This window comes from Phaenicophaeus curvirostris, chromosome 20 (assembly GCF_032191515.1).
Source record: "Phaenicophaeus curvirostris isolate KB17595 chromosome 20, BPBGC_Pcur_1.0, whole genome shotgun sequence".
Classification (NCBI taxonomy): Eukaryota; Metazoa; Chordata; class Aves; order Cuculiformes; family Cuculidae; genus Phaenicophaeus; species Phaenicophaeus curvirostris.
The window spans coordinates 8692438-8748656 of record NC_091411.1 but is presented as its reverse complement, the minus strand read 5'-3'; the positions used below and the strand labels follow the sequence as shown (position 1 = coordinate 8748656).

The 56219-nt window shown below is 44.8% G+C and overlaps 2 protein-coding genes across 8 annotated transcripts; one reads left to right on the top strand and one right to left on the bottom strand.

The window, feature by feature from the left end:
• Positions 1-779: 779 nt before the first annotated feature.
• GTF3C4 (general transcription factor IIIC subunit 4) lies at positions 780-7940 on the bottom strand. 2 transcript variants are annotated; one of them, XR_011338859.1, is made up of 6 exons: positions 7588-7940; positions 4306-6126; positions 2992-3122; positions 2244-2332; positions 920-1371; positions 780-810 (listed from the first exon to the last, which is right to left on the bottom strand). XR_011338859.1 is itself a non-coding variant. In XM_069873252.1 (5 exons), exons 1-5 carry the CDS (start codon positions 7933-7935, stop codon positions 1307-1309), a joined length of 2454 nt encoding a protein of 817 aa, XP_069729353.1. In that variant the 5' UTR covers positions 7936-7940; the 3' UTR covers positions 780-1306. The 2 variants fall into 2 exon arrangements, 1 of the variants encoding a protein (XP_069729353.1); XM_069873252.1 differs by having other exon boundaries at positions 780-1371.
• A 199-nt stretch (positions 7941-8139) lies between these two features.
• Positions 8140-55095, top strand: DDX31 (DEAD-box helicase 31). 6 transcript variants are annotated; one of them, XM_069873256.1, is made up of 20 exons: positions 8140-8300; positions 9978-10228; positions 10418-10493; positions 10665-10708; positions 11162-11232; positions 11621-11685; positions 12191-12235; positions 12891-12932; positions 14654-14718; positions 15491-15610; positions 15982-16088; positions 16459-16694; positions 16996-17166; positions 19828-19887; positions 25798-25848; positions 27858-27997; positions 33498-33579; positions 39572-39683; positions 44572-44752; positions 54578-54872. In XM_069873256.1, exons 1-20 carry the CDS (start codon positions 8226-8228, stop codon positions 54726-54728), a joined length of 2145 nt encoding a protein of 714 aa, XP_069729357.1. In that variant the 5' UTR covers positions 8140-8225; the 3' UTR covers positions 54729-54872. The 6 variants fall into 6 exon arrangements, 5 of the variants coding, with proteins under 5 accessions (XP_069729357.1, XP_069729356.1, XP_069729358.1 ...); XM_069873255.1 differs by having other exon boundaries at positions 9975-10228; XR_011338860.1 differs by lacking the exon at positions 39572-39683 and having other exon boundaries at positions 9975-10228; positions 54578-54713.
• Positions 55096-56219: the final 1124 nt, after the last annotated feature.

The window sequence follows — 56219 nt, the reverse complement described above, 5'->3', positions numbered from 1 at the left end:
ACCTAAGAACCACACACATTTTGGAGGTATCATTCCTCTAACACTGCATAGGAAGTTGAAAAGGTTTCTCCTGCTCCCCGTGGGAACCAGATGCCAAAGAGGGAAAGGTTTTCTTCCAACAGGAGTTAGGAGGCAGAATAAATTTCTCGGCTCAGCCATGCTACATCATTGACATATTTATGAATCTCTTGATGAAAGTCAGGTTTATACAAGAACAGATTTACCAGACTCCCTAACAGCTTGTGGAAACTTCACTTCCAACATCTCAGCCACGGTGGTGTTTAGGTTTGGAGCAGGCTTGGGGTTTTACTGCATGATTATGAAAAGAGAAACTGTCAGCTGGGAGTGATTGCTGTGTGTCAAACATCTGTAAAACTCGTTTCTGTGTGAGAGAGACTCTCAGTTCAATTAAAAATAAGGTAAACTGGTAATGTTTTTGGGAACCAAGTTACACTGGAAAAGGTGATTCCTGTTGGTAGAGTTAAGAGAAACAAAAAGCACAAATATTGGCAAAAGCAAGGAAGTGGTTAGAACTTAGTTCAGAAAAAGAAAGTGGGGCAAGAGACTTAAGAGCATTGGAGATTTTTATATATATATATATATTAGCGTTTAATCTAATTGCTATTAGTTTAATAATTATTACACTTAAAAGTTATTCTTACTGATTCATATTTGACCCAGGCAGCCAATATTACCTTTCTGACTGCAATACTGTTATAACAGTTAAGAGGCAGTTATTCTTCTAGATTTTAAGTGAAACTAATACAATGGCCAATTTCTCATATGGCTGTAACTGGCATACGCTTCACTCTGCAAGAAATTAGAACCACGAATTATTTGATAGTTTAATATTCTGAGGCAAGTGCCAGTGCTTGTTAAAAAGCAAACAGCACTGCAAGCTGAAGCCTTTTCTACGCACCAAGACCACTCAAGAGGCAGCTCCGCTGTTCCTGTCCTAGCTCTTAGGAATGGCAGTTGTTGGGCAGAAAGGACAGTTCACACCGCGCGCTTAAGACTTCAGTTCCTTCTCGGTAAAAGGAAGCATGTCCAGCTGCTGATGCTTCAACAGGGTGCGTTTCCAAACCGCTCCATAAACCTCCTCTTCCAGATGTCCTCTTGTTTCTGGAGCGTGGGACAGGCTCTGGACTTAAGGAGTTTCTAAAACCTCTGATGTTCTATTTACAGGGTTGTGGACAATGTCTTCCCCCCTCCAGTAAACTCTGCATGCCCGTGCTCGATCCCCCTTCCAGACCAAAGGGAGCTTATGTAGTACAGAAAATACTTTCCATCTTTACACAGCTCTTCTCTAGAACACAGGAGAATCACAGAATGTGCAAGGTCCTTGCAATAACCTCTTGATCCATTCAGGATCTGCAAATAAGAAAACAAGTTATTTAAAACTGGAGACAGAGATGAAGACAAGAATGATGCCAGAGATGGACAAACTAGTAATCCTGGAACAGATTGTACCTATCCACCATGCAGGACTAACTGAGTTCTGAAGGAATCCAACTCCATTTTTATATTGAAATTACAGGTAGTACCAGTTTAAATCTCACTTCAGTAGGAAACTAAAATGAAGGTGAAACAGTCCATGCTACACCATTACATACTCATCTGAATAGCTACATAAGTTAGAAGCCTAAAGAATCACCGTGCCACAAATGGGAGGTGGTTGAGTCACCATCCCTGGAGGTGTTTAAAAGATGGGTGGATGAGGTGCTCAGGGACATGGTTTAGTGGCTGATAGGAATGGTTGGACTTGATGATCCTGGAGGTCTTTTCCAACCTAACGATTCTGTGCAACACAGTATTCCTATTTTCTTGACTGAAATTAGATCCTTCACACAATGCAAGCCTGCAGGAGCAGGCTGGGGAGCTAAGCCAGCCAGCTGCCAACTATTTCTTAGCCTGGGCATGATCAATACAGCTTGCACTGAAACAGAAACCTTTATCACTTGTAGGCCTGCATACTAATACATCCAACTTGAACAGAAAATAACTGTTGTACTGGTCCAGCACAGATTGTGTTTTCTCATTAAAATGAAGCATTTACAAATTAATTTCTGCAGTCACTCTTTTGTAATTAACTTGTGCCACTAATGTATGGACAACAGGACACCATGAAAGGCAGCATATTTAACTACCTAAAAGAGAAAAGTCAGTGGAACTAATTCTATTCATTTTGCAGATGAAACTTAGGAATATGTAATCTTGCTCCTTTTGCCACAGGAATGGTTTACCTTCCGGGGTTGGATGCCGTGCGATGCTGTCGTGAAGCAAACACCTCCTGTATACCAAACTCTGACAGGACTGGTAGGTTAGAAAGCACCTGTGAAAGGACAAGTTGTTTTACCAAAAGGCTTGGGGTGTTGTTTGTGACCTGCTCCTGCACCCTGAGCTGAGGTTACTGCACAGGGGATGAACCCAACTGTCTTTAAGGCAATGACTATTTAACACAACACAGGATCTTTTAGGCAAAGGTTTTTGCTTTAAGTGACATACTGACTTCCCAAGTCTCCAGGGACAATTGCCATATACCTAATAAGTCAGCATCAGAACGCTTCCTTTTCCAGATGTTCCAGAACTTGTTTGACTTCTCAGTGTAGTTTTTTCCAATAATTCTTTGTTAAATTACTTTGTTTTCAAACGCTGAAGCAGCCTGAACAAACCCTCCTTCATGCTCCAAAGGATGACTTGTGCTTAATTTCCTCCTGCTTGCTCCCTCCCTCCCTCCTCCTTCTTGAAGGAAAAAAGACCGTCAAACGTGTTTTATTGTGAAAACAGCATACTAGTAAGATAAACAAATCCACAATGCCCTCTCTCTCAGGGAAGAGACCAGATAACAGCCTGCAAAAAGTGCCCTGAACTGCAGGATGGAGAACATGCTTTGTGAATGTTTGCACCAACACCAGAAAGTGTATTAGGTTAGCTATTTAAATATGTTTAAATCATCAAGGGAATGGCAACGATTCTTTAAGAACAGATTACCTGAGCCAAATATGTCCATTAGAGCAGACTGCCTGTCTGCGATCAGTGAACGGCAGGATCTCTTTACACAAGCTGCAGTGCTCTGGAAAAGTCTGTTTGTTCATTTTCTTTAAGATATGCCCAATCAGCACCTGGGGATACAGAGAGTCAGCATTGGTCACAGCGGGACAGCTGCCTACAGAAAGGTGAGAATGTCTCTGGGGGTGCTGTTATTTCAGAATATGATAAAGGAGGCAAAGTTCTAGCTAATTCATTGCATTCAAAAAACCAAAATTTAAGCATAAGGAATATCATACATTGATATGTATTAATTTATTTTCATTTTATTGTCATCTCCTAAAGATTTCTGCCCTGTAGGAAAGGGATACAAAACTTAAGAGCAAATTTAAGCCACTTCAAATTTAAAAAGCACTGCGGAAATTGGCCTCGGACCACTTCAGCAAATGCCACTGACCGTTACAGCAACGCTTTTATGTTCTCAAGCCTATCACAAGGGATAACAATTTCTGAACAATCCTGTTCAGAAATTATCTGGATGTGTGTCTTCAGCAGCTGTCTCGGAGTATACATGATGTTTATAGCAGAATACTTATGCAATCAGATTTGTCTGACATTTCAATAGACATAAACCACATCCCAAGGACCTTTAAAATGCGACAGCAAACTGAATGGATAAAACAGAATTTGGAAATCAGCTTTTTATCACTATAAAAAGAAGACTTGTTTACAAGACAAGAAAATCACCTTCTCAAACCTTCCATTCATAGTAACTGGATGCTAGAAAACCCCAGTTCTGCCAGAAGGCTTCCCTGGTGAACTCCTGAAGGCCACGCTGTGGACCTGGCTTGCTTCAACATCCAGCAGAGAACCCCAGGCTACACCAGTAATGGAAACGTGCTACCTTTCTTTCATCTTCTGGATGCAATAATGTATTGGAGTACAAGTGATTTAAGGACTTGGGTACTGAAAAGAACTGTTCCCTGCTGCAGAGATACCGCACCTCTTAAGTTAAAACTGCAGGTTTAGCTGACCAGAGGAAATACCTCCTCAGTTTATTTTTGTAGAGATGTTACATCAAATAAGCTTAGCCATGAAATGAAACATCCTTCTCCATCAGTACTTGTTCTAAACCCACTGTCAATAGCAAAATAACCCTAGTCTCTCCCTTGTTTTGCAAAAACTCAGCATTCTTAGGATGACATGATTACAGTTCTCTTCCCCACCCCTAAAACTGTGTTTTCATTTAAGGATACAGAGCAGGGAGAAAGCAGTCACTTGTAACACTGAATACCCAGAGCACAGAGGTGCACTTACTCGTGCTGTTCTGTCATCATAGCCATCATCGGACATTAAGAAGTCACAGACTCCTCTGGTGGGAATACTGGTGTTTTCTGTAATCCATGTGTGTAGATAAACTTCTCCCAACACCCGTTTCATGTGTTCTCGTGTCAAGTGCATTTCTACTGCCTCAATTTGTGCCTGTATTTCAAGAAGCTTTTCTTCCATTGGCTCACGGCCTCCTACATCACTTGACTGAGGAAGAGAATCATCTGCAGTGTCATCTATGTCCGTACCTTTGCCCGTGTCACACAGGCCTTGCTTGCTGGCTTGTTTAGAAGTTCCTTCCTCCTGATCATCTTCGGTGCTGCCCATCCCAGGGGAATCAGATATCAAGATTTTTGCATCCTCGTGTGAAGGTCTCCACATGACCTCCGAGGGAGCTTTCTGCATTGACTGGTACAAAATCCGCAGGAGAAATAGCTTAAACCTCCAGAAGTAAGTAGAACCACAGCTCTCAATCTTTTTATCCAGTGCTTCCTGTAAGAATTGAGGAATATGCTTATCCTTCAAAATTTTCCAGCGCACAAGATCTGTCAAGTCCACCTGCCGGAAAAGGTTCTGAACAGAAGATTCCAAGAGCTGCGCAGCTGCCTCCTCAAAAGTCTTAAGGGTTACAAACTGAACTTGGTAGTTTTTGTTAACTGGGTGAAGCCCGTTAGTCATGCCCTCTGTCGTGATAACTGCTAAGTAAGCACCACAGGGGCTAACAGCTATTCCGTGAGTCCTGACAGAGCCAAACACTTCCGAGAGCTTAATCACCTGGTGCTCAAACTTTAAAGCAATGTCTGTGAATATAGGGATCAGCTGCCTTACCTTTCCATCACGGGAGCACGTGTACACTGTGCCGTTTTGTTTGTCCGCAGTCATGGAGACGATTGGCAAAGAATGAAGCCCTGTCACGTGGGAATTATGGACATTCAGACCCGCTTTGGATATCAACAGGAGACACCAGAACACATAAGGTCCTCTTGCAGCCACCACTAAGCTACAACTACATTTCTGGTAGGGGTGGTACAGGGGGATACATTTGATACTCTGCACAGGTAACTGGTCCATTTCTTGCCACAGGACTACAGGCTGTCGCAGCGTAAAGTAGCCTTTGACTGCTTTTAGATTGACAGGAAGGATCTTAACTGGTCCAAAAGCACTGCCTACAATAAGTCCACTCATCTTTCTGTTGTTATGTTCGTATTCCCACCAAGACAAGACACTTGGGGAATTTATTCCAGATTCTATGGTATTGCAAGAAGTAATTGATTCCTTACCCAGAAATGGAAGCTGAAACTGCCAAACGGCAATGTTACCGTTTTCAAAGAGCACGGCTAAGAGCACGCTGCCGACATCCCAGCACTCGTTGTTGTGTTTCACCTGCTGAGTGGTGCAGATGCCCGACCACTCCATGCGCACAGGAGTCTGCATGCTGTGCCGTCGCTGAAATTCAGCAAAGTCTCCCAGCTCTCCACAGGGAGTGTCAGCCTTGCAGAGCTTGTAACTGGCTTCGTACAAGCGCTCCCCATAGATTTCAGTCAGGTCCACCAGCTGCACCCACTGCAGTCTGTTGAGGTTTGCGTGGATGGTCAATCGATTGTCCATGGTTAAAGCTGCGAGCAGGCATCTTCCATTCGCATCGCAGCCCAGCGGGGACCAGCTGGAATACTTGAATCCTCGCATAGGCAGCAATGACTTCCCCTCAGGGTTGAATACTCGATCGAGCATAAAAGTCTGGCTAACCGTTGGATCCACTGAATTTGCGAACTTCTCCTTACATTCTGCTACCTCCTTTTTTGGACCAACCTAGAAGGTGAGAAAAAAGGACTTTTTAAAATAACTGCAGAACTTTTTATAAGGAAGACTTCCCTGGAATCAATTCCCACTGGAAACAGAGCGTCCCCTATCATAACATATACCACACTGTTCCAATGGTTAATTACCACCACTCTTAAAGACTTCAGCTTCATTGTTGGCCTGAATTTGTATAATTTTGACTCAGCTACCGAGTCTTTGCCTGTTTTCATGCTTCTGTTCTCAGGAGTATACGCGGTCTGACACATAAACCCAAGACTAACCCCACTGCTTGGGAACTGACAGAGGGAGGGGAGAGACAGAGACAGTTATAGAATGTGCTCTGACCTGTCAGTGAGCCAAGACTCAGCTTGATTGCTTCCCTCAGGATGAGCGGACACAGGTTCAAATAGAACCGTTTTCTTACCCTTGGTCAGAAAACATCGGTGAAGAGTGAACAAGTTCACATCAAGACACTGTACCAGCCCACAACGATTCAGCTGTGAAGCAGTTTTTAACTCGTAACACTGCAGTGCTTGAGCACCCACCCTGTTCACCACACCTGGCTCCCTCTTCCCAGAGACCCAGTCCATGCTCAAAGGGACCCTTTTTTGTTGAAGATGTGAAAGCAAAATTACCAGAGATCTTCAACAGCATTTCAGAAAATGATCTGCTCTGAAGCTGGCAGCATTGTGTGCAACCATGTGTCGTCTCAGAAAGGAACTGCTTTGAAGGTGATTGTAGTTGATTTTCTTAATTGTTAAATAAAAAGAACAACAGTCTTTTTTTTATGTTGGACCTCATGCTTAAGGGTACTTGGCATAACATTCAAACTGTACAGCTCTCAACACTTCAACTCAAGTTATTCCATATTCTCAGCACTGTTTTGGAAAAATAAAACCAGGCCCAGAACAGCAGAATTATCATTTAGTGCCACATTCACCCAGGCTTGTCACTCTCTGTGCCAACGGGTGTGAAGTCAGACGCTCCTCCTGAAACCCAGAACGGCACCTGTTGCAAAAACCTTTCAGCCTGGGCAGCAAACTAAGAAATTTTACTGAAATGATGGTTATCAAAGAGCTGAAATCATTCTCAGTAGAACTACCCAGCTTTGCAGTCACAGAATCATTAAGGTTGGGAAAGACATCTAAGCTCATCCAGTCCAAGCCCATCAGCCCAACGCTGCTGTGCTGACTAAACCACGTCTGGAAGTGGCACGTCTATACACCTTTTGCACCCCTCCAGGGATGGAGACTCCACCAGCGCCCCGGGCAGCCTCTTCTAACGCTTCACCACTCTTTCAGTAAGGAAGTATTTCCTAATCTCCAGTCTAAAGCTCCCCAGTCGCCCACTTGGTGTGGTGCCTGAAAGCACCTGAGCATTACTGGGAGAGGGAAGCTTTTTTCCCCTCTCTCCATCGGTGCAGGCAACGCTGCCCCCGCCCTGCAGCAGGGGAGGCGGCCGGTGCCTCACCTTGAGGAGACAAGCGGCGGCGGGCGCAGGGACGGCGGTGCGGTGGATGACCATCTCCTGCCCGCCGCTGTGGACGTCGCTGAGCTGCTCCAGCACGGCGATGCTGCGGGCCGTGCTCACCGACACCCGGTGATCCTCGGACCAGGCCAGCGGCTCCAGCCCGCTCACCCCGTGCTGCAGCCGCACCGCCGGCTCCCGCCGCACCGCCGTCACACGGAACCCGGCGCTGGGGGCCGGCGCCGCCTCCTCACCGAGCGCCTCGAGGCCGAGCGGCTCCTCCTCCCCCGCCGACGGCGACGGGCTCTCCCCGCGCTCCGCCGCCATCTTCCCGCCGCGCGCACCGCGCATGCGCCGCGCCCCCTCCGAGGCCCCCCGCCCGGGGCTGCCCGCGCCACCGCCTGTGCCGCCCTCGATAGCCCCCAGTCTGGGCTGCCCCCGCCGCCGCCGAAGCCGCCGCCGAAGCCCCCGCCGCCGCCCCCGCCGCCGCCCCCGCCGCCGCCGCCGCCGCCAAGCCCCCTGCCGGGGCTGCCCCCGCCGCCGCCTGCGCCGCCGCAGCGCCCGGTGCGGTGCGGGGGCTCCGTGCTGAGAGGCCGCGCCTCACGCCGCCCGCCTGGGCCCGGCCCGGGCCGCCGCGAGCCATGGCGGCGGGCGGGGTGCTGCTGCTCAACCTCAGCTCAGCGCCGCGGGGCCGCGGGCCCGGTGTCCCGGGACGGGTAGGTGAGGCCGGGGCCCGGCCCGAGCAGCGACCGCTCTGACGGGACCAAGAGGGGGTGGGCGGGGGTGGGGGGCGAGGACGTGGCTCTCGCCCTGGTGGGACCGGGGGGAGGCATGGGACGTGGTCGGGGTCAGGGTTAGGGGGCGGGAGGACACGGGACGGGGCTGGGGGACATGGGATGGGGCCAGGGGAGGGACGGGGTGGGTACGGACGGCGTGAGGAAAAGGGAAGGGGAGCATGGGACGGGGTCGGGGAGCAGGAGCGGGGTTATCGGCATCTGAAAAGTTTCTAAACTCGAGCCTGTGGCTTTTTTCCTCCTCGACGCGGGGTTCGGAGTCACTGAGGGGACCTGGAGCAAGCCTATACACCTCGGGATTCCATGGGAATGGAATTCCCTAATCCCTTCAAAACCGGGCTGCTCTGCCCTGACCTCGCTGGCCTTGTGGCGTTGGGCATGTTGAGGCTGAGGGCTGGAGCTGTGGGTGATGATGGGATAGCCCCCTGCATCGCTTAGGAGGGCTGTGAGGTGCTGAAGCCTCCTGGTGTGGTAGGGAGAGCCTGAACTGTGGGAATTCTCCGAGATGTGGGAATGGGAACTTTTGGGAATGCTCTGAGATGTGGGAATGGGAGCTTCAAGAATAGGTGCTTCCCTCTGATAAGTTTGAAGAAAGAAGGACAAGAATGGGTTAAATAAATGGTTTCAATTTTCAAGTCATCGTTGTAATTCTGGGATGTTTCAATTATTATTTTCATTTTTTAAAATTGGTCTTAAAATAGCGTGCAAAAGGATGTGAGAGTTATGTGTTTCCCAGGGTTTACCCAGGATGTAATGAGTACTGTCATCTTCCTGATCAATCACGTTGGTGGTTGGAGATTGTGTTTTGGTTCATTACCAGAAATGTGAAGGAACAAGTGGAAAATGTAATAGAGCTTGAAAGCAATGTGGTTCTTTGGAGAATAAAGGAAATCAGAGTGTGTGGCTAATAGTGGGGGAACAAGAGAAAAAACATTGGGCAAGATAGTGCTGGAATTTAACGTTTTGGAGTTTTGCAGTCATGTTGGGAAAAACAAGTTTATTGGAAAAGGGTTGGAGAATGTTGAAAGGCTTTTGGGACCAAAGGAAGTTAAATGTAATTTTCTTCTTTGCTGTTCTTGGAGGGACGTAGGGAAAGGAAAGGTTTTTCTTAAGGTGATTGGAAGATCAGTAACGTAAACAGATTGCTACAGAAGAAAAAAACTCGTAAATGCTGAAAGTTGGCAGACACCTAAGTTGGGGTGAAGTCGAGGCCATTGCTCCTGCCCACAGAAAGAAGCAAGCCTGCAGGGATGGCTTTAATATAATCAGGAGATTTGCAGAGCTTTTGAGAAAGATCTTTAAAGCATGTTCTTCTCAGTTAATGTAGAAGGTGGCTGAAATCTTGTGGAGATAAGAACTGTATACGACTTCAGATTTCTGTTTGTATTTCAGTAGTGGTCAAAGGTGTTGGGCATGGTGGTGAATCTGTTGAACCGGGAAGTTCTAGCTGCAAAAGTCAAACTTTGTTTCTTTAGTCATGGGGTAGGGAATTAAAATAAGGGATCTCTCTGTGGGCTGATGTTTCTGTTCAACGTGGTATAGTGCAGTTAATTATCAGTCACTGAATATTTGCTCTCTGGTTTGTTAACATTAAAGCAGTCCAGCGGTCTGAAAAGAAAGTTCCAGTCACCACATGGAAACCCACCTTTGAAACGTAAACGTAAGCCATCAATAAACACCTTCAAGAAATGTGCTACTGAAGCTGACATCAAGGAAAAGGGGAGTTCACCTCAAAAATCTTTTCCTAAGAAGCAGCTGACTGACAGCCGAAATGAAAGCCCAAAAAGCAGACCTTTTGTTAAAACGTCCAGCCTGTTTAGAAACAACCCTGATATCCCAGAAATAAACAGGTATTTTAAATAAACAAGAGGGAAAAAACCTCTTTCAGTGCTTTGAAATTCAGTGTCTTGAATTCCTGCCCTTGCTGGGGCAAAGCAGTTGCTTGGTATGTGTAGTTTCATTGCTGTTCACATAGAATATGACTGTACAGTTTTTAACCACACCATGCACTTTGTTTTGATTTGTTTCCCCTAACTCAGAAAAGTGGTGCAGCAGGTGCAAGAAAAGGTTTTCACTACAGATTCCTTTAGCCAGTTGGACCTGCATCCGCATCTGGTGAGTGGACTGTTTGGGAGTCCAGTGTTTTAGCTGACTGGGTATTTCATGATGTCCCAGTGGTGGTAGAATGCTGATTAACTAACAGAAGTGCTTTGAGGAGCTTCTACATCCAGTTGCCCTTGGCCAGTAGTGTAGAGAATAAACATCAGTTCTTTATTATCTTTCTAGGTATCCACAATAAACAATGTTCTGAAGATAAGTAGCATGACCAGGTAACCAAATTCATGTAAAGACTTTACACTTCACTACCCCCTAAAACAAATAATCTATGATGGTTTCATTATATGTAATTGATTTGTGAAGAGCTCTGTATGTGTTAAATTGTCCCATTAGCCATAGAATTTGTTGCTTTCAAAATGTGGGGTGAGAAATAACTTGTAAGTTACACAGCAAGTCACTTGTTAGAGCTGAAGGTGGAACCTTGGGAGTCCTGCCATCTAACTTGGTACTCCAATCATAAACCCATCTTTGTTATCAGTTTATCAAATCCAATGCTTGTCTAGTGTCTTTCCCTATAAGTCATCTCTACGGATGTAGCTACACAGCAGAGATGGATGAGTGGAATTTGGAGTAAGCAATTTTGAACCAGTCACTGGACATTAAAACCTTGGGATTCTATGCTATGTCCCATTCATATTTCCTAACCTGTTTTGTTCATTATGCAGTGTTCAGAAGCAAACAATTCCTGTGCTCCTGCAAGGCAAAGATGCTCTAGTGAGATCTCAGACTGGTTCAGGTCAGTATTTCATTGTCAGTCTCCTTCCCTAGCTTGTATTAATTGGGATCCTAAATACAAATGTAAACCCTCACATTCCTTATGGAAGTGACAGACAGAGGCCGTGCAAACTTCTGTAACAGGGCAATGGTGGGACTGAAAGTTGATGTGCCCCTGCTGGCTGTTGCATGTGGGCTTAGCCAAGGCTCATCCAGATTCAGGAGGCTGGCGGAGCTAAGCAGCACCCGCTCTTACTGTACAAACTTAAGTACTCGACTTCATTAAACTTTTCCATACTCTGACCTAAGTTTACGAATGCTGGGATGAGTAGTACTTTAATCTGATTGAGTGCTGTAATTGCCACTTTTTTAATGATGAAAACTCTTCCAATTTTCTCCCTTTTATAAAGGTAAAACTCTTGCCTACGGGATTCCACTTGTACAGTCTTTGCAAGGAATGACATCCAAAATACAGGTAGGTGCAACAGAATTAAATGTATTTTGCATTTGATATTAAGACAAATAAAAATAAACCCCAGGTCTTGTTCTTATCACTGTCTCCTCTTGATACAAAGGTCAAGCAGTCTCTCTTCTTCTTTATTTGTGCTGTGGCTTTTGTGATTCTCCTGTGCAGCTGAGACACAGATGATACAAGAACCACATTACACATTCCCCATTTCTTCATGCAGTAGGCAAATTGTAAATAGGATAAATTATCAAGTTTGGAGAAGGCAGAATGGAGAAGAGGCAATGTTCTGGACATGGGAGAACTGAAACAAAGGTTACTGCCATGTCTTTAGGAGTAATAAGTTCCTAGTCTTTGAAAAATATGACAGGGGGAAATACCCCAAACTGTTGTGCACAAACTTGTACTAAAACACTTCAGAATTCACCTTGGCAGCTGATAACAACCAGATGTGGAAGTGCTCTGTGTATTAGTACTACCTTCTTAGTGGACCTCTTGTCTTCTTTGTTTACAGCGCAGCGATGGGCCTTATGCACTCATATTGGTCCCAACAAGAGAGGTAGGTGACCTTCTCTTCCTTCTGGTTCTGTTTGAATCCAGGTGTTCAAACAGAATGATTTTTAGCATGTAGATGAGAATCCTCCAGGGAACTGCCTCAGGAAACCTTATCTATCCTTTAGCTCGGATCTTGCCCTCACAGAAATGTTTACTCTCTGGATGTGCGCTGTCTTTTTCTGTACAGTGTCGTACCAAAGGAAGAAAGAAGGAATTTCTAAGGTTTCCTTATGCAGTGGCAAATAATTGTGAAGGCTGGAGAAACTCACTAGCTCAGTGCCTGGGGGGAGAGGCTTGCCTAGTTCACACAGGGGTAGTGAGTAAAACTGTACTCTTACTCTTCTAGAGGAGCAAAGTCTGCAGCTTCAGCATTTTTTCTCCCTGGGGCATTCACCATTCACAGAAGTCTGTATTGCCCCAAGAGCTGGGTTGTGGAGCTGAACCAGTACTGAGTGTTTTGAACAGGTCCAGATATGAGAAGGATTATGCAAGAGAATAAAATAATACACAGCTTATAAACCAAAAATCGAGGATGTATTTAGAATTCTGGTAACATACGTAGCTAGATGATCTTGCATTTTGAGTTGAAGGAACTTGAAGTCCATTTTTGTGGTCCAGGGACTTTTTCAGAGCTCACTTTCTTTCGTTGATTTCCCCAGCTTGCGCTCCAGAGTTTTGATACAATGCAGAAACTACTTAAGGTAAGAATTCAGTGCTCTGTGTTCTTGTTCCTTGAGCCTCCTGCTGCAAGGTGCTGAACAACTTCAGTTTGTGTGAATTCAGCTGGATGTTTAAAGAAATGCAGCATCTGATAAGAAGTGTGGTCCTTAAAGATAAATCTGTATGTCTTTTAAGTGTGATTTCCCTGTGGTATGTTTTAAACTGTTAAATGAACAAGTGAGTGATTCATTATGGCACCTTAGTTGCCCATGTTTTCATAAACAAGCATAGCTAATTTTCACAACAGTTTGTTTTCAGAAGTACCTGACATTGTTTGGGTCTGTGTTATGAATAGAAACACTCACAATGACAAGTACTGTCTTACTGAAACTAATACTAGACAGGTGGGTTTCAGGTGGCAGAAGGACTGGGTGAACTGCTCTGCCAATTGAATGGCTGGAGAAATTAGAAGGCTTTCAGAATCATTAAATGATAGTGCTTTCCTTTTAATTGAGGCAGAGTAACTTACCTTGGGGCTGTAAGCTATCTAAATCATTTATCTGATCCATAGTCCCACTCACTCTTCTGTTTTTCCCTTTGAAATAATAAGGCACTTTCTTAGTCTTTTTAGTGCTGGAATTGCCAAGTAAAATTTTGGTGTATCATGCTAAGGTTTAAAGTACTTCAGTCTTCTTCTATAGTAGTTAGAAGTGGTTAATGAGTGGATTTTTCATGTCCTTTAAAGGACAAAGTCTGGATTGACCTCCCCTTCAATATTTCTTTGTTATATATAATGTGCAGTTGCATCAAGTCCAGTGTAAACTATCACAGTGACCCAAAGCAGAAGGTTTAGATCATGGTTGGACTGGGCCTTGGAAGGGATGGATGATGGGAGGCTGCAATGTAATTGTGTCGTTTCTGAGAGAGGAAAAGACTGTTTGGGCTGCTCTTGATCCAGTTACTCTAATGCCAACTGCTGAGTTTATGTTGTATGGATCTTGCTTAGAAATCTTCCTTTTTTGAACTTTAACAAGTAACGGTTTTTGTAGAAACTATTTTGTTGGAGCATTTCTGGCAACAAGTGACCCGTGCAAACTTAAGGCTGTTTATCAGTCGTGATGCTTGCAGCACTTACCAGCTGTGCTCTGCTTTTGTTCTGCCTTTCCTCTGGAGTGAGGCGATGGCAGTAGTGTGCTTTGATTATCTCCCCCATAAATACTGGGCAATATTGGATTCAATGAAGGGTTGGACCTCATTAAAGTAAGTGGCAAAATCTCCTGCCAGTATTGATGGGACTGACATTTAATATTCACAAACATGGTGACTGCGTGCGCTTAGGTCTGTGTTTGTATATGTAAACTTTATAGGTCCTGTGTTTTTCTTACATTTTCCTGAGCCACAGGACGCTACTGCTTAGAGGCAAAATGAAGAAATAGCATTGTGGCTTGTCTTTGAACATATAGGCTACATGGTGAGAGGGAAAAGAACTATTATTATATGATTGGAAGCGATGCAAAAATTATTGCATTTCTAGCTTTCTAGAGGATGTGGAAATTGGGTTCTGTGGCTGGAACTCAAGGTGCCATTGATATGTAGCTGTGGGTGAGAGAGTGCATGTAGACTGTGTCTGTTAGATCAAATAAGATGCTCACTGCTGTCAGCTCCAGTCCTTTCTCTTTTTGCCAGGAAACATTGGGTTTGGATTGGGCTCTGTCTGTTCATTAAGAACAATCTATATTGATCTTGGTTTTCCTTTCTGTAGCCGTTTGCCTGGATTGTGCCTGGAGTGCTAATGGGGGGAGAAAAGAGAAAATCGGAAAAAGCCAGGTAGGAAGCCACCTTCTTAAATTGTATCTTGGGTCCTTCTGCTCTACAGACTTTTTATCTGTTACTCTTCCTTAGTCTTGCTTTTCTAACTGGGAGAGAGGATTGTGAGTTGGTAGCAAGCTGTGATCCCCCTGGATCTTACACAGCCACAGTGACTGGGTCAGCAGGAAGTGTTCACTTCCCCCAGTTGGATCCATTTCTAAAATGCTGATGAGCCTTATGAGAAAATGATCTCTTGTGTCAGTACTTTTTTTTCTCCTCTGACAAACACCTGTATTTGCTTACTATTCAGTGCTGTCTACAGTATTTGTTATGGAGGAAATTGCTTTCTGGAGAAGAGATTTCCTGGTGTTAAATTTTTTATTCTTTTTCCCTTTTCAAGAATTGAATTGTAAGCTGGTAATACAAAATGGAATTTTCATTTTGCTGTGTATAAACATACACAAAAAAAAGTTTACTCTTGGCAGTAAAAAAAAAAGTACTCCTTTACAACAGAAAACCTAGCTTTGGTGTTTTAAATTATTTTAATATTATTAATATTTCTTTCCACCCTGTCTTTATCACTGAATTTCTCTCCAGGTGTCAGTGATAATCAAGGATAAAATTTAGCTTTTCAAGAAATTTCAGTTTCAATGAGTGCAGAAGTACTGTCCCTGTTGATTTTACTACAGTCATCGTTTTTCCCGCTGTAGGTTCCAGTTCCTCACTCTGGGTTCCTATTCCAGAGTTACTGGTAACCTCTATGTTTTATTTTCTTTTCCAATTTGCACAGGTTACGTAAAGGAATAAATATCCTCATTTCAACTCCTGGTCGCCTGGTTGATCACATCAGGTCCACAGAATGCATTCATTTCCGTCGCACTCAGTGGCTGATTATTGATGAAGCAGACAGGTAAGCTTCCAAGTGTTTAGGTAGGAAAAATAATGATGAGACCCTTTGCATCAACATTTAATAATTCACTGAATATTTGAAAGAAATAAGAGATCATGCACAGAATTTAAAACCAGTCGTGCTCAGTGGCCTCAGCCAAACGCCAGATGTCTGGGATTAGGAAGAAATGGCCCCTTTGGACAGATTATTGTGCAGTTATTCATTGCTGAGGTTTTTCTCAGTGTCTTCTGACCCTGGCAAGAGTTGAAGATGAAATGTGATGCTAGGTGGGCCAAAGATCTGGCCCACTCTAGCACTTCCTCTATTCCTAACTGGCTCGTTTAGCCTTAAGACTTTGTTCTCATTCCTTCCTACTTCTGCTGGTTTTGTAGGATCCTGGACCTGGGCTTTGAGAAGGATGTGGCTGTGATACTCAATGCTTTAAATGCTGAGAGAGAGACACGTCAGAATGTCCTGCTGTCAGCCACCCTCACAGAAGGTAGGTTATAGACAGAGGATGTCTCCTTTAGCTGAATAATGCACAGGCAATTGCAAAATAGTTGGCTGAGTCTGACTATATTGCATCCCAATCTGAACACCTTGGAAGAAGTGGAATGATGCTTATTGATTTCTTTGAGTTTATGACACTTCTCCTTTGTTACGGAATTTCTGTCAGTGTATATGCTTACATGGTCCTGACATACGTGTCTCAAATGCCAGAGTAAAGCCACTGTGACCTAGGCTTATTAGTTCCTTGCCTGATTTTCGCTGGAATTGTGTTAGTTGAGGGTTTTATGTGAATATATCATCACCCTCCCCAACAGCACTCCAAACTGCACCTCATGTGTATTTCATTTTCTGTGATTTAGGAGTCACACGGCTGGCTGATATCAGTTTAAATGATCCCATCAGCATCTCCATAGCAGATGAAACCCAGGAGACGCACAAACCAGCATTGCAAACAGACAGACAAGCCAGTAGCTCAACAAGATGCATGGAGCAGGAAAACTTTGCTGTTCCAGAGAAGCTCAAGCAGTATGTCATGATGGTCCCCAGCAAATTGAGGCTTGTCACATTAGCAGCTTTTATCCTTGAGAAATGCAAGGTGAGGCTCTGTTTGCATCTGTATTACTCAGTAGCCCTTTACCCTTTCAAACTCCTTTATCTGTTACTCTGTCAAAGGAGCCACAAGAGAGCCAAGGTGCTGTTTTGTCTTTCATGCTGACAGTGAGATACCTGTGCAGCAGGTACTTCAGCTTCTTTTATGGACTTGGTGTTAAATCTTGCGATCATTTCCCAGATATGCTTATTTCCAGAAGTGGAAGCCATCTAGATCTTATAATGGTCAGGCAACTGGGAGAACCCTGTGGAAGTGGTCATGTGCAATTTCCTTGTTTTCCTTGCAGTTTGAAAAACACCACAAGATGATCATCTTTTTCTCCAGCTGTGAACAAGTGGAATTCCACTATGAGCTCCTTCTAAAGGTCCTTTCAGGAAGGCTGGATTCGGAACAACCTGAATCTGTCTCCTCTGCGCCCTTACAGTTTCTACGACTGCATGGCAACATGGAACAGGAAGTAAGCGTTCTTAGAATGTCAGGATACACGGTTTTGTTCCTTATTCCCTGTGATTTATTATGTGGTTATTTTGGGGAGGAGGGCAGAAGAGAGGACAGAGAGTCATTTCACCTCTAGGGGCCTCACTCTTCCATCTGCTAATGAGAATAAGAATATTGTCCCATTTCTGGAAAGTACCTTGGTTAGCTGTATCTGAAAAGCACAGCTGAAGAGGCAAGAGGTGTTACTTCAGCTGGCTGAGGCAGCCATTCTGTATTCCCAGTGGGTGCACTTAAACCATTTATGTATCCGTGGTTCTCTCTCGTGCAATCAAGACAGGCTTTTAATACTAAAGAAAACCTCGTCTAAGGCCCAAAACATCTATGTCCAATAAGCTACCCCCATTAGATGAGGATACAGCAGTTTGGCTTTGGATTTGAAAAATAGTGTCTTGCCAGGCTGCTTTTTTTCCCTGGATGGATTAATAGCAATGTAACAGTGATGTCCCCAAAACGAGCCTAGTTTTTAGCCAGATAGGCATGGATGGTGAGATTGGAACTTGCTACAGAGGGCTGAGAGGAGAGGAGAAGTGTCAAATGAACTGCCAATGCAGTGTTTCTCTCAGTAGCTGGGAAGCCTCCCTTGAAAGTCCAGCCCCTGATCCTGCCTTGGTCTGTGATGGAGAGCATTACCGCTCTGCTCTGAGCTGCGCAGCAGACATGGCAAATGAATAGAGCTCTTCCGATGAAGCAAGAGGTGAAGAGCCATTGTTTTTCTCACTCATTCTCATCCTGTGGAGACCAGAAACATGTGCTTTGCTGTCCCTGCAGTCTGGCCTTTCCTCAACCTGCCTGCCTGAGCGAGCGAGCAGGCCTGGTCTGGCCCAACTCTACCCTGACCAGCTGTTAAGCCAACAGAACACCACTAAGTAGCTGGCACCAGGGGAAGGGTTTTGCCTTTTTAGTACCCAGTGTGTAATTAGTGCTTGATGTCTTCAAATTAAGAGCATTAATGGAGCTAAATTGTGGATCCCATATGGTACTGCTGAGCACGGCTGCTGTCATTGTCAACAAGATGCAGCGTGCTCTCTTCTTTAGATTTTGTCAGCAGAGGGTTCAGTGCATCGGCAAGGCCCAAGTTTTTCTCCTTCTCTAGAACAGTACCACTAGCTGAGAGTCAAATATGTAAGGTTTCTTATATATCGTCAGTGTAACAGGACATTCACTTAACTCCTAGCTGGAACTCCGAGGAGGAATGCTTGAAACATGGAAACAAGAATATTTTGGAAGGAGAAAGTAAAGGGGATAGGAAGGAAATGGATCTGGTGTTTCTGAGAACAGAAGCAGCCTGAGCGCTGAAAAGGAAAAGAGTAAATGAACTCAGAGCGAGGGAGTGTGAGTCTGCAGTTGTTTCCCACAGCTAGGAGAGGGAGTGGAGGTGGATAGGTGGTGCTGGCAAGCAAAAACCAAGTGCTGCTGATGCCTTTTGGTTACTATTGCTCGGGGTTGTCTTGTGTGACAACAAATGTCATGGTGTAATGTAAGATGGAGAATCAGTTTCTATTGCTTTTATCAAGAAAGAAGTAACCCCCGAAGTAGTTCAACTAATTGGAATGTGCTTAGAAAGGTTAGGGGACTGACAAAGCAGGAAGCTGTTAAAGGCAGATGAGGAGCCATACTGATGAGTTCCTGCAGTTCTGGGGCCCAGTGGCACAGATGCTGCTGGCGGGGTAATTTGAGGCCTGGGGGCTGGGAGCCTGAGCTCAGGTTAGGAGTGAGGGCTGCAGGAGTTCCACTGGTGCACACCTTGAGGACAAGGCTGGGGAGCACATGCTTCTGGTATTCATGGGGAGGAACAACCTCCATTCCAGCATCAGCAGCCCCGTTGGCGGCCCTCGCCAGTATGAGGACTTTTTTTGTGGGAAGGCTGTGGGGAGGGTGCCCTGGGAGCTTTGTGCAGCTTCATACAGGGTCCGGGAGTCCTGCCTACTTGCTGCCTTGCGCAAGGGTTTCTGGCCATGGTCTCATCTCTCCAGCCCTGTTTTCTTGAAGATTTATTCCACGGCTGTTCACGTGAGTAACTGTGCAGCTGAGCATCCCCAATACTTAATAATTACACAGTCAGCCCAGTGACACTCTGCATGCCCCATTGGGCACATGATGAGGCTGATCTCTTGTGATGTGACTGTATCGCTGTGTCAACAAAATGGGCTCATCCTACCCATTGTGTGACTGGACAGACAGCAGAGAAGGTGTCCAGCTTTCTCATGCGTTCACAAAAGCCTGTGTTGCTCATAAAGTATGCCAGGGCTTCTGTTGCTGCTGCCTAATCTTTTGTGGATCTCCTCTCTGTCTGAAACAGTTACTGCTTTTTGACATACACATGCCATGCTTCTGAGCAAGCCATGGAGGTGTCAGCTGCTTTGATTTGACCAAATGCTTTCAGGCTTGTCCCAGACACTGTGCCATTCCTACCTGGGACCACACCTGCACGCCACAGATTTTCTCAGTTTGCCAGAAGAGTCTGACTGGAACTCATGAAGTCACATTCTTTGCTTTTGAAGCAGTACATGATATAGTGAATGAGGCTTCGGTGTTCAATTGTTACGTTCACTAATTTGCTTTCTGTTTCAATTGTAATGTGCATAAGTGGTCTTTTCATTTTTATATTTCAATCCTCTAGGAAAGAACAGAGGTCTTCCAGGAGTTCCTGAAATCCAAGACCGGCATCTTACTTTGCACTGTAAGTACCCTAGAGTCCCTTGGAGGCTCCACACTAATGGGCCTGTCTGGTACCTAATGGTAGAACAGAGGACTTGGCACTAAGCTCTAATTCCAGCTCGCTGTCTGACCTTGAGGAAGGTCATCTCCTTTTTCTGCACTTTGTATGTCAAATTAGGACTGGTGCCCCCTTTGCAAACTGTTACTTTATCTTTTCCTGCAAGGTACCATATTCAGGGAAAGTGTCTCTTATACAGGAAGCCTCAAGTATGGTCTTACATCTGGAAAAATCTGTTCATTTGAAACTGGAACCTTGCCTTCTACATGCAGTCAGTAGAACACAATACTAATTTGTAGGATGCTCCATAACTGCCATGTAAATTGGATGTAGTGTAATATTTCCCATCTTAATGACTACCCCAAGGTTAAAACCAAAAACCTGCAGGGATGGAAGGGAAGCCCAACCAGAGAACACTGTTTTAGAAATGTACATGCTCTGCTGCTCTCCATGCTTTGCCCTTGAAGCTTCCTTCGAGGGTGCTGAGGGAGAAATTCTTGTCCTCAACTGAAGTTTGTTGGCACCCTTGTGTTGTGGTGGCACCTTCCACTTCTCGTCTCTGACCTGTCGGTGCCACAGCTAGCCTGCTGCAGTGGTGCAGAAGGCTGCACGATTTGCTCTCTAATAGTGGCAGCTGTTGATCTGAAAATGTGTGAATCTTGGCGATTTCTACCCACCGCAAACTTGTAAATTACAGCGATCGGGAGTAATTAGAGCTGAGAAACCCTCTTCAGCTCTGAAATGACTCCTGTTCTTGCAGTACATTATTCTTAAAGGAAACTAGTTGCAATTTTTTTCAGAGAATGGGGGCTGAATTTTATCTTTTACGCCTGCAGTTCAAACTAGGACTGCCACGTATATAGGAGGCTTTGACTTAGCACTGCCAAATTATCTGTTGCGTGACCTGTAGAACTGTGTTGGTTACATGCTGGCCTTGGTCCTGCTTGTGCGTGCAACCTTTCAATGATCTGATCAAGGTCAAAATGCATCTGTGTAATGCATTAATGAACTATAACTTGGTTTCCCTGTGTATGGAGGTAATACTTAAGTGTCTCAACTGAGGAGGCTAGCAAAGCAAAGCTACATCATTCCATGGTGTAGATTAAGTATTCTGAAGATAAAAAGGTGTTTGATGAATTCTAAATAATAAGTTGTTCAACTTTGTTATCCTATGTGCGCGTTCTATCTGTACCTGAGAAATTTCAGGGACATATCTTGTTACTGAAATTTCAGTTTAGTGTTTGGAAAGAGTGAATGCTCAATTTTAGACAAAGAGAAAGCGAAATCATTGCAGTCACTGGGGTATCAGTTCCTGGGTGAGACTGTTTGCAGGGGAAATGCAGCTGCTGGCAGGAAAAGTCTGCCAGGAAACCAACAGCTGTTGATAAGGTGGGAAGAAGAATAAGTTGGATAAAGAAATCCCAGAGGATGGGATCTCCCTCTTGAGACACTGGAGATGTGGCTTGATTTCCTGCCATGCCACAGGCTCCATACAAGTGGATGTGGAATTGTGATGACAAGGCAAGTAGCCACATGTCAGCTGAGCAGCGATAGTTGTCTGTTTGCTCCTGACCTGTCATAAACGGGAGCAACGTGAATTAACCTAGATTGCCATGAGGAGAGTAGCGTAAGGTACTGCATTTATCATTACCCTCCTTCATTTCAGCCTAAGCTACTTTGCATTTACTGCAAGGCAGGGATGCAAATCCTGACAGTTATAGTCGCTGTGGCTCAGCTGGCACGCGGTTAGCACGTTAAGTACAGTAAGTTGGGTGTCCGAGTCCAAAATCTCTCTATGCTTCAGCTTCCCATCTGTAAAATGGGGATAGTAGCACTGTTCTACCTTACAGAGATGTTGGGAGGACAAATGCATTGAAACCAGGAGGTGGCCTGTTACCACAGTAATGGGGACCATATGGACACCTTAATATAGAGATACACTTTGCACCAGTCCCACATTACAGGTGCCTCCCCAGCACAGATGTCCAAAGGGTGGCCAGGCACTGTGACCACCTCCTGCCTCCGAGGGCATTGCTTTTTCTGACGCTTTTCTTCCTCTCAGCAAAAAAACGATTTGCACAAAGGTAGTTCTGTTCTTCTTCACTGCAAAATCACGTTTTGTGCCCACAAAATGTTGAAACCTGGCTCACAAAAGAGCAACGCATATAATGTTGCGTCCTTCCCTTGTCCCTTATGCCATGTTCTCCACCTATCTTTCCGCTCTAGTAAGCAATGGGACCTGCTGTTCCTTTTATTAATTTGCTCTATGTCATATGTATATTAATATAGTCCATAAAATATTTTTGCCAGACAATATAAGCTGGCAGATGAGAAAATAAAGAAGGGCTGTGTATCTCAGAGGGTCTCATCCAGTTTTATTTCTCTCTCCTTCACTGAAGTTCTTTGCGGCTTCCTTTGGGATGTGCCTTTTAAACAAGTTCATCTCTTCCAGGGAGAGAGGAAAGATCATTTGGAGATTGTTTGCTGTTTACTCAGTCACACTAACTCATCTTGCCAGTTTTCTGGCGGCCCCAGCCAAGAGCTTTCGCCTCTGACAGCTTCTGTGCTCTCTCCTTCCTCCTCTGATTACGCAGCCCAATCTGTCACCCTGCCGACGGGGGTCTCTACCCTGCTGATGGCTTTCCACACTCGGCAGTAATGACTTTTGGCAGGCCGGGAAGGCGCGAGAGCTTCTTCCCCAGCTTGGAGAGCCGTTAGGCCCTCTCTGCCTGTTAGCTAAAGCACTTTGTGAGGTTCTTTGGTAAATAAATGAGTCATTTTAATCCAACTGACAGCCTGGCACCTGAGCAAGCTGCCTTCCATCTGTACTTCTAGGCCTCATGTAGGCAGCCAATTGTCAAGCTCAGGGCCTTGAAGACCTCACCATTGAGTGTCTTTCAAAAGCAACTTTAGCAATTTCCTTTGCCCTAATTAGAATGTGTGAGAGGGACTGAGCAAACTGAGGCCCTTGCAGAACTTCTGTGGCTGTGTTGGTTCTGATCTTCTGCAGCAATATGCTTCACTTTCGATGTGGCCTTTCTGCCCTCCGTTCCCTTGCACCCATCCCTATATATCCTACCACCATGAGCAGAGACTGATAAGGCAAGTTGTTAGAAGCAGAAATTTCAGCATTTCTGGCTGTCCTTAGGTGGATTGTGCCTTGATGTGGTGCCAATCTGTGGCTTGCAGTTGGGATCAGGGCAGGAACATGGGTAGGGCTTCAGGTTATTGTGTTTGCATGACCTCTGGGTTTTCCCTAAAGTTGCACTGGTATAGATTATTCCTCCTTGCTCCTGTGAGATGGTCACTTAATTATCCCTTCTGTTGCCCAGTGAAAGGAATCAGCTGTGACTTTGCTGAGGTGTTGTATTCTTGATTTCCCTGTTATTAAGGAACGGTGGTGTGAGGTCATGCATGGAAAACAGAATGCAGTCTGGGGCAGTGGAAAAGAAGGGCAAGTAGTATGTTGGAAATCTGTTGGGCTTCTTGAGAAAGCACTGGCAGCAGGTTAGTGCTTCTGTGTGTGGAATAAATGCAGCTCTAGTAAAACTGGATAATTGTTGCTTCAGCTGCATTGTCTTTCCTGGTAGGGCGACCCACAAGTATTTTTCTAATGATCCTAGAAGCTCATGAGCTCTGCCAGCAGAGGAAAGCAAATAAACTTTTTATCTTGATTCTACCTTGTTGCTGTCTAGTAGGGTCTTTGAGGAAAAGGAGCTACAGGAGACGCAGGTGGACTGATACTGAGGAATCTTTGAGAGTTTGCAAAACACTCCAATTACCAGTAAATCCCAAGACACTTCTGAAAGAAAGCCAAGTTAAACCCCAGGAGAGGAGCTGCTGATATGTGTCAGTAGCAGCTGAGTGGAGTTGGTGACATTGTGAAAGTAGTAGCGAATACAAGGCTGATGATGGGAAAGAGCTGCCTCCTAAAATGTTGTCTCTGGCTATTTATTAGGCTTTCAGTCAACCTTGCTTTGGCAAATGTGCATGTGAACAATGTTGTTTGTGGCAGAAGTTTCCCAGCCAGGGGCAATGAGAAAAGGTACCTTAGAGGAGGCAAAGAATCCTGATGGATGAGAGGGCACGTTCCTGCTCCTGCCATCTACTTTTCCTCCCCATGCTGGAGGTGGCTGCTCCTGACCACAGGGATGGCTTGGCTATCCATTTCTTTTGGGTAAACTGACCCTGTCCCAAGGTCAGAGCCCTCTCATCACACAGCCTTTCCTAGACGGCTGGCAGTGAGACAGAACACAGAATAGGAAAAGACCAAAGACTTGTCAGTGTGGAAGTATGTAACAGAGCCAGCGAAATCGGAATCAGACGTCAGCACTCCTGTCTAATCCTGCTGTAGAGTTTATAATGTTGTTATCCTGTAACTGCTGTACGCATTACCCGACTTCTCTTGATTTATTTTCTCCATCCTCCTTTAAATGGCTTTTTGTACATCTGTTCATTCCGACTCTGGGAACAAGTCATTTCTTAATGAGCGTGTTGGAGCGAAAGTGTGTATTATTTCAGAGTGGGCGCTGCGGAAAGTGTCTCCTCTTTTACTGCAGTTGGAGCCACAAAGCAACCTGGCTAGTGCTTATGGGAAGACCTTGACTGCCAAAACATCAGCTTCCCAGTCTTTTAACATGTGTGGGAGTAGCATGAAAACACTTCAGTGGGTGGCTGACACATTTTTAGTACATTAAGCTCCTGCTTACGTTCTTAATATATTCGATTTTGCAACTAGCTAAAAGATACATGTGTTCCAAAACATTTCCTAACAGAGTTAAATCTGCACACCTGCTCTGCTATTGCGCGTGGTGAATGTAAAATTCAAGGAGTGTGTGAGGACATTACTAATGAATGGAAAATCAAGACTGGAGATTGAAACATGTTTGTGCTCTCTCTCCATTTTTTGGACAGTATTTAAACTCTCTTTTCTCTTTGAAAGGGTATGGGTTTTGAGCTATACTGGCTGTGGATAACTAAAGGGTCTCATTCAAGTCCTTCCCCAAGTTGATGGCTTTTCCCACCAGCTGGCACATCAAATAGCACTCCTGACAGCAGCTTCAGACTCTTTTCTTCATGGCTGAGTTTAGTTTCTCCAAATCAAAGCCAGACTGGTGAAAATCTAAGGGATAGCTGACATCCCCTCTCCTCGAGCTCTACTTTAGCTTCCTGCAGATCTGGCTAAATTGTTGGTCTTTCCTTGTATGGCCGAGTGACCTGCAGGTCATCTGCTCTTCAACTTCAGACCATTTTCCTGGAAACAGTTAATTAGTTGTAGGTGGAGATCAGCATATCTTTGGATGTTGCACTCAAGGCCTAGGGTCCTTGACTGCATGCTTCATGGCCACGCTCCTTTTCATCATTAGCAGCCTGATTTTAGTACTTAGGCTTGGTGTGGAGAAAGTTATGCTCAGAAACAGAGTTGCCATCCAGAGATTTAGTTCTGCTTCTCTTAGTTTTTGGAAAGTAGGTACCTATGGGCAGATCTGTTTTTGTCAATGAAACAAACTGAAGAACTGATGCTGTCGCTATCATTAAGAAGTTGATTCTCTCAGATGTAGTGTGAAGGGACTGTAGCAGACTGCTGTAATTCACCACCACTGTCTTGAAATAGATGTGTTGATGTCCTCGAGGCTTTGAGCCATAGTAGTGGAGCATTTTTTATTGCATTAATCTGTTAACAATATTCCTTGCGTTTTAAACCCTCAACATTATTTCTTGCCTTCAGTCCACCTCTCCCAAAACCAGGTACATAAAATGCCTGTTTGCTCACCCAGTTGTTTGCTGGCATAATTGCCGTTGCAGAAGAGCTCTTACTTTTGCTGCTGTCTTCAAAACATTTTTACTGAAGTAATTTCCTTATTAATTTTAAAGGATGTTGCAGCACGTGGACTAGACCTGCCTCAAGTGACGTGGATTGTGCAGGTAGGTCTGCTGTCTGTGTATGTGTGTAGATAGATATTCGTGAAGTGCAGTCTTGCTCAGATGAGATCCCTCTCCAGTCCAGGCAGCCTTTCTGCAGTTTACTTTGTGCTGATGCCTACAGGTGTGGGAGATCCCACACGTTCCTGACTGCAGGACTGGGACTCAAGGTTTTGCTCGGATGCAGCATTACAATCATATCTTGGGTATGCAGTCTGTTTTTCTCTTCAAGAACTCCAGTATCGTCGGCTGTGTAATAATATACCCCTGACTTGGGGGAAATGACCTCCATTTGCCCCCACAGGAAGCCAGGTCTTGTGAAGTACTGGCCATCACTCTTGCAGTTCTGTGTTTCTACTTTTCTGAGTTTGCTAGGGAGGCAGTTCTGTGAGGAATTTAAGTGTGATCCTAATGTTAAACATAGAGCAGCTCAACAGTGTCTGTGCAATGACCTAAGTGTTTCCAGTGAGGCTTTGTTTGGCTGGGGCTGGGTAGCTGCAAGTGTTCACCTTTCAGCAGAGCTGCATAGTTCAAATTGTTCCCGAAAAAATCCCCAGCACTGCTGCATTGGTGTCGACAGAAATATTGTCTTTGAAAAAGGTAGAGGCTAAGGGAGATGGATTGAACATTAAAAATAGCAGCCCACTGTTTCAAGGAGGAAGCTGAGGGTATGAAGCAGATTTCATTTTTTTAAAAGATTTACAATTAAAAAAAGGTTAGTTGAATTGAGGAAACACTGAGCCAGAGATTCTTATGTATCGAGTGACACCTGGGTAAAAAGAACAGGGCACAGAGCCTCAACAAAGCCTTTTAATTTCTACCTCATCCCTTCAGGTAACAAATTGGATTTTAATTTTGTGTTTTTAAGAAAGAAAGCTTGTGTAGCAGCTAGCTAGGTAGAGAAGTATGGGGAAGTGAAGTCTTTAATTCCCAGATCTATATATTAATATAATTTAACTGAAGATATAGTTGCCAGTGTTAGAACGCAGTGCAAATTACCTAAAGCCCTGGGAGACTTCTGTGTGTCCAGAAGGTGAAATCTCAGCTGTCCTGAGAGCTGTGTCCAAGAGCAAGGACCTGCAGGGAGCAATTAGATTGCTCACAGCATCTTACTCACACCTCTAGCCAGTAGAAACTTTGCCAGAGGGCACAGGTATAAACACTAGAGTGGGCTTTGGTTGTTGGGTTTTTTCCAGTTAAACTGCTGAGGGCTCATTTCTGAGCACTGTCTCTGTGCGTGTTCATTTTTCCAGGAAGGAGAGGAATGAGGGAAGAATAGGAGGAGGTTAAAGGGTGGGAAATATGTCACCCTTTATTAGATCTTGCAAATGACTGGGTAGTTTTAATTCCCAGTGAAGTAAATGAGAGTCACCTCTGTTTTAGGGGGGGATTTAAGAAATGTTTCCGCAGTGCCTCGTAGTTACAGATGGGGAGACAGTTGCTACCTGTACCGCACTACCAAAAGGACTTATTCCCCCCTGTCTTTTAGGTTACTATTAACCAGTAACCAGCTGTGATTTGCTTTAATTAAAACAAAGCAGTTTAGCCTAACTCCACATTTGAACCTATTGACTTTTATTCTATGGCTTCTCTCCCAAAAGCAGAGCGGGCAGCATCGTGTATGGGCAGTCCTGGGGGTTGCTTGGTTTGAGGTCTTTGTGAGATTATTTTTTTTTAAGGGAAGCAAACAGGTTCCTGATGTGCCTGCATAGAAATAAAATATAAAAGGCAAAGAGAGACACCGAGATGGGAAAGCTGTCCTATTATCTGAAATTTGGCCAGTGTGTCACATTCACATGTCAAAAAACTGCTGTGGCTGAGGAGCTGCGTGATGGCTATGGGGATGAGCCCAACCCGCTCTTTATAAACAGGCCAGTGCCGAGGGAGATGGAGCATGTGGGTTTTGCTAAGATCCCTTTTGTTTCAGATGAGTGGGCTGAGTGTCTCGTCTATAATTAACGTTCTGTGTTCTGTTAATTCCTTCTTTCCCTTCTCATGTTCCCTTTTTGAAGTATAACGCTCCAGCTTCACCTGCGGAATACATCCACCGGATCGGGAGGACGGCTCGCATTGGCTGTCACGGGAACAGCCTGCTTGTCCTGGCGCCTTCGGAGGCAGAATATGTCAGCTTGCTGGCTTCTCACAAGATTAAGTGAGTCAGAAACGCGAACAAAAGTTTCAGCTCATCCTTGCTAATTAACCTTCCATGGCACTTTCAGCGGGACTGCGTCTCGTGCAGGTTTTAATAAGAATTTATTAATTCTTGTGATCCAGGACTGGCCCCAGACTAGCAAAAGGAGAAAAGGGAAGTGTGTGAAAAACATCAGCCTGACACATCGTTTGTGAGTGAGTGCGTGTGGTGAGGGGGAGAGAGGAGACGATAGCCGGAGACCGTTGCACTCTGTCGTTATCTCCCTGGCCCTGGGTTCAAATTGTGGCTATGTGGAGATCACAAGTCAAATGAGCCTGTCAAATGCTAACTGGCCATCTGCCTGCATAGCACCATATTGTCAGAGACTGTGCTTTCTCTTCAGGAGAGATCCGGCGGAGAAATAGCTAGGGAGCTGTGGGTCGTATCTGGCAGGTAATTGGTCAGGTTGTGTTGTTTAAGTGGCTTGTGACAGGAATAGTTGAAGCTTTTGCAAGTGGTGAGTGCCCAGTTGTGGTCCTGGGAGGCATAGAGGGGGGTGGACTCTGCAGACTGAAAGCCGGGTGTGCTTCCAGGCTAGTGAGAAAGTGTCTCTTACACCAGCTCTACCTTGGATTTAGGACTTAGACTGTAAAGAGAGCAAGCCAGGCTGGGTAAGGACCTGCCCAGTGTGCCATCAGCTTCCTGATGGCTGACGCATGATGAGGTTTTAGTCCAGCAGTGATCCTTACATGGGGAAAAAAAACACAACTTGCTGCTCAGCATCACTAGTCAGTGGCACTATCTGGTCTCAAGCCTCCTCAGCTGGATATATGTGACTCCCCTTGCTCCTCGCATTGCTGTCTCTCAGCGTTTCAGCACAGCAGCTGAGTAGAGTCCCTTTAGTGTCGTGCTGGTGTTGACAGAGCCCTGTAAACTCATGCACAAATTAGATCTCTTTTATTTCTTGTGTTTATGTCGGGTGGAGCTACTTGGAGTCGGATTTGGTTTTGCATCCTTGAAACAAACAAATGTTGGCAGTAAATACAGGCTTATTCTAGCCTGTGAGCCATTTAGTGGTCTAACAAAGAGCCATCCATCATCCCAGGTAACTATCTATTAAGCAGACACCAGCAAGACATGGAGGGCTAAGCTGACAGGGTTTTTTTTCATGTAACAAACAGCACTGACATTTAAAGGTGAAATCCCACATAATTGTGAATTTTTAACTCCAGGTAGAAAGTTGTATTTTTCAATTTTATAATATTTTGGAAGTGTTGGAGGAAGGAGAGGGGAATTTCCTTCCTATTTTTTTTTTTGTTTTAAATGTTAATGCTTTTATCCAATTTTGTTGTTTTTTAACAAGTTGAAGGAGCAGTGTCACTCACGCTGGTAATTATATCTGCTGAGGAGACCTGTTGTTGAGGTAGCCACCATTCCTCAGGAATCTGTAGAAGGCTCTGCTGGAAGAACAGAGGGAGGTTTATGTGAATATTTTTTTCCTCTACTCCACAACTCGGTATAGCCAAACAGCTCGGGGGATTGTCTTTTCTTGTTTGTTTCTTTTCTGTTCTCCGTCAAACGTGCTGCCCTGCAGACAAGGGACTTGCCAGAAAAGGAGCGTAATTTGCCTTCCTTGACCCCCGTCTTCAGATGGAAGAAAACGAGTGTCTAATTGGCATGGATGGGCGATCCAGCCTTTTCGCAGCCATGTGTCCTCCACTCTTCCTACACAGGAGCGCATGGTGTGAGAAGGGGCACCAGGATAGAACAGAGAGCTGATGAATTACAGAGAAGATGCAGGAAGGCAGCTTGAAGCTGAAGGCAGCAAGTGCCATCAGCACAAATTGCCGTTACCCTTCATAAACAGAGCATTATGGTGATAATCCTGACAATTTAATTCAGTGCAAGGGCGAAAGACAGCATGTGTTGGACTGTCAGCGATCCTCTTAAGCACTGATAATTTTTGTTTCTTTATCCTACATCTTTGTAGGTTTTGACTTGGACTGTGCAAGTTACTGGAGTTTGCATTTTTTAATTTTTTAAACCTCTTGGTTTTTGTTGTCAATGAGCGTGTGTTTTGAATTTCTTTATTTAATTTGGTTTTTTTCTGTTTTTAAATGAAACTCCCGCTGGGTTTATTGAAATGTAAATACTTCATAAAATATGTATTTCTAAGAAGACAAAGCATGAGATGGGTCCCCGCAGCCTTTGGTTGGTGTAAATGAGCAGTGCCGTGCTGATTTACGTTGGATGAGGATTTGACCCAGAGTTTTTCTTCAGCCCCTCCACCCACCCCAGCATGCTTGGGAGTAAGTCCAGAAATGTTGAGAGTCGGAAATAATGAGAGCAGACGTGGCTTTGTTCCTGGATGAAAATTCACTTCGGAATTAGGGATGACTGCCTTTGAAATTGGAAATCGCTCGCAATTAATTTTCACCGGTACCTGAAGCCTCTCCTTGGCTTCCACTGTGGAAAGGCAGCATTAGCCTTTGCCAAAACGATCTCACTTTGGCTCTGCTGAGATCAGTAATTCCCCTTGGGGCTCAAGGAAGCCACATGCCTCTCTCTGCGACTTTATTTTTGCTCTTTATGTGGCTTGAAGTTGTGTTTCCTCTGCCTACCTGTAAATGCATGTGTGCACATGCACACTCATGTTTTCTGTACGTTTCCTCTTTCTTTTTACTTTATCGTTAGACTCCAAAATGTTCTGTCTCAGCTCTTAAGCGTAACTAACAGATTTTCCTTCAAAGGGAGGAGGCAGGAAACAGAAGGAAGTCAGTGAGGTTCAGGTTTTTTTCCTTATGTCTCTTTTAGTTCCTTCAACTGCAATCTAGCAGCGCCTGCCTCGACAGCTATCAGATAATTTCTTTATCTCCTTACGGCAGCCTAACTAATTTATAAAGGAAAATGCATCACCGTGAAGGCACGAGTCGTTTCTCTCCCTTCTCTACGGTTGTGCTTGCCCCCCTCCCCTGCTCTCCTCACACGATGCTCCCTGCTGCGAACTAAGTTCACATATCTGTTAGGCTGCGAGCTGGCAGCACGCCAGGCGGGAGGAGGATTGGAGAGGGGGTGACATCTCAGACAAATCAATGTCAAAGGTTTGACGTTTTCATTCATGACGGTGTCAAAGCAGCCTTTGGGGGGCACGGGGAGGTATACTTTTCTCTTGCTTAAGTGCTTGCCATTTATGTTTTAATTTACTGTTATACTTTTCAAAAACAAACAGAGAAACCCTCCGTTGTCTTTTTATGCTTCATTTCCCTTTCTCCCTCACCGCTCCCCCGCCTTTCCCTGCATCCTCTGCAGAGGAATCCGCTACGTCGGGAATCCCAGCTGCGTGGCAATGGGGCTTCTCTCCCACGTAGGGTATCTTAAGGCTGCTCGGGCCTGTCCCTTCCAGGCTAGATGGCTGTTTCTCTGGACCATCTCTTTTCATTTCTTTGTGTTGTGGTGGTGAGCTGACTGAGGTTGAAAAGGCTGATTGCGAAAGTAAAGGTATTTGTAGCTTTACCTGGGAAGGACTGGGGAACAGGCGAGGGTCACGGTATCCTGTTAAACAGCAGGGCAAGGATTCATCCATTCCTCCAAACCAGGTTTAGATCTTTGAGTGAAAATGAAGGGGATATTCTTCTTGTTATACCTTCTTTCTGTACTTTACAAATAGCAACGTTTCCTTTCCGAAACTGCATGCATCTTTCTGACCTTCTGAGCTTCAGGAGTCTGAGAACTGTTGGACCCCCAAGGCTTCTCGCTTCCTTAGGCTGATGTAACCACAAATGAGCTCCTTGGCTTCCATGCAGTTTTTATGATCGATTGTGATATAAAAAGGAAAATAATCTCTTTCCTAGCAATGACCTTTGCCCATTGCTGAAAATTTGGGCTCAGGAACTTCAGTTTTTATCATCTGGGTAATTCCCTTGGAAATGGGACCCAGTTTGGATGCAGCTGTAATATTAATGGCCTGGAGCTGCACAGCTGTTCCCGTATCATCACCTGGTGTGTATGTGCCCCGCAAGACAGTAACACAAGACAGTGCTAAAGAGGACAAAGAATTCATAGTCTCCTGCAAATGCACCTCTAAGTAGGACCAGTCACTTTAGAAAGAAGCAAGTTTGTAAGCATTTCCAGTATCTGGGCCATAACAGAGCCCAGCAGTGTCTTGCAAGCAGGATTGGGGAATAAATCATCTGGTTGAATCTACAGGAGGAATGTGAGTCGACAGAATGAAAATAAATGCCCAGTGTGAAGCCTGGCTAGAACAGCTGACTGAGTCTCCTGTATTTAAAAAGAAGTGCTGTAAGGTCCCCAGTGGGCCGGGCTTTGGCTTTACACTTCAAACAAGAGGGAAGGTGTGTTCTCAGAATGGGGAAGGAGATCAAACCATCCATTTGGTGTCAGAGGTGGCTTTTGAAACTATAAATGAATTGGTGGATGAGTATGTCCATCAGGATTTGTGTCTCTGAGCTCTGACCCAAGTAGCGTAGCAAGAAGTTGAAGTGATGTAAGATCTTGTGGGGAAAGAGCAATGATTTGACCAAAGGGAAGGAGGTTGTGGGAGGGTTGGCTTGATAGAAGTTCCTTGGGATCCTGTTGTTACCCTCTGAGCTCGAGTCGCTCTGAGAGGAAAGCGCTGTGTCTTCACACAGCTTTAGTTTTAGCTCTTTAGTTTTGGGAGCATGGTTGCTGACATGAGTTTAAAAAAAATGTGTGTAAACACCAAAGCACTTTATTCTCTTCCTTTGAATGTCTCTGATCCCAGAGAATCTGGAAGGTGAGTTGGGGGAGATAAGATGTAGGAGAAGCAGAGAGCTCATCTTTCCAGCCTGTACGTGTGTGTCTCAGTCTGTCTGTTTCTTACACTTGCACAAGCAGCTGAATGCAGACACCTTCTGCTCCCTGCCCATGGCACCTAATGTACCACAAAGTGTTCAACAGCCTCTGAGTTCAAAGTGATTGTTACAGATCTTACATAGTTATAAAACCAGTTTACAAGAAGCACTGATGTTATAAGCGTCTTCAACTCTGTTTCAAATCTCTTCTAGTGGAAAACATAATCAAATAGTTCCCAGTTGTGTTGGTGCTTCTCAATGCAAGGGAAGAAAAATTACGAAAACAAAGGAAATATAATTAAAGGCCTGAAAGTTTTATTTAATTAGTTACCCTGGTTGAGAACCAAGAAGCCTTTCAATGAGCTGAAAGTCCACCGTGAATTATTTTGATGCTCTGTTAGAATTGGAGTACATAGTGGTGACTTGTAGCGGTGACAAGATTGTGCATCGAATTGTGTCTCTGTTCCAGAGAAAGTACCAGTTCAGCTGGGGTTGGGATTTTACAGTAGGTACAATTTTAGGGTTGCTGAGTGAGTATCTACAGTAAGAACTTATGTATTTCAGGGATAAATTCCTACGCTGATTGTGTAAATCTCCATTTTTCTGCTGTCTGTTACTGGCCTGTGGCTCGTTACACACTGTATTTGAAAAGTAGGAGAAATGGTAACTTCTTGTCTTTGTTCCTTCAGTGTTTCAGAGATAAAGATGGAGAAGGTGTTATCCAGCCTGATGAAAGATGATCGCTTCAAATTGCCCAGACCAAGAAGCAAGGTGAGTTATTCTGCTTATTTGGGATTGCTCCCAAGTTTAATTTTCTTTTACCAGTTAAACATAAGCATTCTTCCTTTGGCTTTCTTCTTTAGTCTTTAATATCTGTTATGTCAGGCAGTGCAAATAATTATAGAATTGCCTTGTATCACTGTTTTCCCATCTTTTGACCTGTTGACCCCAAAAGGCAATGACTTCTAACTCTTCCACAAATAGTTTTGTAACAGACAGTAAAGATTTCTGGCTGCAAAAGCTGTGGGGTTTTTTCCCCCACAATGTTTCTGTTCTCCTTGGCTTTTCTGCACAAAAATAGAGTTGGAGGTCACAAATGACACAGAACTTCTCTGAAGCAATGAAAAAAATTTATTTGCTGATGTGTTACGTAGAGGATTTATTTATCTGTATTTACTTGGAGCCTAAACCAAAGCTCTGTGGGTTGACAGGCGTCTTTTCATTGACTTCGGCAAGCTTTGGGCCTGCCTTCAAGTTCCTAATTCAGTCATTTGCAATTGATGTCTTGGGCATTTCTGCATTCTGACACATTAAATCCTCCAAGAACCCTCATTTTGAATGGAAGTAAAGAATGCATCAAGCATGATGACACATGCTTTTTTTTTTCCCTCCTCTTGTTGCTGTTTTGCCTGCTCGTTCTTTCTGTTGTAGCATGTAAGAGCCTTCTCATTTCCTGCAGATGATTGTTACGAGCTGTGGTGCTCTTGGTAAACGTGCTTTTGAAAGAAGTTCAGTTTTCCTACATGCCCTCTATTTCACAGAAATATATAGAGCCACATCTGTGGCTCGTCTGCAGTACAGCTCTATTTAAAGCTCACTCCCACCACTTCATGGTTTTTCACTGGAATCACCCTGTAATTCCTACACTTAAAATGTCTGGAACAGGCCTAGGATACAATCTCTGAACTCATTTGACACATATGTAGAAGTTTAGCTACGCTTTGTTGTTGCAGAAATTATTTTAAATAGTTCTTCCCTGTATAAGTACTTCCCTTTTCTCCCAAATGTGCTTATTGGCAAGTTAACACTGAACTTCCTTTGGAGAGTTTTTCAGCAATTATATTTCTGCAGCAGTTGCACTTCATGTTTGTTGCTGATGTGGGACAGGATATTATCTGTTCTGGGCTTGAGGACAAGTGTTACCTCATGGAAAGTGGGCAAAAAGGACAACATATTTCTTTTCTAGAAAAATATGATTTAGCTTTTGGAAAGTGGCAGGAGAAGATACCTGCTGAATACTATTGAATGTCAGAGCCCAGTGCTTGCGGAGGTTCAAAATCATTGATCCGTTTAGGAAATACTCACCTAAACATCACAGTGCCATTGTATCCTTGTCTTTGGAACAGCAATCTAAAGCTCACAACCCTGTTTGCTACCAGGCCTGATCAAATTGGTGTTCCTACCATGTTTTCAAATTGTTAAATACTCTACACAGCAGAGCACAGGATAGTCTAAATACTCTGCTTTTGACTTTCTCCCTTTCCTTCAAAGGAATACAAACCCAAATCATATCTGAAAGTGTTTGTTGCTCTGGTTTCTGCTCAGCAGTGCTGCCTGGCTGTGCCCTGCCATGCCAGCTGCCTTACGTAGGTGCGTGCACAGAAGGAACTGATTCCTTTCACTTGCAGTCAAAGGTGGGATTGAATTCATCTCTTCCTTCTCCCATCAAAGTGAATGGGATTTTGCTGTTGACTTCACTGGAGCTGAGATGCAGCCGCTCTGGCTGTAGGATGGTCTGAGTCTGCTGCAGGAACTTATAAATACTGAACAACCTATTTTTATGTGACTCAGAACCTGAAAGGATTTTGGCTGAGAAACAGAGTTTCTCTTTATGGAAAGACAAAAGTTATCATTTAATTGGGGGTGGAATTACAGTAGTGCTGTCAATATCAAATAGGTTTCTTCAGGACTCATGTGAAAAATACATTAAATGCAATCAGGGATTCATTCTGTTTGTTAGCTGCTTATTTTATTGCTATCAGAGGCTCCATAACTGGTCTGCCATGCTTTCTCAGAAGCAGCAGGGGCGTGTTTCCAAGTTTTCAGGGGGATTAATCTCTATTAAATTCTGTAAGCGCTGTAAAGATGGTGCAATAAGCTGGGAATGCAGTGGGACATTGCAGAGGACATAGAGTGGCTGAGGACTTGTTATGAGGAGCTGAACCTGATCCATTTGTGATGTTGCCATTCGAGAGGGCGTTAGCTTTGCTTATCAACTCTCCGTGCATTGAGTCATGTATATATTATAGCCGTGCACACAGAAACCTCATTATAATGCTCTTCGGTTCTCATTGCCTCAACTGAAGTCCATTATAAGCACCACGTTGGAACATGTATTTTTTGGGCTTCTGTGTGCAGTCAGGGAGCAAGCTGAAGTGCCTGTAAAATGTATATTTTATATTTAGGTATATAAAATATATATGTGGCTATGTCTGGGTGTGTGAATGTTCACCTGTCTACAAAGAGAATAAATTTGATCTTTCAACTTTTATGGAGGGGGCAGGGGGACTGGGTGAGTTCTAGAGGAGGTGTGTGGAGGTTAGTAAGAAGTTGTTATTAAAACAAAATCCTTCACTTTGTTTTGAAGTATAATGGAAGCAGGAGGTGTTACAGCCTGGGTTTTTTGGCTTTTTTTTCTTCCTCCTTTTTTTTTTTTTTTTTTTTACTGTTTTAAGAAGAAACTTTTCTACCTCGGTCTAGTTCTATTGTATTTCAATCCCTTCTCCCATTAACATATTCTACTAGTGAAATTAGAGGCTTTCAGTACTTATCCCAACCTCTCCAACCTACAAGCTGCAGTCTTTATAGTCCGAAGTTTTTCTTCTGAAAGAAGTGAGTATGCCTCTTCCTGGTGCAGTTGGCATTTAGGGGCGTCCCCCTGATGACTTGAACTGGTTAAATAACATTGCAGTCAGGCCCATTTCTTCCTTTAGCTCACAGATGCTGCTGTTGATCACAGTCAGGATGATGGAGGTTAGGGATTGGCCACAACAAGCTCTTCCACTAAGCAAAGATGGGGCAGAAAAAGTTCTTCTCTCTCACTCTTTCTCCATAATGGCAGGGGTGCTTGTTCCTTAACAGATGTAACAAATCCATCTCAATGGAGAGCAGATCAAGCAGACCTCTAGGGTAGGCTTTTATCTTTTGGGCCTTGGAAAAGTGTGTAAGGTCTCAAATTAATTGTCCTGTTCATCCATACCAGAATACGAGCAGGATTAAAGCTTCCTTGTGTGAGTAAAGCACATGGGATGGCTTCCCATGCCCTTCCAGTAGCACTGTTCCATTTCTTCTGTCCAGATGCTCCCATGGTGTGCAGATTTCATTTTCACAGTTTGGCTCTGAGTCAGTTTTAAATTTAGATTTATTTTTTTATTATTGTAGATATTTTTTTAGATGAACCTCCCTGGAAGGCAGGAATCAAACACCGATTTTTTTTTCATGCCCATTAGGGGGCAATTTTAAAATGAGATCTGTCTCAAGGGGCTGAAGAGGGGATAAAAGACAAGGTGGAGATGGGAGGAGGGGAGAAGCTGTTTTCCAAGTACGTTATGTTTCCTGCCATTTGCTTTTTTTTTTTTTTTCATTTATTTCTCTTGGACTGACCTCACACTTTGGAAATTATGCGCCTAGTTTTTTTATCCCTCATTTTTGTCTTACTTTTTTTTTTTTTCCCCTAGCACCAGGAAGAAGAGATGCCTCATTTTGAAACCTAAAGGGGGGAATAAGAAAAGTCCTTTGTAATATATTGCCATATTATCACTAAATCCCCTGACAGTTGTGACACAGAAGCAAGTCACCTGTCACTTAAGCTTGAGGTCTCTTTAATTTTCTCCTGGAATTCGCACCAGGCTGTCTTTAATTTGAGGCCTTTATTGGAATTCTGAAACCTTTCTGCCTCCCCAGTGCTCAGATCTATTCTGAGTGCTGTTACAGAATGTATACAATAACCAACAGAGGGATTCAGAGGGGGCTGAAGCACTGTTTATTTAACACTCTGGAGGGATTTTCGTGCTTATTCGGTCCTGGCTACCCAGCTTTCAATATCGCTTTGACAACCGTTATGCCCTTCTCATTAATTTTAAACAGTTAAAACACAGGAAAAAGAGAAAAAGTTTTCATTATTAAAGTGCTTTACTTTTTAATAACAGAGGATTCTGTCCGCCAGGGGAAAGGGCAAACCTCACTAATTTCACATTCATATTAAAAAACGCTGGGAAGGTGACACTTTGTGCTGCCAGGAGGCTTAACAAAAGAAAAGTGATGGGGGCTTGGAGGAGCAGGCGGGGGGAGAAAGTTTTATGTTTCACGTCAATGGAAACTTGTTAGTCACAGCGATGAGTGTCCACTTCGGAGAGGCAGCTCCTCTTGTAGTTTATTAAACCTCTGCAAAGGCCCCTCGACTGGAAGCTGTCTCAGCTGATTAATGAAGTCAAACTAAAAGGTGTCTGTGAAACAGGCTGTGTTGTGAGTCTCTCAAGCACATTGAGAGCCATATAGCAGGGACCAGAAATGTGGGAGACTCTTCCTGGAGCCTTAAAATACCCACTGTGGTCTCTTATAGATGGACAGTTGGTCCAGGCAGTGAGTGGGCAAGAACTCCAGTCCATGTGTGCTTTTGCTTCGTTGAAGGATAACCCAGTGGCTGGAAGCTGTGAAGTCCTGAGTTCAGAAGAGGGCACTGTGCAAGGAATTTAGACTATTTAGGTGCTGTCTGTGGGAGATTTGCTGTCAGGCTGTAGAGTGGCAGATCTGGGTCAGCAAAACATTCTGTGTAGAGTACCAGCAGCATCACCTTGGCTTCCATGATTGCCAAGGTTCGCTGTGCCAGTGTGATGTGGTTCTCCTGGACTGGCAGCACGGCAGAGGTGATGCTTGCAGCTGCAGGGGAAGGAGGGTTCTGCAGCATTAGCATGCAAATCTATCAGACAGGAACAACAGAATTGTTGCCTTGGCACAGGCCTAGTGCAGAGCCTGGGAGCTGGATGTTTGTTTTCAGCCAGCCCTGGTCAGACGAGCAGGTTGACCAGTATCAAGTTTTACTGCCTTGGATCTGGCACTCTTAGACTTGGATGCTGGTTCCTGTCTGAGTAGCTTTTGAGAACTGTGACCTTTTCCTGAGAGAGGTTCACATCCGTGGATGCTTGGCTTCGCGCTTTGCTGTCAGATTTTCATCAAAAACTCTCTTGTTTTCTTGTCCATATTTCCATTCTCTGTCTGGGTACGAGAGAGAGAGAATGAGCCAGCCTCTGTTCTCCTGGTAACAGCTTGCTCCTAGGAATGTTTGCTTTCCATTTCCTGAACTGCATCCTACAGTCAGATCCTGGGAAAGCTTGAGCACATGCGAAATTACACCTTTGCTCTAAGGAGGTTTCTTCTGTCATGCCTTTGGTGCAAGGGGCTTCTCTTATTCTAGAGGAACTATGTGATGGCAGTTAGATTAAGTCTGACTTGTTGGCAGTGAGAGGACTTCACGTAGGTATCACTAGTGAGTTCTCCTAGTTAGCTCTATTCACAGGTACTGAGTTTGGTCCATTCTCTGGAACTTGGGGTAGTTGTAGACCTGCCCCACGAGCTCAGGTATTTTGGGGAACCCTACAAGGGGACTTGCAGCACCAGTCTAAAACTCTTAAGGTAGAGCCTGGGGGGAGTTATTCCAAGTGACTCCAGTGGAAACAAGCAGTGGTGTCTGGCCTGTGGAATCTGAAAAAGAAAAAAGAACATGAAAGTAAAGGGAAAAAAGTGTGTGATAGATGTTAGAAAACACAAAATTAAAACTGATTTGCTCTCCTCGCCACACAGCGCTCACTGGCTGCTTTAACATCTTTATCTGTATCTTTTTTCTCTAGTAATATTGAGAGGATTACCTTTGTTGGCCCCTGGGTGGTTACTGTGTGATTTTACTGTTATTAAATCTATTGTAAACTGCTTCATTATTCCTGACTCAAATTCTCTCTTTCCTCTAATACTCCCATCGCCCTTGTAGAAATCTAGTGGCAGGGACCCTCAGGAAGTCCGGGAGCGGGCCACCGTCTTGCAGACGAAATTTGAGAATTACGTTCACTCCAGCGAGGGGACCGTCCGGTGGGCAAAGAAAGGTCAGTGCGCTGCTTTTTCATTTGTTCCAGAAGGGCTCAAAACCTGCCAAGGTTTTCTTCTGGGGCAGAGCTTCAGGGAAAAGGCCTGGAAGAAACATTTTGGGACCGTTGGGCTCTATAGGGGGTTGAGATGGGCCCAGAAGGCTTTGCGATGATATTAAATGTTAATTTCTTGCATTGCCATATTATGTGCAAATGAGGTTTAATCTTGGCTTCTCATAGGATTCACATCCGAGGGCTCTGACCCAATCACATGAGTGAGCAGATTCTGTGTGTTTTGCTGGGAAGGTCACAGGTGAGCTGCTTAACCACATCCTGGAGCAATACCTGCTGGATGCTTTCCGTATGCACCAGGGAATGAATTTGAAGCCTGTAAGACAGGATGCCTTGGGAGCAATTCTTAACAGGCAAGGATCTTAGACTAAAGGTGGTTGTTTGGGGTGGGAGAAAGACGAGAGAGAGGCAAACTACTTAAAAAGGCAGGAGGAAAAAAATGGGATGGATTTAATAATAATTGTTGGGATTTGACCTCCCACCTTTGCCAAGCAGGACACGCAGCAGTTGTCACTGAGCAGTACAAGAAAGTCTTCCCTTCTGCTTCTCAGTTTGGAAAATTGAGAGGAAGGTGGATTTGGGGGAAAGATAAAAAACTTGCCATGGATGTGGTAGGCAAATAAATGCTCAGCAGTCTCCGGAGGGGAGCCAAAAAGTTTTTGCAGTGTAGGCACCCATCACCATCATGTACACCTGCTGTATGCATGTGCGTACAGGGGTGGTGCTAGTGCACATACCAAAGGGTCCAAAAACAGGTGGGGAAGTTGGCCTTTGAGCTGTACAGTGTCATCACAGACAAGGAGGGATGTTCTCAGAATAGTAGTTCGGCATTAAAATTGTTTATAATCATGAGAAGTGATTGTTGTCGAAGGTGCCATTCTGAACATTGAACTGACTTGTTCAGTGATGACACAACAGAATGAGTAGAGCTTGTGCTATTATTACCTGTGTACCTCAGATTGTTCTGCATTCTTTTAATGATGCACGGCCATATTGATGGGCAAGGTATTTGAAATGCTCCTGTTTCGCACCCTGCTGTGCCCCTGCCACTGCTTGTCACTACACTGATTCTCTCACACCTCACTGGTAGTTGCAGTGCTGATTTTTTTACCTCAGGGTTCCAAAACACCTCTCTCCTGCAGTGAAAACTGTTAGAGGTTTGCTATGCAGCAGCTTGCTTGCACCCATTGTCAGGTGTGTTGTGCTGCTTGGACTGCTGTCATTACTTTTATAGCTGCACTTTTAAGTCCGCAGTCTCAAAGCATGTGACTAATGATCAAATCCTCGATTCTGCATGGATGAGCTCGTTTGTTCCCCTGGGATCCCTTATATCCCACGTGAACGTCTAACCTGAAATGGCTGTGACAGGGACAACAACTGAATGGCTCTGGTCGCGCTTAGCTCTGGGGTTTGTCTCCGTGCAGCGTATGTCACTACGCATAACCACACACTTGTTGCTGACCTCAGCACTAACAACTTTTTTAGCCACGGACAAGAAGAAGAGATCTATCAGGAAATGCTTAAATGTTGTGCATCCCATTTATCTTGTACAGAAGCTCTCCACCTCTTTTTCCTACTCTGCTATCTACATATGCAAATTTTCCACTGCTGAGTGGCTTCCATAAGCCCCCTCTTCCTCCCCTCTGCGCCAGGCATCATGAATAATTAACATGGCAGCTGGCTTTTGCTTTCATGGCAGACAATCAATTGGAAACTGTGCCAGAGATGCATTTGTTTCTCTCTCTTTTTCTCTTTTTCCCCGTTTTCTGACCTAGTCAATGTTAATAAGCAGTGTTTTCACTGCAGCCTGCTTTCAAAAGGCGAGTGGCTCCCTGCCCACTCACCCCCCCTGCCTCTCAGTCCCGTGTTTTCCAAACTCATATCAAATGGTTCAGTGAAGGTGCTGCCCTTCAAACTTGATTGACTGATCAGCAGTGAAATGGGTGGGAGGAGGGGTACGGCTGGGCCCCAATACCTGAAAGATGAATCTCATGAAGTGTGGAGCCCCTTTTTGGAAACAGGATTCTCATCTGAAGGGTTGCATGGTGAAAGGTGCTCCGTTTTGGAGCTGTAGGGGAAGAGAAAGCTTGGGAGACTGATCCTTTGTGCCGCCTTGGTTACAGAAAGGGTAAGGAAGAAAATCATGCTTATCTCCTCTGTTTCCTGATTTCATAGCAATAGTTGAGCATATTTCTCATCCTTTTTGCCCTCATCAGCCATATGTTGAGAGGGACAGCAGAGTTACAGGAGCCCAGTGCTGTGGCATGATGCTTGAATCCATGGTGGTTTTCATAGACTCATAGAATGGTTTGGGGTGGAAGGGACCTTGAAGATCATTCAGCTCCAAACCCCCTGCCATGAGCAGGGACACCTCCCACTGGATCAAGTTGTTCAAAGCCCCAGCTAACCCGGCTTTGAACACATCCACGGCAGGGATGGGGCAACCTGGGCCAGGGCCTCACCACATTCTTAGTGAAGAATTTCCTAATACCCAATATGAATCTCCCATCTTTCAGTTTGAAGCCATCCCCCCTCATCCTATTACTACAGGCCCTTGTAAAAGGTCCCTCCCCAGCTTTCCTGTAGGCCCTCTTTCAGCACTGGAAGCTGCTCTAAGGTCTCCCTGGAGCCTTCTCTAGGCTGAAGAACCCCAGCTGTAAGCCTGTCCTCATATGGGAGGTGCTCCAGCCCCTCAGATCAATCTAAATCCACTCTCTTACATGACTGCAAGTCTGAATCCCACCCCAGGCCAGCATACGTTGCCTTAAACTCATGCTGGTGTGGCAAATACTGCTGTATGGCAATTTGCTTCTGTGGCATTAAGATGAGGTATCCTTTATGTGAGTTACGGCCTGAGCAACACTATTACGAGTCTTTTTGCGTTGTTTTCATAAAGCTCTTATCTCTTTGATCACAAAATTATAGAAGAATTTCAACTTAGAAAAAAATTAGCTTTTAATATAATTGCACGTAAGAGCTCGAAGACATGACTCTGGCAATACTGAGAGATATGAAGACCTGATAGTGAAGATTTAAAAGAGAATCACACCTGCAAAGGTCTTCATTTGAATCTCATGGGTGCTGTAATGAACATTAGCAGCTCTGAACTCCTCAGAAGTAAAGTAGTTGTGTGAGCTGTGTATCTGCTGGTTTGGCAGGGCTGTTAGTTGAGCTTCGGGTTAGTGTCTTACACCTCTCCCTGGTTGTACATGCTCTGTCTCAGGACTGTCTTGTCAGGATATTGGGAAGAGAAGGGCCTTTGATTCCTTGATTCTCTAATTGATCGAGGGGCTTAGTACCAGCAGCTTTTTCCACTTCAAGAAGTAGAGGGGGTGATCTCAGCCTTCATAATAACAGGATTTTTAGTATCAACCATATCAAATGCTGCAAGAAACACAGCTATATTAGCTCCAACAGGACCAAATTTTGAGCAGGAGCAAGTTTGTATTGCTCCTTTTGAAGAGTTACACCTTCTCATAGCAGGTGACCAATAACTTCATGGAAAAAAAGCAGTAGACTATTGTTTGGGAGAGCATTTGAGCTGGTTTGTGAGCCCTCAGCAGGATGACCTTCAAATGAGACACTGAGATAGGGTATTTGGAGTTTAGCGTTCTCTGTTTTCGGAAAACACAGGTCCCTTGATGCTCAGATGCCTCTGAAAGAGTAGCATTGTGAAATTGGGAAGAAAGTGCAAAAAAAAACCCTCAATCTTTTCTTCTTATCGATTGGGAAAAGGAGTTCGCTTTACTCAGTAAACAGAGCTTTGATGGATTCCCTGGGTCCTTCCAGGAGCTGATCTGCTAAAATGACATTTTTATTACTGTTCATAAACTCCAATCTCTGGCTGCTTCCAAGAGATTAGACTTAAGCTGTGGGCAAACTTGCTGGTCCGGTGGCTCAACAGGCAAGGGCAGAAGAGGTTAGAGTTTAGAGCTTGCTGCTGTCAGGGCTTGAGGGAGAGAGGAAGACGTGGGAGGTGGTTGGACTGAGGGCTGGGGGGACACAGTGGAGTTAGCAAGTAGAGGAGCAGCAGGGGATTGAAGGGAGGCAATTTCTGAGCTGTAGAGTTTCCTTACAGAAAGTCCCCTCTATTCCCCATAGCAGAAAGGACAGCCTGGGTGTAGTTAACGTTCCGGGTATGTGGAGGAGCAGTGGCAGTGTTCATATTAGTGGATGATCGTCTTTAGAGCAATGAGCCCTGAGGGAAGGGCATTACAGGAATATAAAGATGTGAAGGGAAATTTGCACGCAATTCTATTATTTTTCCCTTTTGAGAAGGTGAGCTCTGTTCTCAGCGTGATGATGAGTCAGGAAATCCAGCTGGCTCTCCGATATTTATAAGGGACTAGCTAGTAACTGGTGAAAAATGCGTGGACTACTGGGACTGTAATATCAAAGGAGTCTTCCTATGCTATCCACACACTTCTCTTTCCCTCTCTTCATCCCTGTATCTGTATTCTCTTTCTCCTTATCTGCTACCGTGTGATATCAACAACTTTTCTGTAGAGGTGTGCGACAGACATCACACTTTTGGGCAGAAGGGGCTTTCTTGCAAGAGGCAAACCTAATGCAACTTAATGTCACTTTCTTTCAGTTCCTGATGCTTCTCCACCACTTAACTCCTCCTTTTGGGATTGTACTGGTACTACACAACCTTCACAGGTTGTTTAACAACCTTTTTCTACCAGCTGCTGACCAGAAGGTATCCCAAAGGACAAGACCAGTGTCCTTTCAGCTGGAACAGCTGAATCTTTCAAGTATGTGTGTATATATACATATAAAAATGCAGTAGCAAACAGAATTTACTTTTTATCCTTTTTTTTCCCCCCCTCAGCACTGCAGTCTTTCCTTTGTGCGTATACCACCTATCCCAAGAACCTCAAGCACATCTTCCACATCAAAACTCTCCATCTAGGTCATGTAGCCAAGAGCTTTGGCCTGAGGGACGCCCCCCAGAACCTGACTGCTCTTCCAGCTACAGGCTCAAAGAAGAAAACCAAGCCAAGACCAAAAAGGTAAGCCAACTTGATATTCCTGAGCCGAGAAACACTGTATGACAAACCATGGTGTGCTTTGCTCCTCAAGGTTGTTGTGCTTCCTCCAGGAATCGAGTGGTTTGGGCTGGAAGAGACCTTCAAAGATCATCCAGTTTCAACTGCTCTGCCATGGACAGGTCATGTGTGATTGTTCCTTAGAGCCCAAATCACATCGAGCTATTGGCTTAGGTTGTGTTGCTCTCTGAGCTGTTGTTTCATTCATGGTTGGACTCGATGATCTGATGGGTCTTTTCCAACCTGGTGATTCTATGATTCCCCTTTTTCTACAGGCTTTGGAGAGCCCAGAACAAACCTGGTTGAACATTTGAGTGGGATTTCAGTTTAAAAAAAAACAACAAACAAACAAAACCAAGCACCTCACTTTGTAGTTTGATTTCTGATAAAGATGCTGTGTTTGAAAGAAGCTGCTAAGTGTGGAGGTGCACCTGTATAAACCAGCCTGAGTTTTAGTGCAGCCTTTCCATTTTCTGAGCACTTGAAAAATGCCATGTTCTAAGAGTCTTACAAGCAGAAACAGTCTAATATTTATTTATACTTCACTTGAGAGCTGCCTTGAAGGATGAGGAGGAGTATAGGCAGTGTTCCAGAGTGAAGCAGGAGACTTACAATGTATTGGAGTGATTCTATTCTTGTGCAGGTGTTGGTTGCTGGAACTCCAGCAGCAATCCTGTTGTCGTGGCCAAGCACTTCTGTAGGAGAACCTGCCAGATTTTTTAACTTTCACATCCCCACTTCCAGTCCTACAGAGAGCCATGGTCCTTGGCTCAGGATCATCTGCAGTAGCAGCTCTTTGTCCTCATCATTGTCTCACGGGTACATCTGTGCTCATAAGTACTCGCTGTTGATGTAGAGCATGGGATGATAAAAGCATCAAAAAAGTAACAGAGAAATCTGTATTTTCACTTCTCAGATTTGAAGTTGACTGTCCTGCACATTATTAGTAAGGCTGTACAAGTGCTGATTTTTTTCACAAGATAATCTCTTCCTTCCTCACCTTGACAAATACCACTGCATCAGGAGCAATGTACGTGTTTTACTGCCTTTAAAGGCCTTCTGTGGCCTCCCCTGGCCCTTTTTGTCACCTTTCTACCTTAGACAGGCAGTGGTTTGTAGGCTCGGAGTTTCACCAGCAGTTTCCTGTCAGATTTGCCATGGGATAAACTGTGTCTGTCCTCGGAATGACCAGCTGCAGCTTGGACTGCTTATTCTTCTCCCTAGGAAGATATTAGCTTAGTACCTGAAGGAAAAGGGAGGCCTACAGTGTAGTTTTGAGTTATTAATCATATCATTGACTGCAGCTAAATAAGTAGAAGCCCAAATCAAAAGGCAGATCTGTTGGTAGAAGTGATCCCTTTACAAACCTGTGTTCTGCTGCCTGTAGATTTAAGTAGTTCTGGCAAAAGCATTTCTGCGAAATCAAGTTGGATTTATCCCAGGAAGAGTCTGTAGCAAGCCTAGAGCTACAGCCCTGTCCCCTATGGTGTGTGGACAGGGCTGTTCCCAGGTACTCCTTTCCTGTGTAAGGAATTTGAGACTTTCCTGATGCTTCTGGAGGAGCAGAGCCCTGAAACCTCTTCTCTGCTTGAAATGGAGCTTATGGTGCTCGGTATGTCTGATCGTAGCTACTTGGAGTTGGTTCCACAGGAGAGAGAGAATATCCTCCCTTTTGAGATTACAACATTAAGGGCTCGCTGTCTTCCCTAGCAAAAGAGCAGAATACGCACCTCTGCCTTGCCAGTAAAATCACTGCAATATTTCAAAGGACAAGAATCCTTTTCCTTTTATAAGTGTTGATTGTGACTCTTCCTGTGTAATTGTTGCTGCAGACTCCGTTAGCAAACGTTAGCCTTGCAATTAAAGCACTAAGCCACATAATTGTTCCTGGGCTGGTGACATCTCTTGCACATGTACATATATTGGGGGGAAAAAAATGAAAGAGGAAGGGATTTTAAAACAAAAAGTTAGAGACTGCATTGTCCTGCTTTGAGCAGCCACCAGGGACAGGCCACTGATCTGCCTCCTGCTTCAGCTGACCCTCACCAGCAGATGGGCAACAGGATGGGAATGCCCCTGTGAGCAGGGGATTTAAGGGAGCTTTATTTCAGGAAGAATAGCCTGATTAGCTGATAAAGAGCATGTAAGATGGTATGGGGTGGGCTTTGATGTCTTGCTGGCCCAGCAGGGTGTCAAGCTATGACTGACAGTAGCGTGTCACAGGATTACTTGGCCCGCAACAATGCCTCTCTCTGTTCATATGATGTTGCTACTCTGTTAAAGCTACTTTTTCCCTTGTTATGAACCTCTTTTAGACAGTGTTCCTCCTCCTCAAGTCTTCATCCTATTATAGTACAGACAAGGTCAAGATACAGTAGGTAGTTTATGCACAGGACGCGTGGGGTTGGGGGATGTGGAGGTGTTAGAACAAATGGTCTGAGAGTGATTTGGAAGCTCATTTGCACGTGGATTGTATAATTGCAGCTCAGGGAAAGTGGACAGACTTTGCACAGGTTTGTCATGGCTCAAGCTCCAGATTTCAAATCCGGGAGCATCTGGAAAGTTAAGACCCTGCAAAAATAGCCGAAGTTGTGACATGCAACAATTGTTCTTGCCTGCAAAACTTGCTTCTAATCAGCTCTCTCTCTGTGTGCTTAAAAAAAAAAGAGACACACTGTATTAGTATTTATGGGATAGTTTTAGAGAAAATGAATACAGATTCAAATTCAGTCTCCTCTAGCATAAATTCAAGGTAGTGCTGTTAACTTCCAGCAAACTGCTTTTGATTTCACACACAAAGTAGAAAGCAGAAGTTAAGCTGCCATTTAGAAGACAAATGGTTTTTAATTGTAAAATGCAAGGCTTGAAATTATAACAGCGTAGTCACAGAGCAATCTTTTTAATTATATTTCTTGTGTGATACCTTGAGTGTTGGTTGTCGCATTACGCATTGTCTCCAAACATCCGATACTTGGTTTTGATCAGTCTGGTCACTAAAGCCTCATCTCTCAGCACCTGCCCAGAGAATAAAGAACAGGCGGCCCAGGTTGGAATGAGGTAAAAGCAATCATTAAATGTTTCTCTAAAGAGGACAAAAAAAAATTTATTTCTTTTGAAGTCTCCTTTTGTGCTTAGCGCCTCCTTCGAGAGTTGGCTTGGGGATGGTGAGACAGGAAGGCAGAGCAGCCAGGTGTGTGATGGTCAGTGCTGAGGTGTGGAAGCAGCCCTCTCCTCCTGAATGCATGTGTAAAATTTCCATGTGTGTTTTTTAAACCACCTGTCCCCTTAGCTGTAGCGATTCCTGCAAAACCCAGTCTCAAGATGGAAAAATATTTGCTTGAGACGTTTTTGAAAGATGCAATGCTTTATTTAGGTGAGGGATGAGCACACGAACCAGATACTATGTATTAAGTTACAGTACATGGGCTCACTAAGTGTCTGGGCTCATGCTTTTACTGAAGGGTAGATGCAGGGAAGCCGATCCCGCTTTCATTGAGGGATTAACTCTCTCGTTCACCGCAGAGAAGCAGCACGCACAGGAAGTAACTGATGTGCAGATAGACATGTTTTTTGAAAGACCTATTTCCATTCCAGCAAGCATCCTTGTGCTTCCCAGTCTTTTACACTTTGGATCAGTGGGGTTTTATGGGATTCTGTGGCCGCTGATGGTCTGTTTGCTCCTTTTGAACTCTGGAAGGCTGGTGTATGTCCCCAAAGGGTTTTGCTATAATGAGGAGTTGCAACTTAATTTGACTTGTTTGGGAATTGGAGCCATTACAAAGAAAGAGATAGGTCCTGTAGAATTCATTGCTGCAGGATATCTCTGAGGCCAGAAAGGCTGAATTTACTTATGAGTATCAAGTATATTCATAATTGCTACAGCATGTGCAAAAAGATTTAAGGTGAAAATCCCCTGATGCTTCAGAGTTTAAATCCAAACCTTCACTAAATTGGGATCAAGAAAAAGTGTCCAGAGTGCTTCTGTTTGGAGGCAGTGGTTTACATCTTTATTACACCGCCGTTGCTCTGAATATGGATATTGCTGTGCGCTTAAGGTTTTGGCTGCAAGATTATTGTGCTATTTCCTTCTTCAGTGTTTAGTGGTCAGGTAGAATTAAGACTCCTACTGGGAAATATACCTTGTGACCCCATCTGTCCTTTGTATGGCTAGGGCAGCAGTGTCCTTCGGGTGAAAGCTTGTAGACTTTTACGTCTCTCCTGCCTCGTATGCGTGATTCCACTTTCGAATGTCTTGGCATTGATAATTTTGGAAAGACTAATAATTCTATTGACAGGGTTTGTGAATCAAGGCTGCAGCTGGGCCTCCCTGCACAGCAATTGTATAATCATTAGAAGCACTTTGCCTGCCAGTTTTTTGCTTGCCATTTACAGCTTTCCTAATACCATTTAATTAGTCAAAATGCACGTTTGGAATTCTGCCCATTAGGAATTTCAGTTGGTTTGGGCAGTCTGTTCTAGAAAACCAGACTGGAGCTCAGGTAAGAGCATGCATTCGTGCACTGGAGCGCAAACAGATCCAAAGATTAGAGGTGTGGCTGCTGTGAGAGGAAACATCGCCATCACCCTTCCTGAAAGGAGCTCAGGGACACAGATGAATCCTGCTTACCACATCGCCATGTTATAAAGAAGTCCTATCATGAAATTAAAGTTTTGTAACTGTAAAAATCCATCTGATTGTTATCTGCACACAGCAATGCCCTTATTACTGTCCTGTTCCACCACAGCCACAGCACAGAGCCTTTGGTCCATTTTTGAGCGAGCTAATAGGGCTTGCACATGGAGCTGGAAAACATTTGTGCTGTTTGGCGTGCACCAAAAAATGATCAGCTCTTTCTGTTGAAATATATTCTGTCCTATAGGATGAGAAAGAGCCTGATAGAGGCAAGAATCCTGGGAGGTTCCGAGCCTCCTGGTGGTGCTTTCATCGTTTCTCCATGGGGTGAAGACCAAGGGATGTCAGTGAAAGTGAAGCTGTGGGGTTTTGCCTCTTTCTGCGTAGCCAAAATACAGTTGCCTTCAGTAGGTGTAAGGTGGGCTTTACTCTTCAGAATGTCTTGGCATGAAGACTGCTCTGCTTTAACTGCTGGAACAGCACTTGATGCTCAAAGTGACTGGGTAATAATTTTCCTTGATCTCCTCAAGCTCGTGTTTGTGTCAGCTGAGAACAGAGTTCCTGGGCCATCTGTTGCCTTGTCGAGAGCAGTGGAGGATTGCTGATGAATTTCTTGCCCCTGCCCCACAAAACGCAACACCAGAGAACCCAACCCAAACAGGGTTGTGTTGACTACAGATGCTTCATCCAACAGTATAAGCAGAAAAAGCAGGTGTTGCAGCAGCCTTGGCCCAGAGGTAACCCAGCTCTGCTGGCAAAGTTTCAAAGAGCTGTTGGAGATGCTGTCAGGCAGATTGATAGCGTGATCCACGTTGAAATGTTCTCTGATAAATGAAACGGCTTACTCCTGTCTCCTCCAAAGACACACCGTGAGTTCTGGGTCTGTGTATCAGAACTTGATACTCCTTCCTCAGCTGGAGCAATTTGGGAGCCTTTGGTTGCTGCAGATGCTGTGAGTTGGTTAAAGGTCACTGCACGTGCTGCGCTGCATTGCACCAGCCCTTCACACAGCTCAGGACAAAGGAACGGACAGCAGTGCCAACCATGTTGTAGGAGACTTCTCTAAGAGCGAGCTTGCTCACTTTTTAAGTAAAAAGACTAGTAGAGGCATCTTCTGAGCCATCAAATGATGTCCAAGAAGCTGTGCATGTACATGTACCATTACTCTGGCATGTAGGCATTTTTGGCTTGGAGATGAGCTTGTGATTCAGTTCTCTAAGGAAGCAGATGTGTCAATGAAATGCTGGTATTGGAATTCTGGAATGAAAATGAAAAATGGGGTCAGATTTTCCTTACTTTTTTCACTCAGTCTTTTCAAGCCTGAATGTTTGAGAGTCTCCACATCCAGGATCACGGTTTGCATATTGAAACAAATTCAATCTGGCAAAATCAGCTGGTGAAACTTGATAATTCTTATCATCAGTGCTTGAGAGATGGATAGGATGTTATATAGAAACGGAACATTTGTGTATGTTTATGCCTTGGAGCTGTCCTCAGGACCTCGGCTTCATTGAACATCCTCAAAGCTTAGTTCAGTATGCTTGTCTTGGGTGGTTTTGCTGTGGTCTCTTTTACCTTACCATCTTGTTAGTGATTGTGGAGTTCAATGGATGGTGTCTTCAGAGCTCGCAAAGCCTTCGAGCACCCAAGGTGTGTGGAAGTTGCAAACCAAGTGTGTTGAAGGTGTGTTGCATGTAAGCTAGGAGGGACTTCAGAAGACACAGCTGGAAAAAAACAAAGAGGATTTCAGGCTCATCACCTATGGGGATCACCTGTTCGGGTTTTTTTCCATATCATGAAGAAAGATTTGCCTTGAATCTTTTCTGATACTCTTGAGCAAAGCAAAGAATTGACAGCTGAAGGGTTGGAGGAGGAGACCGGTCCAAATCATTTAGATTCCCTCTGAGGAACACCAGCACCTCTGTGGAGCACTGCAGCTCCAGAGTGGGATGGGGAAGGGGAGCAGCATGCTGGGAGTAGCACTGCAGGTGGAGGTAGAAGGAGGCAGAAGGAAAGGAAAGACAGATTTTATTCTTCCGTTGCCTGGACACTTTTTCTCTCATGTTTCTTCATGCTCCTCTCCTGCCTTCTCAGCATTCAGTGACGTATTTAGCAAGATTCACAAGTTTCTCATGGTTAAAGAGTGTATAAAATCATTCCAGTTTTCTGGAGGAGGACAGGGTTTTTTTGTCTTTAAAAGTTTGTCACTGGACTGATCTTTCCCAGCCCTTCAGGATAACAAAGTCATCGGGGGACAGTTCCTCTGTTTCCTTTTCGTCTCTCTGCTTTTGTGAGGTTGCAACTCGATTACAGCTGTGCACAGGCAGCTGTAAACCTGGGTCTTTTATTCCTTCTTCTGTCCCATGAGGATGAGGAGAGCTTTCTCAGACCATGCCAAGCAATTACTGGGCTCTCTGCCTTCCCTTCCTCACTGCGCAAAGTACCTTTGTCTCCCCTTGGTAATGAGGTGATTAAATAGATCCTGGGGTGATCTGTTCTCTCTACCTGGAACATAAAGCCCAAAGCAGCGGTTGGGTCTCAGGCTAAGCCTTGCACATAAAGGGATGATGGGTCTCCCACTTGAAGTTAGACCGTGGTGCACATTCATCTCTGCTGGTTTCTCTGGCTACTTGCCAATTCCCGTTTGTCCTTTATGGGAGTCCTGATGGCCCATGTCTGGTGTAAAAGAGCAGTAGTCCAGTGGTGCTTCTGCTTGGCATCCAATATGTCACAGCGCTCAACACCCAGTGTGCTGGACACTAACACAGAGAAGTCAAATAGCGTGTGCTGAGGGACAGGTTCTTCCTAACTTGCTTGTTGGGGCTGTTTCATTTTCTGAGTTATGACTTCTCTATTCCTGTCTCATTTTCCCCCAGCTAATAAAAGTGGCTATTTTCTCATCCATTTGAACATTCCTTTCTGCTTTAAGCCCTGCTGAAATCTTGGCACTGTGGCACATTGGGATGGGTTAGTCATTAATGAACCCTTTTTTCCCCTGCAAATTCCCTTTATCTGCCTTGGTTTGTAGTTCCCCACCTAAAGACTGGTTGTTGTGTTTGGGGGTGGGGGGGTTGGATTTAAAGGGCTGGGGATTTCTTTGCCCATTACTAACACGATGTGTTCTCCTTAGGGCTCAATATAGCCTGATATCTAGTTGTGAGATCACAGACAGAGATGCTGACAATCCATATGTTTATCCAGTGATGGGAACATGGGTTCTGTCTGCGTTGCAAAGGCATCTTACGCTCTCAGCCTTTCTGCAAAGGTTTTTGCCATGGTATCACCACACAGCGCTCTCTAAATTAACACCACACCAGCCTTCAGCAACAGGGAGAATGCACTTATCCTGGGTTTTGAGGTGCGAGAGCAGACATGAAGGCCAAAGAAATTAAATACCTTGTACAAGGATGCTCAGAGGGCGAGTGTCAAGGTCTTGCTCTGTTCTCCTGGGCTTTTTCTCATAGCCACAGGGTGTTTTTCCTCACCAATGTTGTCTTGACTGCAGGGACTTAAACCAATTGAGCAGCGAGGAGAAACCACAGGTTTACAACAGGAATCAGAATCGGGCCAGGGATCCTGACCTGATGCACTGCTGTTGCCTGTGGCTCTTCCATCTCATGGTTAAACAGGGCCTTGACAGCTGCTTTTCAACTCTGGTGATCAGCATAGGTTCTGTGGCACAACGCCATTGATTTTTGTAGACCTGGTTAGAAGGAGAAACCTCCCTTTTCCCCTGCATCCTTGTTTTTCTATGTACAGCTCATCACCACAGCAGGGGGTATTGATTTAGTAATTGGGCAATGATTTCACCTGATTGATAATAAAGCGTTGGGCAACCTCCCTGCTGAGCTGACACTCAGCCCGGCAGCTACTGGTGGATTTCTTGTCCTTTTGCAGCAGACAGTTCCCTGTTGTTAGGTAAACTGATCTGTTGCTTGGTAACCCTGGAGTTACTGCAGTAAATGCTTGGAGATGCACTGGAAGTATCAGATAGAAACTTTATCGAGTGGTGGAGGGGGCTGAGCAGAGGATACGGCTGCACTATGAAGTTTCCACAGCTGAGCAGGGCTGGTTGACGGCCCACCCTGGCCTGGTGATCTGTTGCTGCAGCCAAAAGTGCTTCCTTCTCCTGTGACCCCCAGCACAGGTCTGGGCACCCGAACGAACTACAAGAGGGGCTGCAGCCTTCAGGGCAGCTGAGGTCCATGTATTAACACGGGCTAGCATGGATGTGGGGCTTCCGTTCAACTCCCTCAGCCTGTTTAGGAGGACAGATAGCTCTCTGTTCACTTCTTTAGGATCTGTTACAAGTCTTATAATAAAGAGGAGAGTGCAATATACAGACACCAACAGCTATGGAGACCCCGTTGTTCCCAGAACCATGGGAACGTGGTAGGGAACAACAGGTCCTGCACTGAAGAGGTTGCTGTTTAAACAGATCAGTGAGTGATAGCGATGAGGATGAGATTTGCCCAAGGTCATAGAGCAGGATGGTGGAAGAATTGGTGGTGGAAAAATGCTGAGTAGGTTTTGTATTTATAGCTGGCAGTTTAGGGCTACAGGGAGATCCACACTGGAGTTTTGTGTCCGGGTAGAATGCAGCTACCTTTGCAAAAGCCGCTCTCTCGAGAGGGAGCCTGTAAGGTGCTTTTAACATGTGCAGGACACTTCAAGAAAAGGGCCTTTTGGCTTTAGACTCCTGACTTGTTATTGTTTTTTGCTTTGTTTGTTTGGGGTTTTTCTGTTTCCAAGCTGTGGATTTCAGCTCTGTTTATAAAATGTTTCCATTGTTCAATGTCTTAAGGCTGTTAGGGTTTTTTTTTATTATTATAATTTTCAAACTGCTGTGTCACCTAAATCATCAGCCTTCAGCACAAAACCTTCCCTCCTTCTCCCCGCCACCCCTGCAAGAGCATTTGTACAGAACAAAGGCTTGCTTTTAAAAACGGCATGATATTTTGCCACCTTTGTGAAAACCTGTCACAACAATATCTAATTTTGCATGAGACAGAATTTCAAATCAAGCCTCAAGAAAAGGAAGCTGTTCTTCTGCTAATACGCAAATGTCACTTTCTACAGCTGTAAAATAAAGTAACCCACCTAGCAGCATTTTGGAGAGAAGGAAATCTAATCCCTCTTCTTTTCCCTCTGCACAGGTCTGACGTTCTCAAGAAGACCCACGGCAAGCGTCGCCTTGCTGAGATCTTGCGATCTGAATATTCCAGTGGGATGGACACTGGTGTATCCAAGGTCAAGAGGAAGAAGAAACGGAGGAAACCTGGCAACCAGCAGCAGATTCCAACATAAGCCAGGATCTTCCACACATTGGCTGCAAAACCTGCTTGAGCGCCTCAGCCGGGGCCAGGGTGACCTGCCAAACCTGAGAAGCGTTTCAGTTTATCAGGCAAACAGGAGAGGGATCGTGGAGATCTTGGCCTCCTCTCCCTCATTCCGTAGGTCCAGATGGAATTGAATCCAGGCGTGTCCTGTTGCACTGCTACAATTAAATGTGGCTTCCTGAAAATGCACCGTGTTTGTAGGGTGGGTTTTGCAAGAAAAATAAAAAAGGTTAAATATGGCTCTTGGAAAAAAATATGATGTCAGTGTAAGGTGAAAGTGAGGCAAGTGTGCTCAGACAGGAGATGCTTTCCGGTGTAAAAGACCTGCAGAAACATTCCGTGACCTGTTTGATTGCTTATTTTCAACCAGATAAACAGTAGTGGCAGAGGAGGTGCTGCGGCAGCGCACTTAAGAGGAGAGGGGAGGCTGCCTTTTCTGCTGTCTTTCTGTTCCTGTCCTGGGTGACACAGCCACGCTGCTCTCCTGTTCCTGGTGTGCTGGGGCAGGAGCTGCCCCTGGATGCCATTCGTTAGTCAGAGGATCCAGTAAGGAGCCTCCCCGGTTTTGGTGCCCATGGTAAGATTGTGAAGAGCTCTGCAGTGCAGTGACACACGGTCCCTTTGGGGCAGAGCTTATGGGCACAAAACTTCATGTCAAAACTCCCGAGCTGGGGAACAAACGTTGTCACTGTGGGAAGGAGCCAGCATGGAATCCAGCAGTCTCCAAACTTCTTGCCTGCAGCATATTGTCATACCTAATTATACAACGCAGAGTGTGTATGAAATGTCTCACCTCAGAATATTAAAGCTTTTGCAGGCTCTCGCTAACGCTTCCAGTAGTAACCTCAGCTCAGGGTTCTCTCTGCTTTGGCCTGGCCTTTCTGAGCACAGCCCAGTGGCATTTCTTGCATTGCCCGTTTGCTTTTCTTCTTGTTCTTTGCGTCAGAGAATTTGGCTGCTGAGAAAAGGGATGTGGTGTGGCTCGGATATGAAAGGGAACCCGAGCTCCAGTGAAGTCCGTGGTGAAACTCCCCTTTGAGTTGGCGAGAGGTGGGGGCTGCGTGGGGTCACCCAGGTGCTCCCCAAGGCTTGGGGGAGACTGACAAACTCCCACAGGACTTACAGGTGAGCACCCACCTCCTCTCCCCATCTCATTAACAAAGCACCAAGCATAACACATCTGAAAACGGTGCAAAATCCTGCTAAAACACAGCTTTCTGCTGCCTGCGCGCGTCTTGCTCCAGGAAAGAAGGGAAGAGCAGCCCAGCCATGGCCTAAGCCAGGCACGTTGTTTAACACGGGGCCAGAAAGTGCTCAAATCCAGTGGCAATTCCAGGTGCCAGGAGCAAAAAAAAGGGCTGCAAAAGGAGTATAACCAGATGAAAACGATCCCCACTTTGTGAATACAGAATCGAGGGCACCTGCTCTGGGCTGAGGTGAGTCACACTGAGGGCTGTAG

What these genes read in the sequence shown, in the direction of transcription:
- DDX31 (XM_069873255.1), top strand. Translation starts at nt 8,226, where the DNA reads ATGGCGGCGGGCGGGGTGCTGCTGCTCAACCTCAGCTCAGCGCCGCGG. An exon ending in GATATCCCAGAAATAAACAG is followed by an intron (nt 10,229 to 10,417) that starts GTATTTTAAATA and finishes CCCCTAACTCAG; the next exon opens with AAAAGTGGTGCAGCAGGTGC. An exon ending in TTATCCTTGAGAAATGCAAG is followed by an intron (nt 16,695 to 16,995) that starts GTGAGGCTCTGT and finishes TTTTCCTTGCAG; the next exon opens with TTTGAAAAACACCACAAGAT.
- GTF3C4 (XM_069873252.1), bottom strand. Translation starts at nt 7,935, where the DNA reads ATGCGCGGTGCGCGCGGCGGGAAGATGGCGGCGGAGCGCGGGGAGAGC. An exon ending in CCGCCGCTTGTCTCCTCAAG is followed by an intron (nt 6,127 to 7,587) that starts GTGAGGCACCGG and finishes CTCACCTTCTAG; the next exon opens with GTTGGTCCAAAAAAGGAGGT. An exon ending in AATGGACATATTTGGCTCAG is followed by an intron (nt 2,333 to 2,991) that starts GTAATCTGTTCT and finishes GTCCTTTCACAG; the next exon opens with GTGCTTTCTAACCTACCAGT.